Source organism: Solanum stenotomum, chromosome 9, assembly GCF_019186545.1.
Source record: "Solanum stenotomum isolate F172 chromosome 9, ASM1918654v1, whole genome shotgun sequence".
In the NCBI taxonomy this organism is placed as follows: Eukaryota; Viridiplantae; Streptophyta; class Magnoliopsida; order Solanales; family Solanaceae; genus Solanum; species Solanum stenotomum.
In genome coordinates, this window is record NC_064290.1 from 50,330,068 (window position 1) to 50,402,156 (window position 72,089).

Below are 72,089 nucleotides of genomic sequence, written 5' to 3' on the forward strand. Positions count from 1 at the left end.
TTTTACGCTATTAGTATATACAATTTAAATTCATTAAAAATATATATGTGTACAATTTATATGTATAACAGTATACCTATAAGATATTCCATGAGGTCTAACTAATAGGGGGAAAAGTGTTTAAATCTTGTTGGTGCTTTATTCTTAAAGCATCTCTCTTTGTTCTGACTCCTTTTTATTTTTTTTGGTTTTAGTTTCTTGATACTCTTATTACTAGTTTTTTTTTTTTTTATAGGACAGCTAATTAACAACAAGAGGGGTTCAAGTGTACTTTTTTTTACTGGAGTTTGATTAAATTTGAATTACGCTAGAAAGTTTCACATTCAGGTAAAACATTCACTAATAAAGACAAATTTGTATTCAAGGGAACTGAAACCCGATACCTCTTGGTTTAAGGATGAAAGAGTATATATTACTCCACTACGACTCTTGTTGGTGAATTAACTTAATTACTTGCAAATGTATGCTTGTGTGATGTAACAAATTTGTTTTGTGTTTTGAAATTTTCTTAGCTTGAAATTTTTCATATAGTATTATTATGCTATTTATAACTTGAGAGGATGGGTGATTAGATGCATTTTAGAGAAAGAAATTATATTTTTGAAAATTTGGTAATGAAAAGTTTGACAAACGGCAATATTTGGGGTTAATGAGTTAGGATTGAGTTTTGATTAGGAGGGTGCAAAAATCGATTTAATCGATAAATTGAATAGAAAAAAATATTATTGATTTATTGGTATTAGGTTATCTGGTGGTTTTAAGCGATTTTGTAAATTTTTTTATTGGCGATTATTGGTTTAGTTTCCAATTTTATGATTTTGGTTAATGGTTAAACTGATAACACAATAAAATTATATTAAAATTACTATTTTATTAGTACTATCGGTCGTAGTCAAGACACACTAGCTTCTCTGCATCTCTATTGGGACATCTTCTCTCTTCTCGACAAAAAACTAGTATTACCTTCTCATTTCTCAATTTTAGATTTGATTGTGGCAAAGACAAACAATTAGTGTTGTTTCCGCAATTTATTGCATGAGTCTTTAGAAAGAATTCAAACAATCTTGTCTTCAATAAAAGTTATCAATGTAGAAATTTATGTTGCACTTTCATCCTTACTAGTATCATTTTTATTTTATGAACATCGTGTATATGTGATCAAATAAGCATTTTCTTATCGGTTAAACTGAAAATTGAACTATTAAGGATAAAAAATTGGTTAATTGAAAATTGATAATGATTTGGTTATCAGTTTAGCATATTCACAAATCAAAAATTAACAGTACATAAAATCGAACCAAATCAACGTATGCACACCCCTAGTTTTGATAATTCAATTAGATTCGGAGGGTAATCTATAATTTGATTGGATAGTTTGCTAAAAATAGTCAAAATCGATCTCAGAGGTTAAAACCAATCTAAAATCATAGTTCAGAAAAGTGTTAGTTGAAAAAAATTTATTTAAAAATGTTTTTATTTTAAAAATATTGATAAAGTAAAAAATGCACCATTCAGATTTTGAAGTCCTACCTTCTTTGTGGCAGATACATTTCTATCACTAGATTATTGATAATTATTAATTAAAAACAATGTTACTTTTTATTTATACTCATTAAATTTATATTTTTGTGAAGAAAATACAATCTCTAGAGATCGATAGATCAATTTTGCATTTTATTTTTTATCAAAAAGAAATGACAGGTTCAGTTATATCATTCCATTTTTTAATTTATTTTATTGGTTATATGGTGGTGGAGGGAGACTTAATTATAATTTTTCAAACTAAATCACTACTTTCTATTATTATTATTTTCAATAAAGCACATTTATGAAGACTTTTATTAGTAATAATAGATAGTACAAAAGGTTGGAGACTTATAATTATAATTTCCAAATTAAATCAGTACTTTCTATTTGGTGCAGCTTTTGTGAATCTTTTATTACAACTATTTGCTAGCAGAATGAAATAGGAAATGTATTTTGGGACCCAACAAAAAGAAATTAAAGAAAATAAAAATGTTGACATAATTTATTTTAAAATACCAAATAAAGTGAACAATTGAAATTATTAGCATCACTATATGGAATTTTTCATTTTACAGTGAATATTGGGCCTATGAGCCCAAATATATCCAATAAGTATTAAGATGAATGTGCGATCATGAAAAACAAATAAGATTAAAATTAAATGCATTCAATAAAATACGAAAGCAACACACGTAGAAGATAAAATAAGAAAGTATCACCCCAGACGATTTATGAATTTCCGTATACACTATTGGCTTTGTATGATTTTAGAACCTCGAAATTCACTAATTAATTTTTTGTTTAAAATAAATAAAAATTTGACAAATAAATTTACTAAAAATAGTAAATGTTTGCGTCATTTTTTTCTCTCCAAAAATTAAATAGAGGCAACTAAGTCGATTAGAAAATGATAAAAATAAATAAAATCTACTCAAATAAATAATGAATCTGGTTGGCTATATTTCCATTTGATAGAAGAAAAAAAAGAACTAAGGAATGTGAGTAGTCCGATATTATGGGTGTGTATGGTACGAAAAAAAATATTTTTTTTATAAAATTTATTTAAGAGAGTCATATAGTAGCTTGAAACAGAGTAGAAAATTGATATAAATAATTGTCCATAATAATAATAGCTAACATATATATATATATATATATATAATTTTTATAGATTTAATAAATATAATTTATTTTTTTATTAATGGCTATATGTGTAATTTGTTCGAAAAAAACGCCTATATATGCCGTACCATTTGTGTCAAGTATATGTCTTGGCGTATTTCATACATAGGTTTTTTTTTTTGTTTTAAAAAAAAAAACAGATTTGTGTACAAAGTATTTCGTATTATTATGTAGGATTCAAAGAAGTCGTATCAGTCTCACACCAGTATGTATAATATAGATATTCTATTTTGATATAAGTATCATGAAGCAATCATTAGTGACTGATTGCACGATTCTATTGCATGTATAAGTATTTATAATAAATAGAGAGAAACCGATAATGTGAACATATTTACACAGATAAAATTTAGGGAAAATAGAAGTATTTTATTTTGTGATAAGTACTCATTCATTTTTTACTATATGATTAAGATTCAAAGCGATTTATCATCAACGTGAAATTTTCTAATGCAAATTTAAATCTAATCAGATCCTTAATAATGTAATTACTGAATACCGAATGAAAAAAAAACAAAAATACGAATATGTACAAGATGTGTTGTTCCTTTGGTGAGTGCCAAGCTGGTAATATAATTGAGGTTGGACATAGCAGTTAGGGTGAGTCGTTTTCCATGTCTCAGCCATAATAAATGGCCCTTCAACTATAGATAGATACACTACATTTCTACATCTTATTTTTGTTTTTTAATTCAATGTTTGGTATTCATATTAGAGTTTGATTATTTTAAATTCGTATCACATAGGACTATTCATTCAGGGGAAGTGTTCCCTATTTAGAATTTTTTTGTACTCAGGGCTCAAATATGAAATTTCTAATTAAGAAGGGAATATTCTCATTCAGTGCACCGCATCCGTTCACATCTTACCTTTCACCACCATAGACATCTCTTTTTCACCATTAATATGCTTATTTGGCTCTATTTGATCCACTTCATTCTTTTATTTTGGAAAAAAGAAAGAAATTTGAATATATCTAATTAAAAGATATTTACAGTACGAAATAAGAAAAATCATAAGAAGATGCACGGTTGGTGATTTATTATTATCTGTCTGAACTTTGATATACATAATTATTTATTATTTGTGCTAATGGAAGATATAGAACACATACATATTTTTTGAATTAATCAAGGTACGCATAAATAAACTGATTCAAACAATTGTTATGACACCCAAATTTGACATTTAAGTCGTGACATGACCGATGATCGAACTACTATCCATAAGACGAACCCTTTATATTTAAACCGCCACATGCATTCTTTGTGTCTATCAACATGGATTGTGGTGCAATAGCGAGACCGTTCTATTCTTAACTAGAGGTCTCGAGTTCGATTCCTGACTCCAAACATCGCGTGGAAAATAAAAAAATAGCAATTATTCGTGTCTTTCACCCCTATGAGAGCTCTAACATTAGTGGGTGGTAGTTTTAAATCTCAATTAAAAGTTTGATGGATAAATATGGACCCTTTTTATTAAAGAAAAGTTGTTTATTGAAAATTACTCTCTACTTCCAATATAGAAATAAAATTTGTATAAAATTTGTATACACTGTAATAAAGTCAACATAATTTTTTTCTCATATAAACGATGATTTGCCAACCATAACTATGCTGAAAGGACAAAAAAATCTAATGAAGAGACAATTGAACAATTTCAGATAATTTAAGAACAAATTTGAACTTTTCCTCCATATTAATCATTCAAAATTCAAATAATATAAGTTTCTTAAATATATATGTATTTTTTTGTGTGTGGGTGAACTTTAGTTCTCCCCCAATTTTAATTAAATAAATAAATTACAACTGAAATTCAAAACCATGTGATTTAAGTTTAGCTTTTTTATACGATTTTTTTTTTTGCATGCACATATCACTGAAATTCAGTGATTTTTATTAAAACGTTCGACAAAAATATTTAAACTTCAGTCACACGTGCATGAACTTTTGACATTTTTAATGAGTCGGGCTGTACTAGCATTTTGGAGGCCCGGCCCAATTCTACTTACAACAATATATTTCTTCCTATTTCAAATCTTAATTATTTTGACAAATTGACATTGGTTGAATTGAAATTATATTTAATGTTTTAGAAAAAAGTACTCATTAGTTGTTTCTTTAATTCATTCTTAGTACTTTAACTAAATTGTATGTTAAAATATTTAAGAGAAATAAAAAATATTTGACCAAATAAAATACTTCTATGATTAAAACTATTCAATATATTTCTTAAATAAATTGAATAATTTGTAGTCAAGAAAATATATTTTTTAATTGATTGGACAACAAATTAAACTCCTAAACCAGATTAGCTACTATAGTTTTAGATTCATTCAATTCCTTAGATTTATGATAATGACAGTTCCTGCTTCCTACGCCTGGATTTCAAATTGGGATAAAAGGTCAACGTATATCGTTATTAGGTTTTTCATCTGATGTTTGATATTTATTTTAAAGTCTCGATTAATTTAAAAAGGCACAACACAAACCTCATTAAAAGGGGAATCGATCCATACTAAGATTTTTTCATCTTTTAGATTTCAAACTCAAAAGTTTTAATTAAGGATAGGATTATAGGAATGTAATGTGCAAAAATCAAACCGACCAATAAATCGAACCAAAAAACTTTTATTGATTTATTGGATTAATGGGGTTTTAATGGTTTCATGAAGGAAAAGCAAATTGATGCGGTTTTACTTTTTAAATTTTGGGTTATTGGATAAATTGATAACCCAATAAGACGGTAGTAATTTACTACTTTACCCCTACTTAAATCTTAAATATTAATATTAGTATCTTGCTAGTTACTGCCTTTGCCCTTTAATTTACAATTCACAATGACTTCGAGTTCACAAGAAACAACCTCTTTCATTTTGTGTTGCACATGTATAATTCTTTGAGCAACTTTCACATATAGCAAACACAAAATTCATATTTGTATGTTATAGCAAAATTTGCATAATTGTGCTCCATAGCAAACATAAATATGTATATTTCGCTATACATATACAAAAGAAAGCAATTGTATAATCTGCTTTGGTAAACATATACAAAAAGATCAATTGTATAAAGTGAGAGAGGCGAGTGAGCGAACGAGATATGGGAGAGTGGCGAGCGAGATCTGGGAGAGGGGAACGAAAATATATGTATATATACAATTTTCATGCATTTTATACATTTGCGTTTTTGTAAAAGTGAGAGAGGCGAGTGAGAGAGCGAGATCTGGGAGAGTGGCGAGCTAGATCTGGGAGAGGGGAGAGAGGGGAACGAAAATATATGTATATATACAATTTTCTCTCGCTTTATACAAACACAAACACATTTTATACAATTTGCATTTTTTGTATAAAGTGAGAGAGGCGAGTGGGAGAGCGAGATCTGGGAGAGGGGAGAGAGGGGAACGAAAATATATGTATATATACAATTTTCTCGCGCTTTATACAAACACAAACACACTTTATACACTTGCGTTTGTATAAAAAACGAGAGAGGCGAGGGAGAGAACGAGAGTGGCAAGCAAGATTCACCAGGAGAGAGGTGAAATAGCAACAGTTTGCTATGAGGTACAATTAAATCAAACTATATTTATAGCATTTAATTTGAACTAATAGTTTGCTATTATATATAATTTTCCCTAATTCTTTTTATGTTAGTTAAATTACTATTGTTTATATTTTATGAGCATTCTGTAAAGTTATATTATTGTCCTGTCAAGTTAAATTATTAGAGAAGTCATATATTTGTTTTACGAGCATTTTCTTATTGGTTAAATTGAAAACTGAACCAACAAATCAAAAAAAAAATATCTTATTGATTTAGCGCATATTTAAAAACTGAAAACTAATCAATTGAACCGATAATATATATAAAATAAAAAATCGAACCAGATGATGTACACCTCTAATTAAGAAAGGGATCTTATCCATCCATCAAAACCGTTAATGATATAAATAATTATAGTGTGATATTGCAATCAAATGAATGGACAATAACTTTAGACCTATAAAAGTGATGTTTCTATTTTATGTATGGCAAATACATAGAAAAAAGACAACACCAATTAAGTTGTTTTCTCATTCATAAATATTAAATGCTATCTAATTTATGGACCATATAGTACTCGTAAGGTAGTCCACATGAACTCTACAAATTTGATTATAATATAGCTAGAGTCTCAAGGCTCTTGGGGAGTCAAAATAGGCATGTTCATTAATGGGAACATGAACACTTAAAGAGGATATAAATCCTAAACATTTTGGTGATGCCTTCTATAGGGATTTTATTCTTTATAGGTTTATGTCCAAATTTAAGATTAAATTATTTGACGCTCAAAATTTGAACTCTGTTACATAAATTAAAACACGGGGTGACATTTTACACCAAATCATCTTATGGATAAATGTGTCACTAGTGGGTAAGATTTGCTTACTTAGGCAAATCTCATGCGGTGAGGCAAACCTCAGCGAGAACATTGAGTCCATAGAGGGGTATATGTGACAGCTCAGCTTAAGATAAGAAGTTCCACATTGGCAAAACACAAGAGAGATGTTGGGAGTATAAGTAAGCAAACCTTACCCACTAGTAATGCGTTTTAAAACCGTATGAACCTATTCCCAAAGCGGATAATATCACTAACGAGCTGGATCGTTACAGAAAGATTGGTCTTCTTGAATCTTCGCTTTCACCCAAACTCTATCTCCAAATGTCCATTCCTCCGTGTGCCACGTGTCTTAATCTAATTTTGGCCAATACAAATTGCAAGTTAAAAATTTCTTCTCAAGCACTAATTAGGGTTATATGATGGGGAACTCAATTATATTGGTCATCGAAGTACCACGATTCAACCACTATAGGTAATCACCAATTTTTATCTATTGATTGATAAATTTGTGGCAATTGTGAATTCGAAGAGCATGTATGTATAAATTACACATAATGTGTATAGTAAGATTTCCTAAGTAATGTTTGGTTCATAAATATAAGGAGTATAAGAGGGACACTCTAACATTAAGAGTCGTGTGTTTTTAATAAACAGTTTCTTATCCATGTCGTGTGTTACTTTTCTAATTAAATATTGAATATATTTCTTTTGAAGTTACGGGATCATTAATTTTGTCTAGTTCCTTTCATTATTCTTCCCCACAAGTAATTTAATTTCAACCACTAACATTTGTCTAGTACCCCCNCCCCCCCCGCTTTCTTTTCACAATAGAAACGTAAAACTTTTGTTGTTGATACTCAATTAATTCTCACGCGTGTTGTGTGATAAAATGATAAATACTTTTAAAAATTTTAATCATAGATTTCTGGTTCAAATCCTTTTAGATACTTACTCGACCAGCCCCCTCAACGTAAAACTTTCCGTCTCAAACAAAAACTGTTATACTATGTATTACCCTTACCCTTATATTACATTAATTTATTGAGAATAAAATGAACATATGATCAATGTTGTCATCTGAAGTGTCAATTACTTTAGTTATCACGAGTGAAAAACAAGCATAAATACATTTATTATTGTTATCAAAATTATTAAATTTATGTATATATATATATATTGGAGCAAAAAGACAATAAGCACTACAAGAAAAGGGTAAATTACATGGAGATTTTCCTGGGGATTAGTACGAAAATTTGCAGAAAAATAAGTTTCCTGCGAATTTTCATACTAATCCCTAGGAAAATTCCCATATAATTCACAGTTTTCTTGTAGTGAAGTACAACCACATTCACTATAGGTACCAACATTCTAGTACTGGCTAAGTTTTAAAAAAGTTACCCTATGAAACGTAGAGAGATGGGGGGGGGGGGGGGGGGNGAAAAAAGTAAAAAAAAAATAAAAAATCATAGTCAAACGATTCTTAAAAATTTCACAACATACCAAAAAAAATTTCATATTCAAACGATTCTTAAAGTTTCACATCATACCAAAAAAAATTCATAGTCAAACGATTTTTAAAGTTTCACAACATACCAAAAAAATATCAGTCAAACAATTTTTAAAGTTTCACAACATAACAAAAAATTGATGATAGTACTAATTCTCATATAGTGTTAGTCGAGCTATATATATATATATATATATATATAATTGGTGACATTATGGAACATTCATAAATTAAAAATTAACATTACCTAACCATACTTCACCAAAGTGGTCAATTTGGAGTAGCCTCTAAGCAAAAGATTGAAGAACTTGGTTGAAACTACTAAAAAATGATGTAAGGTATTTTAATGTATTTGACTGTTCGATCAAAATAATTTTTAATCGTTAGTTAAAAAATATATACTAGTTATGGATAAGGAATTTATATTATATATTATATAAAAAATAATATAGTCATCGATTATTCTTTTAATAGTGGTTATGTAAATATTTAATATAAAGTATTGAAGATGTTGATAGGCTATTTTCACACAATCACCTATTGTATGAAGTACCTCGACTTGTCAATTCCATATGCTGCAATGCATGTGTACGTAAACATTCACAAAATACTGACACTATTTTGTACATGTTTCTATAGAGGGATAATTGCATTTTTGGTCCTTTAATTATTCATGAATTTTGAATTTATAAATTATTCATGGTCTAGATTCAAGATTTATTTAAAAATATATATATGAAAGTATTATTTTTAACATGTCGGTGTGTACTAACCCCGAAAAAAGTTCTTCCCTATTCGTGTATATAAAATATTATTTGGATTTCAAAAAACTTCTAGCTGGTCATCTTATGTTTTCAAGGTGCGATACAAACATATTTGTAATGTAACACTTATATCTTATGAATAGAGTATAAAATTAAGTGTCACATTACAAATATGTTCTTTTTTCGATGTCTATGCATTTTTTATTAGAGATTTCAATTTTTGATAGTTAATAAAATGTTTATTTAATTTAAAATTTTGAATCTGACTCTAAACCCTGATTTAGGACAAGAATGTTTGTATAATATGTGGCTGTTGGTTGGATTTATTATGGCTCATGAAAAGCAGAGATAAATTAAATTGACATGAAATGAAATGTTACTTTCTGAAATTATTTAAGGAATGATTGCTAGTCACACCATTCTCTATTATTGTAAGTCTTTTTTCATCAGTCAATCTCCTACCTACCCCCACCCCCTCAATAGGGGGTTGGTGTTTATGTGGATAAAAGAAAGTTTTTTTTGTTCTTATGAGGTGTATATAAGAGTATAGTTTCTATCCCTAGTGTGTTTTTATATCCCTTCGTTTCAGTTTGTTTGTCTAACTTGTTTTCTAATTCGTTTCAAAATATTTTTCTTAGTAACTTTTTAATTATGATTTTTCACATTCCATGTTTAAGATTACAAAATTAAAGGATATTTTGATATATTTGACATGTATATTTTCAATTTAAGACCATAAGATTCAAAAGCCTTCTTTACATTCTTAAATTTTGTGTCAAATCAAAATGAGACTGACAAATTAAAACGGAGGAAGTATATGCTTTTCACAAGTTTTAATTCATGGTACTTTCTTTATACTATATAGTTGTCATGTGAATCTTCCTTCTTTTATACATTGTTTTTTTGTTTGGTTTCCATTCGATGCTCGATATTCACATTAGAGCCCGACTGAATTTGAATATGCATCGAAAAATTTCACATTAAAATAAAGTGCTTCCTAACAAAGGCGACTCCATACCCAAGAGGTCTCGAGTTCGAGACCTCTGGGTCTTTTATACACTATTGCAGTGTAGTTAAAGACAATATTTGTACATGGACTAGCTAATTTGTCCTCAAATATATGCATGGTTTTCTTTTCTTTTTCATTATCCTTTTTATTTGTGTCATTACCATCTCTTATGGTTAGGGTCATGCATCATATGATCATAATTATAATAATAATTATCCTTAGTCCCATATAAATTGAGGTTAATTATATGAATTATCATTTTTATGTGGCTAAGCTCATTTTATATTCTTATCAACAACATATTTTGTAGGAGTATATATATATAGTCCCATAAGTGGATCTTGGGAGGAAAAAGTGTACACTGATTTTACCTCTACTTTATAGATGAAGTTGAAACGTTGTTTTCGATAGATCTTAGCTCGGTTCAAAACAAAAACAGTCTAGAAAAAATTGTAATGAAAGTATTGTACAAGAGACTTACAAAAATAACTAGTAGTAGAATGGTACAACAAAATAATACTATAGTTGAACTACACAAAATAATAGATAGAAACAGAAATCGAAGAAAAAAAAAACTACAAGAGTAGTGCTACGACTACTAGTAAGGGAAACAAGACAATGTACTCCTATCTACTACATAAGTTAGTACAAAGGGTATACATATATATATACATTAAATTGTGAAACACAAATACAAAAAGGAGAGGGAGAAAGAGGCGAGCGAGAGAGGCAGTGCATCCCAGATACAGTAGCAAGGCCGGCCCGGTAAATACATGTATCTAGACTGAAACTAAGACAACATATATAATTATTGAAACTATCATTACATTGAGTAATTAGCTTCTATACTAGCGTCCTAAATGAATGTTAAGGAAGAGTCAAAATTTATGAACTTAACTACCTCAAAATTAACTTTAAACCTGTAGATCTGGAGTTTTAAATTATAAACCACACGGATGAATTTGAACTTAGATTAAATTGTCATCGATTTGAAGATAGATTATGTTATACCTTGTAAATAAAATTCAAAAGCATGGAAAATTTGTTACAAATCCACTATATGAATCTTGATACAAGTGAAAAAATGAGTTATATCAGCTTATTTATTGTAATCGATCGATGCACAAATAGTTAAGAAATACATCAACGAATAGTAATATTCATTTAATACATGATGACATTCCTTTTAAAATATCTCAATGTTAGGTCAAATGAGTTATTATTACTTAATTCTTCTATATTAAGCACCAATAGAATTAAACACCCCCACCCCACCCCGGACCCAAGGACATTAGCATGAAATATGAGAATTGATTGCTTACATATGTTAATGTTAATTAGTTGATAGTTGTTAGGTCTCTCAAATCGGTGTGGGGCCGGGGTCTTTTGGTTTTCTTATATAAACTTGGACAATCATTTGCTTACAAGCTAGCTTTCAAAGTTGATGTAGCGTCAGGTCCTATATCTATCATGGTATCAAAGTGAGGTTCATCATAACTTGTCGTTCTTGATCCACGCAGTGCGCTTCTAGCCCTGGGTGTGACGGAAGGTGTTACGCCTCCCACATCAGTGCATGATGGTTTCTTTGGTCTCCTTATATGGACTTGAACAATCCTTCACTTACGAGCTAGCTTTTGAGGTTGAGCTATTCTCATCAGGTCCTATATCTATCATCATGGTATCACATTCCAATTTGTCGTTCTTGATCACGCACCATGCTTCTAGCCCTCGTTGTGACAGAAGGTGTTACCCCACCCAGGATGATCAGTTCTTTTATCTTCTTATATGGAGTACTTGGGCAATCCTCACCTTACAAACTAGCTTTTGAAATTGAATTAGATTCAGATCTTATATCTATTAATAGTAACTTAACAAGAAAGTACATGTAACTTAATAAAAAGTACATGCTTTAAGCAAGAGGGGCATGAATTATGAATATATGTGTCTCTAGGTCATGTGAAGAACTTGCTTATAAACTTTATAGTAAAATCCAAAAATATGTGTTGCGTCGTCGATTGTACAAACTCAGACAAGCATCATGCAGTTGACACACATAATTTAATGCTTTCATACTTTATTATTAACTATTGAGATTTCTCTATCTTGCACGCATACTAATGCATGAATGAATAATAATGTTGAACATGGAGTTGTTTGAATTCATGTACTATAAAAAAAGACTTGGTTGTTTTTATACTTTTGGGAAAGAATAACATAAAATCATTGAATCGCATTAAAAAATTAGATCTACCATTATTATAGGCGGGTTCAGAATCTAGAGATGATGAGGATAATTATACACGTATATCGAAGCAGTGTAACGAAATATCAACTCATCAGAAAAATATTATTAAACGCACATATATAAAATCGATGTACAAATAGATAAATATGAATTAAATGGCATTGGCTGAAAAAGTTTGTAGTATGGTTCATGAACACTACTTTGCACTAGGGGTGTACAAAATCAAACCGAAACTGAATCAAATCGCAAATCGAGAAAAAAAATCTGACTAATGGTTTGGTTTGACTTGATTTGGTATTGGGAAAAAAACCCGACTATACTTGGGTTGATTTGGTTTTAACTAAAAAAAGTCAACCCGAGACCAAACCAACCCGACATTAAATATATAATTTTTAATATTTATTTTATATATAAATAAAAGTATTTACTTTGATGTAATTTCTAAATATTACTTATATGTTTTCATAATTTTTATCATTTAACATATTTTTTCAAGTTTTTTAAGACTTAGAATTTCAGTACAAGAAAACAGTTAATTACATGGGGATCTTACCTAGGGATAAATTTCACAGGAAATAGATGCGGATTTTCTTGCGAATATTTTAAATTCCTCAATATTAGGATATATTATTAGCGAATTGTATTTTCCCAACAAATTCTACAGGTTAATTTGGCGCCATATTGCGCAAAATTTGTACTTGCGACATCACGTGAGGAAATATATCGACGGGTACACTATCTCTAGGTAAATCCGCAGATACTAGGGACTTATTCTTGGAGATTTGCCTACGAAATTTATTACTTGGAGAAATATTTGGGGATTATTTGCTGTGGATTTAGCTAGGAACTTTTTCCTGGGGATTTACCTACGAAATTAATTACTTAGGGAAATATTGGGGGATGATGTTGCTATGAATTGAGATGAAAATTGTTTCTTGGGGATTTATGTAGGATTTTTATAACTTGAAAAATTTTCTAGAAATTTTACTAGCTATAGATTTAGTGATCCTTCCATACTTACCTTTAAATTTATATTATTTCAAATCTTTTCTTAATTCAATTAAAAATATTAATGATATAATTTATTATTACATTTAACAAATTATATAAAAGGACACTAATAAAATAAGTAAAAGTGATTTGAATAGGAAAATGGTAGAATCGAAGATTAAATAAACATAAAATAAAACAAAGTATTTAATTAATTTATGGACATGTGGAATCAACAAAAGATTCTCTAGGAAACTAGTTTGTTGACATGAATGGTTTCAAAATGTATTTGAGATAAAAAATTATCTAAAAACTCCTTTTATTTGGAGATTTACTAATAAGTAAAATTTTCTTAAAAACACGTTTAAGAAAATTAAAATTATAATAATGACATGACAGAATGAATTTTGTTATTAAATATTTACTTTCTATTTAAAGTATAAATGCCACACATACATAATAGGATATACTATTAATAATTATTGATTATAACTTCCTTGCACATTAAACTTATAAACATATTTATATTTTCAATTATTTATTTATAAGACTTTTGTATGAATAATTTAAATTTTGCATGCGTTTAATATGCTTAGTTATGGATATTATCTCATAGAAAGTGTAGGCACAAAAATTTCATGATATGTTGTGTGGTAGTGATTTATTTTAAATATATAAATAATTTTCATGTTTCATTTTTTAAGAGTTCAATCACATAAACTTTAGCCAATATTTTAAGATATATTCCGTCACCATATTAATATGGGATGGCTTTATAGTTCTTTTTGTATAATTTATGAATATTAAAAATTATATTTTTAATATTTAATTAATTTAATTAAATTTAGCTTTAAAAATTAATCAAATCGAAGAAGATTACCAAAAACTAATGTAATGTCTTTGGTACTTCTTGTACCACATCGATGGAAGATCATAAGAATTTAGCATATTTAATGTTAAGACTATGAACATTGGGAGAATTGAGCAATTATGTATGGGGTGGGCACTACTAGGTATTGGGTTGGGATTAAGTTAACCATTTAATATGACTGGGGACAATGGTATTAAATATAGGTAATCAAGAAGAGGTATAATGTGTATGGGTTGACAATGATATTAAGTGTATAGTTAACCAATAAGAGGTGTATGAGTTTAAATAAACTAATTAATTAGGAGGTAATAATTAATATTTACGTAAAAGAAATTTCTTAAAAATTTATTAGAATATTTTCATGTGACTTTATTTGTGAAAAAAATGGTAAGAAAAATCCTATTTTGTTAATATTTACCAAAAACAAATTGGGATATTTTACATATTTTTTGCAAGAAAAATTGCAAGTAATTTACCTGCGAAATATAAATTCCTAGGTAAATTACTTGGGGATTTTGAAATTCACAGGAAATAATTACCTAGAAAGGTTTTTCCATCGGATTCTCTTTGGTAGGAAAATCCGCTGGAAACAATGTTTCCTGCGAATTTTTATATACAATCCATAGAAAAATCCCCAAGTAATCCACACTTTTCTTGTAGTGTTTTGAATGATCCAATAAAGATTATAGTCCATAGATAGTAGTAACTCTAATAAAACTCAATTCAAAATTAAATCAATACTTATGCTAACAAAATAAATTAATTCAACACTAAGAATGACAACAATGTTGAATATTTGTTTTTAGTTTTACATTGGTTTAGATATTTAAAATACATAATCTAATTTTAATTTTTCTTTAATGTTTAATCATGTAATTAATACTTATTAGATTTATTTTAGCATTAATTAGTACTTTTAAATTATGATCATTTACATTATGACTTATCAATTTGTAATATTTATTTTATATGATTTCATTATTATTTTTTATTAAATATTTTTGTGTCATCACTCATCTCATATTTTATGTTATTTTCTTTAGAAACACCTTAGATAGTTGTGTTTTGATTGGACTTGTAAAAAAATATTTAAAGCACAAGTTAATTATATATTTGTATGAATACTTTACCAGAAAAATCCTCACACTCAAATTGAGGTATTAAGTAGCAAATTCGACTAATCCCTCAAATTGGACTTTGAGTTTGTCATCAGACTCAAGTTGAGGCATTAAGTAGACAATTCGACTAATGCCTCAGATTGGCTTTTAAGTTTTAGGATGTCTAACAGAATATATAATCGTTTTTCATAATATATATTATGCATGTTGTTTTCCAAAGTTAATGGGACTTGGTAACCCCTCCATGTAGGTCCAACTCTGATCAATATCATAATAAAGTGATACTCCTTTAATAACTCAAAATTTCAAGTGAGGAGGTCCACATTTTACCTTCATTTAAGGAGGGTGTTAAAGACATATTCTCGTTATTTCATTTTATATGTCTTAATTTAAATGGTCTGAAATAAAATCGATACACGTATAATTTATCAAATGTCTTTAATTTGAATCGGACAATCTTGAACATATATATTATGTGGAATGTTTAAACTAAATAATTTCTAAATATAAAAAGAGAATTTCTTTTAAAATAAACTAAAAAATCACAAAAATTGAAAATATAGAGTAATAATGTTGCTTCCTTTTAATAACTTAAGTGCTTAAATGAGACGATGTACATACTTTTATAGCTTACCAAAAATGATTTCCATATACTAAGCTAGCGTTTGATCATAGATTTCCAAAAAAATTGGCAATTATTATATGGGTGAAATTTCACCATATGTTTGGCCATAGTATTTGGGAAACATATTCCACTTTTTTGAGGAATACGATTTATATCCATAATTTTAAAACTATCAAAACTAACCATATGTTTGTATCATATAGTAAGAGAGAAACGTCGACGTGTCACGACCCAGACCGTCGTGATTAGCACCCATACAAATCCTCCGATGGGAGAACCATTACAACACAACTAACAACTTAACTAAAAACTAAGGCATTTAAAGATACGGAAGCAGGTTTAAATGACAATAAAAATGGAGTACCCATAAACTCCAAAGGTTTAAACAATTAACTAACCAAACTAATACGGAAAAACAACCCTTAAAACCTGAAAGTCATTGTGCCAAAACTCTACTAACGACAAGTCTAAGAACAAGGGGTACAACCCTGAAACTAAACAAATACCTTAAACAAGAAGTCTGAGTCTGAAAATATCAAGAGAGATCCATGGCAGCCTGAAAGAACTGGCTCACCCTTGAATCCGACCACGCTCAATAGTCACTTTGCTGAAGTCTATCAATAGCCGCCTAAAGATGCCCTGTACTCAACAAAGAATAAGCAAGTGTAGTATCAGTACACAACCACAGTATACTGGTAAGATCAAGCGGCTATCCCAATAAGTGAAACACATGCAAGTAACCACAACATTATAAAACAGGCATACACCGAACATATATAATATTAATCATCTTTTCAAGATCAATGTAGCATCACACATTCTCAATAATACACATTGGTTATCAATTCAGAGCAACATACAGTCTTCCAATATCAATCATCATTGGATATGAACGTACTCATCACAAGTAGATACACAACACAATTCAATAGTCCTCTCATGGAACCCAATTCAATGGTTCTCTCATGGAACCTACACCCAAATCGTTAGCATACCGAAACGTGGTACCCGATCCAATGTTTATGCCAGAACGTGGCAACCGATCTCATGTTTATGCCGGAACGTGGCAACCGATCCATTCAACAAACCACGATCACAATCACAATGTATATTCTCACAATCATACAATAAGAGGTGATTCATGGCATACAATTATTCAATTATCTTCATTTACGATTAGGGTGATCAGTAATGCAACATTCTCATACATACATGCATTATAATGAGCAATTACAAACACATATCACACCAACATGAAATCACAACCATCACCTACCTCGAATCCAAGCTTGAATCCCCTAAGGCACTTGAATCTTCCCTTTCCAGATTCTTTCATTGTTCTAGGTCTACAAACAAAAGTTTATACGCAAGGATCAACAATCAAAGGTCTAATTATCCGAATTATAACGAACTCAATAACCCTAGACCAAACCTTAGGGGTTTTTCCACCATAATTCCCAGATCAAAATCCTCCCCCATCGATAATTACCCAAGAAACTAAGTTCTACAAATCAAAACACGAATTTGGGGAGTGAAAACCAGCCTCAAGAATGGTGAAAAACGCTCAAGAACTCATCTGGGGTCGTCTCCTAGCTCTCAAAGTCGAAAAGTATAGAATAAAATGATTTTGGGGTTTATTTTTTACTTTAAGTCATGTATGACCCGTCATGGCGGCACTCACCCCGCCACAGCTGCCCCGCCCTGGCGGCAGAAATCCCGCCTCAGCGGCTTGCACGGAAACAATGAGCAAAATTAATAATTCCAAGACCCTATTTCACAACACACCCTCAACCAACGACACTCAGAAACTGCCCGTTCACGCTAAGATCAATTTCGGGAGTTTTACTCACCTGAATTCAATTCTGTAAAGTTATACGGGTTCCTTAATGTCTTAGCTATCCATTCATGTAATCAAATTTATTAATCGATATCTCATTTGTTACCAGACGATTTCGTCCAAATCTAGACTAGGCTAGGAAATCTCAAGTTACTATGAAAAAGTTTTTTGACCCCAATTCTTTTCCCATGGTTTTTCCATAACGACGGAAATCAGGTTGTTACACGACGTAACAAGATTCATGACTTCCGCAACAAGTCAATTGGTTCTTCGTTGCAGCAATAACAATTAATGTCCATGACACTGGAGCAATGTGGTAATTCGGAGTGAGTGCAACAAGATGAATTCCATGACTTTGTTACCTGAGCCAATTGCTCATCATTTTCATCAACAACCATATGAGATCTCACAACCATATCATCACTTTCATATTCACTGAATATGTCATCACTATTTTGGTGTTCACTTAAAAAAAATTATGTAATATAGCGCAAACAACTTCTATAGAGGGTGTTTTTGTAAAAGATCAAAGTTTGGTGTAGAATTTGAATTTTTAAAAGCTCTAAAATAATGAGATTTGGCCTAAATACTAGCTTTTTCTAGTATTTGGGAATTTGAGTTATTTGTCAAAAATATTCGCCTTATAATGACAAATTGTATGGACAAACATTATTTGTCAAATATTTTTGCCAAATTTTACTTGGAAATCTATGGCCAAACAGGTCCTAAAAGTTCAAGTCTTCTGGATATAGTTAAAAATCTCAATATTTTTAGCTAGCTGGCTAAGGGTGGGGGTTAGGCATGACGCCTACCTCGTCTAGTATAGTACATATTTACTGTATAGCAAATGTATATTTAGTATGTACAATGATTATATTGGTTAAATTTTGTAAAAATAAAAAATAAGGTTACATACTTATCTTTTATTATGATATTTGTGGGTTTTTTGTGTAGTGTGAAAATTTCATATAGTTATTGGTTGATACTCTAGCGTTACAAAGCTAATAATATACTTGGTTTGATTTCATAAATAATGTATGTAGAGAATAAGCTATCATACGTAGACCTTATCCATATCTTTATGGGGTAGAGAAGTTGTTTTTGATAAACTCTTGGCTCAAAAGAAACGACGATACTCTAGTGTTGCTTATTTTAATTAATTGTTCAGACTGAGGTCTTTGGGGAAAAAAAAAAAAGGTCCTTGAACTTTGTAAATATATGTTTACTTCTTTGTACTAGTGGATTATATTTTTTATGTGGATACAAAACATCAATTCTTAGGAGTGCTAAATAACATGTATTTACATGTGCTAGTGTAAGGATATTTTCAGACAATAATTCTTGATTAACTCCAAAAGGAATTTGAAAATGACATTAAAGTTTTTAATGAATGGGGTTTCAAATACCAATTTGATGATTGAGTTAGATAATTATTGAAGTACTAGGCCCAACATTGCTACACTAATTATTTTTATTGGTTATGTCCAAAGAATTAGAGTTACAAAGATTTTGTTTTCCTATGATTTGTTGACTAAATAATTGAAAATAGACATTGGGGAGCTTCTAGGTTATTATTAATAACATCTTCTCAAACAGTGTTTTGTCTGAAAAAAAAAAAACTTAAAGGTTTATTTAAGAATTTTCTTGATTTTATACTAATATTGCAACAATCATTTTACCTGCAATCCAATAGATAAAGAAGCCCAAAAGTTAAGGCCCATTTAAATTTAAATGATTTAGGCCCAAAAACAAGACAATTTGGCATTGCATGACAACCTAGTGGTAAATGTGTCAAATGGACGGGGTTGAGTGAATAAATGAAGTGAAAGTTTTATAAATAGCTAAGAGATGAAATATAATAAGCCTCCTTAGCTACAGTTTGTCTAATTACGTAATATAACTATAGTTTCAGTAGCTATGCCTTATTTTGTTTGTATATCTCATTGGAATTCAAAAACAACCTCTTAGCTCTTGCTATTTTTAAAGATTTTGCGGTTCCTTTCCGGTCAAAGCTCGTATAGCAACAAGTATCATTTTATAGATTGGCTCGATTTTTTTTAAAGGGTTTTTTTGAACGTTCATTAAGAAAATATTTGTTTCTCTAGTCTACAAGTTTTAGAATAATCATTTCACTCATTTCATATGCTATATTTTGAATAGAAGCAATATGAAAAATATGCACAAAAATAGAAATTCAAATTTACCTTCTTCTATTGAAAACAATTTAAAAGTACGTCATATTATATTTTTGGATTAAAAAGAGATACAAATTTACCTGTTTATATTTATTTTTGTTTTAAAATTATCCTTCATTATATTTCATTTAGATTTAACCTTTTATTTTTATAGTTTTTAAAAAGTATGATAAACTTATTTGTAATTATCATTATTATTTGCATCATTAGATACATGTGATAATATAATGCAGTGAAAATCCTAAAACATCAATGTATATCTCATTGTATATCCGTTTATTTCCTTTCTATCATGTATATTTGTGTATATCCATGAAAATATATGTATGATATATACTATATACAATATGATATACACATATCATATTGATATTTTCTAGGTCTGAAATTTGATTCCAAGCCGATCCAACTCACCTACAATTTTCTCATTTTTTGTATATAACCTCTTATAATCAATTAAATCACATTTTACTTATACTTAACTCATTCAATCTACAAAATAATTAATAATGATTCATAAACTGGATAATAAAAAAGTAAAAATTCTTATCCGATTTCCTAGAACAATCATGTAAATTACTTGATTGATGACATGTTCTCAATTGGAAAGGATCATATCATTTCGTATTTGTGATTACTAGCTTACAAATGCTAAGTATACTTGATATTTAATGATCAAATTTCTTTTAAAAAATAACTTTTATTTCATAAGTTTTAAGTGCCTTAAGCTACGAATTTATTTTCACCATTTTTGAAGTGGAATCTTTATGAATCCTTGAAGTAACATTTGAAAAATATTATTGGTAATATTAAACCTAATTGAGATGTTTAAGTGAAAACTTCGTATCAGTTTTAAATATTTATATATGTGCATGTTAATTGTTAAGCCTCGAAAAAAAGTTGTACAGTAACAAACATAAAAAGTTATTGTCTTTATGTCACCAACCCGAAATGTTTCGAAATTCGTAATCACCTCACATTCTTTTCATCACTCAAAAATAATTAAATTTGATCAAAACAAGTTATATCCACATTAACACGTTACAAAACAAATAAATTAAAATCTAAACTCAAATTTCTTATCAGTTATCTTTACATTGTGCGACTTTTTCCTTTTTCTTCCCACAAAAATACATCTTAATTTTATGACTCCCTCCATCTGAATTTACACAATACTATATTAAAAGTGAATATGAAGTAAATATAAAAAGTATATATATATGATGCGTATAATTAATGTATATACATTTTATTTATAGGCGAATTTGAGAAAAACTTCAAAATAAAAACTCGAGATTAAAGGACTCCATTTATGTATCCCCACTACATGTATATCAATATATATCTTATTATTTGTCCTTTTATTTTATTTATATCATACATATATTTTTGTATATCCATAACAATATATGTGTGATACATATGCTATATAATATGACATTACATACACATATCATATTGGCATTTTCTAGGTTTAAATTTTGACTCCATGATGATCCAAATCACCTATAATTTTCTCATTTTTATTTTATAAAGCCTCGTATAATCAATTAAATTATATTTTATTCACACTTTTCATTAATATAATTTATTTATTTTTGTCGTTGCTAATTTTATTATCAACTAACATGTTATTATTTTTTATGCCTAGATCACAATTGTAAAAGATCCAAACCCAACATATAGTTTATATTTGCGAGTCCCAATTCATAATTGTAAAATTTTGAATCGCAATGGGTGGTTTATATTTGTGTGACACCAATATATTTCACATTTATGTAGTCAATTCTCAATTGTGAACAACTATATCCTTTCACATTTTCGACTATTAGCGTGCAAATGTTAAATATACTTGATAATAATCAAATTCCTTGAAAAATAATTTTTATTTCATAAGTTTTAAGAGTCTTAATCTATAAATTTATTATCACCCTTTTCAAAGTGGAATTCATATGAATTACATATTTTAAAGATATTATTGGACTTTATTATATGATACCACTTTAAGATAAAAAATAAAGATTTCAAAAGGAATAAGCATACAAACGAGAAACGACCTTTTAAGTCGAAACATTGAAAGTGGAGGTAGCCATAAAATTTCAATTGAAATAGTAGTCAAACTGTATTTTTTTAAAAAAAAATTCCTTTTAATGGGAAATGCACTAGTTGATATACATATATTATACATCATATATACATTTATTATACATTTTTTAATTGAAAAAATTTAACTTATACAAAATTCTTTTTATTTTCATGATTAAACACCCATATAAACTTAATTAAGATGTATAAGTGAAATTTTATATCAATTTCAAGTATCTAAATATTCATATGTGAACTGTTAAGCTTCGAAAAAAGATTGAACATAACAAACATAAAAACCTTTTGTCCTTATGTCACCAACCTGAACTGTTCCAAAAACTTGTAACCTCCCCATTGTTTTTTTTCCGTCATTCAAAAGTAGTCAAATTCGATCAAAACAAGTTATATACACTTCAACACGTCTTACACAAAAAACCAAAATCCAAACTCAAATTTCTCATCGGTTACCTCTATATCCGTGCAAATTTATCATTTTTCTCAAAAAATACATCTCAATTTTATTACTCCCTTTGTTTAAAATTACACGCTACAGGTTTGACTGAACATTAAATTTTTAGAAAAAAGTCTATTTTTTTAATTTATGTTCTCTTTAAAGATAAAATAAATATTAATATCATACTTCCTCCATCTCTTTTTACTTGTCAAATTTTGACCTAACACATGTATTACGAAAATAATGATTGGTGCAGTGAATTTACCATTTTAAACTATTATCTAAATATATTTACTCACTATATTTTTCAAAGACAGTAACTCAACTTTAATAAATTGATGATAAAATAGGAAGATTTTTTTTTTTGTCCTTTCTTGATTTATCAAAAAATGACAAATAAAAAAGAAAATAAAATTAATTTGACAAGTAAACAGGGACGGAAAAACATTATTTATTACATCATTTTGTTTCTTCCTATTTTATCATCATTTAGACTTGACTCGCGTATTAAGAAAATAATGATTAATTACTTGATGTAGTAATTTACCATTTTAAACTATTATCCAAATATATTTACTCACTATATTTTTCAAAGAGACTAACACAATGTTAATAAATTTATGATAAAATAGGAAGAAGAAAACTCAGTCCTTTTTTTATTAGTCAAAAAAAGATAAATAAAAAGGAAAATAAAATTAAAAAATATTTGACAAATAAATTGAGATGGATAAACATTATTTATTACATCATTTTGTTTTTTTCCTTGAGAAGAAGTGTTTACAAGTTAAATGAGTTAGTTTGTTTTTGTGTAGAGCGTTTTTTCATTTTCAGAAAAATTGAGTTTGGTGGGAGAAGGAAGGAAGAAGAAGAGAGAAAAATGTCGAGCTCTGTGGAGATAAATGAAGTTGTGTCCATTGAGCTTCCAGCTCCAGATGGTTGGTTGAAAAGGGTATGTTTTTTTCTTCTCTTCTTTCTCTTCTGTTTTTTCATTTTTATTGTTCTTGTTTCAGTTTTTTTTTTTTTTTTGGTTAATTTTCTGTTGTTTTTTGTGTTTGGCATTGAAATTTGATGTTTTTATGAAAAGGGTTTTGTGGGTTTGTTCTAATTTGTTGTTTGTTCTTCAGGTTGAATTTTTTTTAATTCTAGTTTTATGTTATTTTAGGTGTTTAGCATCAAATTCCCCTTTGTTCTGAAAAAGGGTTTTGATTAATTTTGTGTGTTTATGTAGGCTGTTGTGTTTTTGAGTGTTCATGTGATAGTTTTGTTGATGAGAAGGATTGTTTTTGTATATGTTAGCTGGGTTGTCTGGTCTTGTTAAATGTAGATTTTTGTGCTGCAATTGTTGTCAATTTAGGAAATGGGGTTATCTTGGTTTTGAGACTTTCCAACTTCTGGAAGATTGAGGTAGGCTGGAGTATGAGGAGTTTTGCTTGTTCCTAACTTCATGATTCAGTTGAATTCACAGAAGTTTTGGGGGTTGTGTGTTATTTAGGGATGGCAAATGGGGGCAAAGCTGCATAAACCCGCAAAGAATTCGACCCGCCCCACCTAGAAAAATTTGTTGTTTTTCAACACGCCTCGCCTAACAAAATTTGTTGTTTTTCAAACCGCCTCGCTTAGCTAAATTTGTTGTTTTTCAACATGTCTTGCGTAGCAAAATTTGTTGTTTTTCAACACGCCTCGCCTGGCAAAATTTGTTGTTTTTCAACTCGCACCTAGCAAAATTTGTTGTTTTTCAACCCACCTCGCATGAATTGTTTTCTCCTACTTTCTTCATAACAATTGTTTTTACAGTCTACACTTAAGTTTCAAAACACAAATGTTTTGATCTAAAATAGACCCAAATCGTAAAAATCAAACTTTTTTTTTCTCATATGAGAAATGCTATGATGAAGTCAGCCTCTGTATATTTTTCATTTCTTTGCTTTTCCTTTAGTGGATAGTAAAATTGGATAAAGAAAATCATTTCAACAAAATGTTAATGCAAAATGAATCCAGACCCCTTGCATTGTTTTGTGCCACAAAAATCTAAACTTGCACTAGTATATCCAGGCTAAGCTTAACATTTCAACTAGCAGATAATTTGGACAGGCTAATGTAGAACTGGATCATTAAATAAATGCAAAACTCATGTTTCAAGTTTTTTTTTTTATAATAAAGCAGTTGTAATTAGGAATTAAAGACGATCCAAAAAGAGATTGTATAAGCATCCGATTCAAGAGGTTGAGTACAAGATTCATGGTGTAATCGAACTTAAAACTTATGACAAGAAGAAAGCTGAACCCCACCTGCCCCGCAACCCACAAAAAATTCTTTTTTCTTAAACTTAACCCGCCACACAACTCCAAACCCGTTCCGCCCTGCAAAGGGTCAAACCCGCACTACACTGCTCCACTGCCACTCCTGGTTGTTTTGTCTGTTATAAGTAAAAATTTCCTTTTTTAAATTGTAAAGGGAGTGCTCTTTAGCGTTAAACGATATATAAGACTACTAGACAACTCAAGCTTAAAAACTCTAACTCGCCTACAAGTTGATCACCATAACCAATGAAGACAGTAACTAGAATAAACAAAAGGGGACTGAATTGCATAATAAGTTAGATGAAATTGTTTTTTTTCATGTTATCAATTTCAAAATAACAATTTCATCTAACTTATTATGCAATTCAGTCCCCTTTGGTTTATTCTAGTTACTATCTTCATTGGTTATGGTGATCAACTGGTAGGCGAGTTAGAGTTTTTAAGCTTGAGTTGTCTAGTAGTCTTATATATCTTTTTACAAGTTAGGGTAGGGGGGTTCCCTTGGGGGGGGGGGGATAAAGTGGTATTAAGAGAAATAACCTAGCCTTTTAAACCAAAAATTGGAAGGGAAAAAACTTCAGTTCTGACTTATTAATTGGCTTTGAAAACCATGGCTTCAGGGAAGTGAAGTTTCTTAAGAGTGCAATCTAAAGAACTTACTGTCTGACGGTTTCAAGATGTACCAAAAATGATCCTTTTGTAATTTAAGTACTCAATCTGCAACATTTTTTGATGGAGGATAATGTGCTGGTTCTTTCTATTTTTCAGTGCCTGCAATTTAATTAAAGTTGAGACCTTGTTTACAAAAAGGAATTCTCAAGTCCTTTTAGTAACTAACAAGATGAATAAGCTAACTCACATATCAAAATAGACACTAACTGTTATGATTCTAATTAAAGGAAACAGGACCGCCTGATTCACTTTCAGAAGTTCTCTGTCTTTTATATGAAACTGTAAACTTGTACATGGATTGGCTCAAGCTTATTGAAACTTGCTTTTGGTTGAGTTTAAGCTTTGGACTTGAATATTAAACCAAAATGCTCCAAAGCTAATTGTCTTATTGCATCTAAATTATAATAACATATTTGCTTCTCGACAAACGGCGGATAGCTTTTTGGTAAGGACCGTTCACCGCCAACCATCAAGATTGGTGGTTTGAGTCACCACGGGAGCAAAAGTGGGAAAGGATCATGTTGGGCAGCTTGGTTTAGGGGTCTGGGAGGTGAGTTAACCATGAAAAACTATATGCATTTTCATGGTTTACTAAGTTAGTTGATTCATTGCGGGTACCTATCCAATACGGGTGTGGAAGTATCGGGTAGGAGTATGTCAAACTTTTTGCTATAAGTTTTAGCGTATGTTGAAGAAAGTTTTGAGTCCCTTGCTTCGTCTCTATTTTGTGAGTGCTCCAGTTCCAAGCTCAAAAACTCTTGAGGCAATTGGAGCTAAATTAAAGCTAGCTACTTGTTAGATTTTGTGCAGGATTGACAACTTAATGATACATGGACTTGGATGTTCTTCGATCGCATATATGTTTAAATTTTGGCACTTTTTAAGTGTGTCATCAGATATCATAATGAGGTACCAATACAAATGTTGCATCCCTTTTTGACACTTGTGTAAAGAGGCAAGATGAGAAGTCCATGAAACACTGGTTCAGCTTGGCTCAACCAGGACTAGTTTCACCATATAGGGTCGTACGATTTGTGAACAAGTTATACAGGGTTTATACTGTGGGTATTAATGCCTCTTCAGGATTTTCTCAACTGGCAAAGATTGAGGGACTTGTGTCTTAGGTCACAAGTTTGAGCTCTATGCCAAGTGAACTTGAGGCTGCTATTGGCTTTGGGCCAGCACTGTTGCTGCTTGTAGTTTGTTCCCCATTCGATATTGTCAAGACTCCTACAGAAATTGCAGCCAGACACTGAAAGAAAATTCTCGTACTCTGATTCTTTCGGCTGCTTTATGAAAACATTCAAAGGTAGGAGGACTTCTTGAACTCTACAACGGATTTCCTACACATTGGATTCAGTTCTCCCTTGTGTGATGATGACTCTAATTTTCCTTAAACAAATTCAGGAGGTGGAGACGAAAATTGAAATGGTCAACAGCTGCATCCACTCCAGTTTAGTCTCTATATTTTGCGCAGTCACCTTATTGTCGTGGTGTTGTTTTCTTAGTTTATGTAAATTCATGCCTTCGAAGTGGAAAGGTACACTTCAAGATTTTTTTTCCGGAAAAACCCTACTTCATTGTGAATATTCTTTTAAGGTTGTACTTTATGTACTATTCATGTTGCAGTAGATATTTGGAGTTGCATCAATTTGGTATGTCTTTCTCTTTCTTGAGCTCAAACTAGTTACTACTGTGGCATTTGTTTTGTCAGTACCTCTCATACTCCCCTACCCCATACCCCACACACACATGCAAAAAGAAAGAAAAGAGAAGAAGGAACTGAGAAGTCTGATGAAAGCAACTTTATTTAAGGCTTGTGGACAATGATTAACACACAAATCCTGGGAAAAGCTGGATTGACAACCTTGAAAACCAAGGATTGAATCTTAAATGTTGGTGAAGGTACCAAGTACATATGCAGTTAGGAGGTTGCAAGTACATGATAGGTTCTCACCTAGATCCTTTCTTTTGGGACAACCGTGGTGTAGGGGCTAGCTTGACGCACCTCGACTAATTCCACGGGATATCTGGCACCTCCCACCAATAACTGGTATAGGGCAACTCTACTTACTAAGGCTAGGACAGATTTGGAAAAAATCACCTAGTTTGTTGTCTCTATTGGGTGGGTTTCAACCTGAGAACTCATGGTTCTCCATCCACTTCATTGACCACTAGGCCACATCATTGGGTGCATTCTCCCTAGACTCTTTTGATAGCACACGCATAAGATCAGTGTTATTATAGGTGGAAATGCAAAAAAAAAAAAAAAGAGTTTATTTGAGGTTTTAAGCGAAAACACAAATAAAGCACGAATTTAACGAAGAAAGATGAATGAAGAAAAAATACATATGCTAAGCGATTGGATTTTTCAGTTACGAACTTGATTTCCTGTTTATGGACGTGAAGCTCAAACTTCGAAGCTAGGTATCAATGCACCAACAGGTGATATAAGTAAGTCGTCTACTGCAAGAAAGGGAATATCATGACATGTTGCTGCATTAATACCTAGCTTCTAAGTTTGAGCTTGAAGTCCATAAACCTCATTCGAGTGAAGTGGGATACATCCATGCTTCTCAACTTTCATGATTGGAGCATCGTGATGTGGGAGAGCTCTCTACCCTTCTCGTTGAGAAACTGAGCAACTTTATCAGCTTCATGGTCATAGAATTTTCTCTTGAAGATGACCTCCCATCTATCACCTATCTTGCAATTATGAGTAGTAGTCCCATTTTCTGTAATAATGCAGTGTATCAAGAAAATATCCTTTTAAAGAATATCTTGTATCCATGCATTTCGCCACATTTTATTTTCTTCCTATTACCAACCTCCCGTTTTACTAGAATTGGAAATCCACCCATAGCATCTTGATAATCTTCCATAAAGGTACATATTGAGATGAATTAGTCTTGACTTTTCATGTCATATTTAGCTTTGATAACCAACAACAACATACCCCGTGTAACCGCACAAGTGGAGTATGGGGAGGTAAGATGTACGCAGACCTTATCCCTACCTTTGTGGGGTAGAGAGGATGTCTCCGATAGACCTCGGCTCAAAAAGAAAGTTATTCAGAGAAGGGTTGCAAGAATAAAAAAATAACCACAAAATATGTAGATAAAAAGTAAAATGAAGCAACATATAGTAAAAGAACATAGAAGAATAAGAAACTACATGATTACTAATTACTACTAATATAATAAGGAGAAGAGGATATTGAGCAATCCCCCTGCCTCTCCCAGTCCTTTTCGAGTTGGCATAGCTGTTGCTATGGTATAGCCCTTCTCTTGCCTAACCTAGCGAGCGACCACACTCAGCTAGTACTAATCTTCTACTTTAATCCTCAACCTTCATGCCTTCCTATTTAGGATTTTGTCGGTAGCAGATTGAAGTTGTGTCATGTCTTGTCTAATTACCTCTCCCGGGTTCCTTTTCGGTCTACCTCTCCTTACTCTTGCTACAACAAACCTCTCACACCTTCCAACTGGCGCATCCGCGTACCTCCTATTCACATGCTTGAACTATCTTAGGCTCGCTTTTCTTTTCTATAAATCACGTTCCCATTAAATTTTGTTGTAACTTAAAACAATAAACGATTATCGTGTCCTATAAATCATGTTTTCTTTCAGATAGATTTATATGCTACTAAAGAAACTTCTTTAGCTACACAACTTTTGGAGACCACAGTTGTTCCTTTTTTAGCTCACAAAAAATTTATGGGTCATCAACATACAAAATGTTGGATATTGGCACATTGTTTCCTATGTCCCTAATTTGATTACGATGGAATACTTGACACAAGTGATGCAACATTTAATTCATTTAATCTACCTATCAACAAAACTGAAAGTATTGTTCGACAAAATTTAGTAAAACCATACATTCACTACCGAAAAGGAAAGACCACACAACACAGTCAATACCTCTTTTGGTCTAATTTTCACATAACACATGTGTTATCAGCCGTTTACGCATGAAAAATTTAAAGAAATCAGAACTTCACCTTATTTATTAATTATATTTGTAGTAAGGACAACTTATCTATTGATTATGTTTTCCTATTTCCTTGTAGCTGTAATTAGTAATAAGGAGGTTATTCCTCCATTCTCATTTTAGTAGTAGTAGAAAGTTATTTCCTTGTTATTAGGTGGTTGGTTAATCCACTAATGTGTATTTAAAGTTATTTGAATTCAATAAAAATATAAGCAAAAAATTATTCTAGTTTTTGAGTACTTTAACTCAAGAGATTGCAGGTTCGAATCAATACCATAGGTCGTATTAAAGAAAACATTTGATTTCATCTTATAGTGTCCCATAACTAGGTCCATATTAGGGGGATCGTAACAACTTGGTATTAGAAACGGGAGTTGTGGGAGATTTAATACAAAAACAAGTATGCCAATTGTTGACTTTATTCTGAGAAGAACGTGACCAATTTAGCAAGACAAGAAGCTATAAATGCTCGCTTGGATGCACTTCAACATAAAATGATAGTCACAACCGAGGTTGAAAAGGTAAAACAGTGGCTACGGGATCAGGGTAAAAACTAGTGGGAATTCCATGATTCCTAAATATACAAAGTTGGATTTTCCACGATTTCGTGGCCATGAGGACTCCTTGGGATAGTTGAACATGTGCGAGCATTTCTTTCGACACAACACCAAAAAAAGAAAAAAAAGGGTCTTGCTTCTTTTCATTTGGAGGGAATTGCACAACACTAGTTTCTTCAACTAGTGAAAGATATGCCTCAATGATATTGGGATGAGTTCAAACGTCAATGCAACGTTCATTTTGGACCGCCAATTAGAAGTCAAAAGTTGGAAGAATTGACCAAGTTACGTCAAATTGGATCTGTGACAGAGTACCAAGAAAGGTTTGAACAATTGGTTTCGTGGGCTAGTACCCTTATACAAGCACAAAATAAATGGAATTATGCATAAGTAGTCTTGCCGATTACATGAGGTCGACTAGTTCTTAGATTGATTGAATTCAACATAGGTAGAGACTAGAGGAGATAGCCTTTTTTTTTATTGCTTGAGTGGAATCAGTTGACAAAAACCTCGAACGTAATTGACTTCTTTCTTTAACTTAAATAAAGGAAGAGATGATTTGGAGAAGAACTCATTCCTCTCCGAGCAGTGAAGTGCCATATCCTAGAGTGAGGGCTTTATCGGTCGTTAAGATAGAGTTAGTGCCGGTAGTTGTTCTTGCGAAATTGAGGGAGAGTTGCATAATCCTCCAGATTTGGCTATGACGGTGAGTATTTCCCGACTTTATGAACGCAAGGAATAACCTCTTTGTTCGCAAACATTAGATGCTTGTAGATCAAAGACAACAGATTTCTCACCTCAACAACAATCAGATTTGTGAAGAACTAACCAGATTTGAAATGGATGAAAGATGACTTAAGGGACTCTATTTCAAATGTGACGAATTATTCACTCTGAGCCATTAGTGCATGAAATTATTTTGGATTGATTCCATTGATAATGAGGAAGAATTTGCTGGAAAAGAAGGAAATACTAGTACTTCCCACATTGTGCTTGAGGACAAGTGCAATTTGAAGGAGGGTAGTAATGTTAGCACCCTTTTAGTCTGATAACGGTTTACGCAGGGAAACTTTAAACAAATCAGAAAGTAAATTACTTAAGCTTATCTATTGATTATGTTTTCCTATTTCTTTGTAGCAGTTATAAGCAGTAAGGAGGTTATTCCTCCTCTTTCTAATTTCAATAATAGTACGAAGTTATTTCCTTGCTATCAAGTGGGTGGATAATCTACCAATATGTTATTTGAAGTAATTTGAATTCAGTGAAAAGATAAGCAGAAAATTATTCCAGTTTTTGAGTACTTTAACTCAAGAGATTGCAAGTTCTCTCTTAACGAACCAACACCATATGTTGTATCATGCAGCGTCTCATAACTTAGATCCATTTTAGGGGACCATAACAACCCACATCGTTCTGACTCCATATTGGTCTATCTTTCTTCTAATGAATGAGGCATCTATGATTTCCCTTCTTTGTATGGAGGCATTTCTCTTAATGAAGCTCTTCACATTCATTGTCAGAATCTGAGACTCTGATATTGTAATAACTGTTCCATCCTCTCATTCAATACTTTAGCTTCTATCTTGCCCATTAATGATGACAGCATCACTTATTTCTATATACTTATTGTTCAACCCATTTATTTTACATTTTATGAGAATCTTATTTGTTTGTGTGGGTAGCATCCTCTTGGTGACTTTCTTTGAATTTGATTTTACAGATGCTAAAATGATGTAGTTGTAGGGTGATGTTATTCATTTACTTGTTTATTGAAATATCTTGCTAATTAGATTTAATGAAATGTCAGTTCTACTTGGGTTGTGGCACAAAATAAGTCTTTCCTCCTAATAATAGTTACGAGTTTCCCTTTCCGCAAAAAAATTTACTCGCTTTAATGCTTATTTCACTGCTCATCTATTCACATGGAAGGCATTATGACCAGCAGTTTTGACAGGGGTGTCTCATTTGTAAAGCTTGTGTTTATAGTAGTACCAAGTTATTGCTTTGGTTTGCACCTAAGTGTGTGACCTAGTGATTAATAAAGTGGGTGCAAACCTTAGAGACAGGTTTTAAATCCCAGTTGAGACATAAAATACTAACAGATTTATTCACGTTCGCCTATACTTTGATAGGTAGAGTTGCCGATGGAATAGCCGAGCTACACAGTAGCTGACTCAGACACTGCCATTTCAAAGAAGAAAACAAAATTATTGGTTTTACACTTTCTTAACTGATTCATTCTCTATGTTGTCATTTTATATGCATAGACAATAATGTGTTATTGATTTCAGGGTGCTTTTGGCTGGGTTGCTGTTTCTTTGTTAAATGTATACCACTTATATATCTATAGTGTGTGCTAGTTGTCTGCAAAATTACTTTGTTTGGGGATTAAGTTGATAAATACGATTTGAAACTCCTCAGAATCCCATTTGATCAGGAAGAGCTACTCATGTGAAACAGTTGCACTCTGACTCATTTAGTTACTGTACTGTAGTGGGATTGTGCATGTTCCAAATTCTGTACTAAAAACAGTCGGAACATGGTGGATATTAGCTGAGCCATAAGTTATATATTATTTGCTTATCAAGAATTCATCATTATCTTCTCCTGATGTTGTGAAGTAGTTTCCTTTCCTTCAGAGCTTTGCCTATTGATTTCCTTTTTTATCTCTCAAGTAGTTCCTTGTCTTGGTTTTTGGTTTTTATTTCTTTTCCATGTTTACTCTCCATTTTAGCAGCCAGCCCAATAAAAGACAAGGAATATAAAAGGAGAATGATGGAGATATTTTCAATAACTAATGTCCATTTTTTCTGTTTTTGTTTCTCAGTTTCTGCCTAAGAAAGGAGGGACGCCAAAGAAAAATGAGATCGTATTTACTGCACCAACAGGGGAGGAGATAACTACAAAGAAACAGTTGCAGCAGTACCTGAAGTCACACCCTGGTGGTCCGGCAATCACTGAGTTTGACTGGGGAAGTGGGGAAGCTCCAAGAAGATCCACAAGGATCACTGGAAAGGCAAAGACAGCTCCACTTGCAGCAGAAAGTGTGACTCCAACAAAGCGAAGCAGAAAATCTTCAGCTTCTAAGAAGGATGTGAAAGACAAAGAAGACCAGGAAGAAACTGAGGCAGCAAAGGATGTTGACATGCCAGAAGCTGAAAAACAGGAAAAGGATGCTGTGGCTGTGGAAGCTAAAAAACATGAAAAGGATGATGTGGCTGTGGAAGCTGAAAAACATGAAAAGGATGTTGCGGCTGTGGAAGCTGAAAAGGTGGTCGAACAGAAACATGACGAGGGAAAAGATGAAAATAAGGATGAAATGCCTTCAACTGATGTCGGTGTTGTGAAGGAGAACCAAGCTAAACCGACAAGTCAAGGCCAAACTGAAGATGGTCCTTCCAAAGATGATGTTGTTGAGAAGGATGTTGAAATGGCTGATCATGCTGCTGAGAAGAAAGATGAAATGCATTCTTCTGCTGTTGATGTTATGAAGGAGAACCAAGCTGAAAAAATGGGTGAAAGCCAAAAAGCAGAAGATGGTCCTTCTAAAGAGGCTGAAGTTGAGAAAGATGATAAAATGACCGAGTGTGTTGCAGAGAAGAAAGATGAAACTTCTGATGTTGATGCTGTGAAAAGTGATGACCCAACCGAAGATGGAAAAGCAGAAGATGCTCCTGCTGATGTGTCTGCGGCTAACAAAGATGTTGGAGATGCTTTCTTGGTGAAAGAGGTCCCAACTGGGAAAGTAGCAGATGAAGCTGAAGTAACTGATAACAGGATCAAGGCCGATGAGATTAACCATTGAATAGTGACATGGATCCATTCTCTGCTATCCTCTTACCCTGCTCTCTTATTCTCTCTGACCTTTTACCCTTGTTACTTTTCTTTAGTGACTGTAGTGTTGTTGTCAATGGTAGATACTCTCGACTGTTCATGAGATATCTGTATGTAATATCGTAGATTTAGATCGTTACTTGCAGCCTGGTCCTCTGGAAGAACTTATAGCTGAAAGAGATATATGTAAACCTTACACCATAGATTTAGACCTTCAGTTGGGACAGAACTTGTAACTTGCCGAGATCCATGTAGCATGTTGTGACTGAACTTAGTAACGTAAGTTGTAATAAGTCCGTGTTAAGTTAATGTCGAGTCTTAACAATTCAAGTCTCCTTGTTTCTTCAAAAATTGCAGGTTTATGCTAGTATGAGCTTGTGGTGGCCTGTGGAGTTGATCTATATTTGATAGCTTCTCAGGTAGTATTTCGTGGTTCCCTTACTTTTTTGCAAAGGTGGGGAGATGTTTGTTTTTATTTTCTGGTTGTGTTTCCTTTTGTTTACCCTGGTTTGTCAGTTAAGAGTTATGCATATGATATCAGTACGAGTTACTCTGTTGCAATGACAGAAACTTCAAGTGTTAGTTCATCATCTTGGAATTGTAGCAAAAATCTGCAGAAAATGCAGACTTGAGCTGAGGGTATTGGAAACAGTCTCTCTACCTTCATAACGTAGGGGCAAGGCTGCGTACACACCTCCCTCCTTAGATCCTACTTGTGAGATTACATGGGATGTGTTGTTGCTGTTGTTGTTATCTGCAGAATATGCAGTAACGATTCTTTCATCTTTACCAACATAAAGTAATGACAACAAGATTTGTTAACAGCGCAGCACAAGTGATGTGCCAATCTGTATTATGTCACGGACAAAAGCTTGGTATTTAAGTGGAGAAAAGTTGAGGGATATATATTATTGATCGGAGTTTCGAACCACACAAATTTTATAAGAAGAAAGTTGGGACCAAATTCTCTTTAATATTTTAGGTACAAGTAGAAAAAAAGTTGAATTTCCTAGGCTTCAAAGTCCCTTTAGCTGTGTTCAACCAAACCTGTTAAGTGTTTAGGTAGTCGACTTCTCAAATGCACCTATTGATGCTACAAAGGTTGTTTTTGAATCTTCGATATCATAATTTGCGTCGCACTTCTAAGGTATACACTATACCTTATCCTATCATATTTTAATAATTTGCATCATAATCTCCTTAGTTCTTTGCAAAATCATTAAATAATTTACCTAAGCGTCATATATTTGATGTCATCTTACACTATGTTTAGCTCCAAGGGAATCTTGATTGACTTCTCTTGGGGAAAGGCATTTTCATCTCCCAGTGTTAGCCTTTTGACATTTTTCTTTAATCATCTCATATTATGTTATTTGAATATTTTTTTGGACAGAAGCTTAAAAAAGGAAAGTTATTTATAAGATGATAGATTATGTTGAACTTAGTTCGAGAAAGAGATTGTTGGATTTGTAGATGTCCCACATTGATTTTAGATTTTAAAAACAAGTTACTTATAAAGTGTTGAATACTCTCAATGGTATGAGACCTTTCAAAAAAAAAAAAAAAAGCACCGACTTGGCCCAAAAGCAAACAATATCGCGATCATGTCAAGATTCAACAATAGCATTTTTCTCCTTTACCATAATAGAGTGTCCAACTGTGTTATTATTTTCCTAACTTTTGTGAAACTGTCTTGGAACATATTCATCCCAATACATCCATTGAAGACTTGGACGATTTTCAACTCTTCTTTAGGTATTTATGGTTGCAGGAAATAGGGACACAAATCACAATGTTTTGTGGCATTGTTTATATCTCATTTAATTATTATAAACAAACATATGCAGAAAACTAATACAATTTTAAAATCAAATTACTATGTTGACCATAATAGGTTCATGTACAGAATGTATTTATACGCCAATGCAAAATTAACATATTCATATCTTAGACTTTCAGATTTCACAAGAAGTCTAATATTTCTATCGACCTTTAAATCGATAAAATACCATTTTCCAATTCTAAGGCAATTCCGTCATTGATGTATTATCACATGTCACAGGAAGCAGTATCAGGGCAATGCTGAAATCATCAGAACTAATAAAATACAGTTCTTGAGAAAAAAATGATATTGTTCAAATCAAATATGCAGTGAAGGACAAAGAAAAGGCAGGATATTGTACAAGCATATGATATTACAAAAATCAAAACCGTTCAAAAGGGAATGGACTCAACAATGATTCTTCAAGTTCACGAAAACCTCGAAAGACAGCTTCAGTCTGATTTTGTGGAAGAGGTAATCTTCGCACTTCTGTCATGTATCTGGTTAAACCGAGAAAACAAAACAATGGATTTAGATATGCACAAATAAACATATGTAATAACGAAACTGGTGCACCGTAAAGCATTTAATAAATTCTAAGATATAGCAAACCAGCAAGATTGGTAGAACCATAACATGAAGAAGATAACAGAAGAGTTGAAAAGCCTATCTAGATACTGCTGAAATGAGTGAAAAGACATATTAGTAACCGCTGATGAGAAACTAACCGATTTGCTGCACTTGTTATTTTATCGCGAACACCTTGATTAACAACTGCAGTCTGTCCTAATGATAAAGTTCCACCGAGAATCAGAGAGGCTCCAGTAACACTTGTACCCATTCCCTGTGCGAAGACAGAAAGTGCCCATTCACGAAGTAAAGCCAGTACGGAACGCAGGAGACGCAATCTAAGATTCGGAGTTGGCAACACTGCCCCACTGGATAACAGCTGGTCATAAGTATTTAATACAGGCTCTACTGCACCCTTGCAAGCAGCTAAAAGAGCCCTAGGAATATCTTCATCTCCAACAGATTCAGCACCAGAAACCACTTGCTCCTTCACAGTATTAAAGATCCAATCGAGTTTAAATTCCAAAATGAAGCATTAAACTAGTTGAAAGCGAACTAACAGAATGAAAATGGGCAGGGGCAGCTCAAAAGGGGAAATAACCCATACCAGTGCAGCCTTCTCAAGGTGAAGACAGAGAGTATCAAATGGTAAAACAGCTCCATCTCCAGGATACATATGGGTACCAACCCTCTTCAGTACAGCACAAGCTTCAGCAATCCCACCCCTCATAAGAGCTTGATCAATGAGCCTAGCCCATGTCTCTCGTAGTATGCTGCTATCAGCATCACCAGAGTAGCTAGCAAAGTACAACATCTCCAGACATATCTGTAAGTCAGAAACATGAAAAAGATACTTGGTTCAGTTGCCTGAAATTGGAGAACTTAAAATGTTGACAAAATTGATCAATCTCTTCATCTTCGAGAGATGAGAGCAATTCAAAAGTACCAATTTCCATTAGCTGGTGATTTTACCTTTCTATTCGATTCTTTTGGGAGGCTAGTCAACTATATTCAAATTATAGAGATATTTTTGCACATTAAGCAATATGCCCTAGCCGATCACTGCCAATGGTGTATGAAAGATGGTGTTAAAATCACACATTGGTGTAGGATAGGGGTGTTTGCCTCCTTATATGGTCAGGCAACCCTCACCTCATGAGGTAACTTTAGTGCTGAGTTAGGCTGAAGATCCACTTCTTTTATGTGGCATCAGAATAGACCCATCCTAATTCCTGGGTTACCCAATGTTGGGTCCCATTATTATATTGTCCACGCTCCAGATGTCCAGTGCTAAGCATACTAGGGGGTGTTAGAGCCCCACATCGATGTGGAATGGGGTTATTTGCCACCTTGTATAGTCGTCAGCAATACTCATCTCATGAGCTAGCCTTTGGGGTTAAGTTAGGCGCAATATCCGTTTCTTTACAGATAGGATGTAAATAAGAATGGCATTGACAAATCCTTGGCATGAAAAAGAGTGAAGGAAAAGGAGGGGATAAGTGGAAATTGCTGAAAAACTTTGGGAAGCATTCACAAGCTGAAATGTCACCTATTTACAAACTGTGATGTTTAGATATAAGCTTTGAGCTGCCCTCTGGCACTGCTGCACAGGAACCCCATGTAGTTGCTCTTCTTTTTAATTTTATTTTTAAATCGAAGAAGCCCATATAGTTGCATAGTGACTCTTATAAACAGGGAATTTGGTATTGAAAAGTTAAATATAACAGCAGTGGCATATTCTATTGCTCTTATTAGTTTATAATCCAGAAGTCACCTCTATGGTCTCACTTGTTATGCAATTTGTGATTAAAATCACTTCTTAAAATACTCCGATGAAGAATAGACCTCTTCACGATCTAGAGTTATCTACCAGAGCGTTCATGAAAAAAAGAAAAAGGAAAAAAAAAGTACAGCTTATTCTTGGCCATTTGGCCATGAAAACCAAAAAATTCAAATTCACTTTATTTGAAAATTTTGAAGTAGGTTGAATAAAGTGTGATAATTTTCTGGAAAAAAGTGAAATTTTCATGGCCAAACGGGTTTAATTTAAGAAAACAAAAAAGATCATGCATAAAGTAGAGTAAAAATAAACAAATAAATAAAGTAGAGCACATGGTGACAAATGTGTGTTGATTGTTTCATACCTCCCATATCTCAAAAGGAACAGCATAGTCATTATACAACTGTGTAATGCTCTTCAATTCCATCGATAACTCCATGGCTTTTTCTCGAAGAATATTACTCATATTGGGTGATGTTTCACCAGAACCAGATTCAGATGTGCTTGTAGATGACTCTAACCTGGAAGACATAGCCTCCAGTTCATCTTTAATTTTAATTTGAAACTGAAGAACAGCAAGCTTTCCTTCGAGCAAATCAAGCAGCCCATTGTCAAGAGCACCCCGGGCAGAACCACTCATACCATCGCTATCATGGGCACTCTTTGCTTGCAAAACAGCATTACTCAAGTATTGCCGCCTGCCATTACCCAAATTAGACAGCAAACACTGGTCTCACAACAAATTTCTATTAAATACAAAAAAGTATTTCCTCCATTCAAATATGTATATCATTCTTTCTACCTACAATACATCCAAAAGTGTTTGGTACCACTTCACTAACAATATGATTTTATACAACTTTTAAGTCTTCCACAACAACTATGCCCCAATCCCAAGCACGTAGGGGTCGGCTATATGAATCCTCACTAACCATGTTGCTCTGTTTAAGCTCCTCTCAATAGCTTTCCTAAGTTTCAAGAATTTAATTACATTTTACTAACATATTTATACTTTCTATCAAACTCTACTGTGATATTTTATTTATCAAACTTTTCAACAACTATATATTTTATTCCACTACTATCAAGAAACGCACAATCAAATAGAGTGATACAAAATGGGACAGAAGAAAACAAAATGAGATCTGTTCTGAGTAACATAAACAGCTAAACAATGACAAATTAAGAATCCCTCTTAGAGGCACAGCAAGTCGGGGTTTCTGAACCAGACCAAAGGGAATAGGCAATTACTTTCCCTCTTTCTATATATCTATGTTTGAAAAAATTAGTAGTGCTCCCACTCTCAATAAATCTAAAAATACTTTGTCACAAAGCAGTAACAGCACCTAAATTTATGAGAAAGCTATTAACCTAATGAGCAGTTGTTTTATCTTTCCTCTAAAATTTCGCATTTGCGAGAACAGGGAACTGCCATGGTAGAAAAATCAAGACATTCTTAGGGCCCTCATCAAATGTTAAAATGAATGTGAATATTACGTTCAGAATTCAGATCTCAGAATTGCAAGTGCTTGAACTTACAACACAGGTTATAAGGGTACAGTAGTACAAAATTTGGAACACCAACTTAAACATCTCAAACTCCTTGCCCAGTCAAATGCAACAAATAATTAATGGATAGGTGGAGCACTTTACCAGTTTCAAAAAAAAAAATTATGGATAGATGGAGTACTAAATAAGATAAGAACTGCTTCACATATAAGAACTAGTGGTTTGTGACAAATATGCTGTAGTCAAACTACCTTAATTATAAATTTAGTGAAAGAAAAAAAATAATCTACATAGTTTGCAATACAAATTCATCAACTCTAGTTTAAAGGTATATCTCCCCCAAATTTCTATCATAAAGGTATAAATGAAACATTCAAGCAAGATTGTGAATGAATAAACAAAAATTCACACCAATTATGCTCAATCCTGAAAAATAGGCGTAAATATTTATTAGGTCAGTTGGGATAAGAACCTTTGTTCTAAAGTAGGAGCATCCCCTGCATCAGTGGAGCGCCTTTCTGCCAGCCTCACCAAAACATGGGCTGCAAGAACGTGCTGTCTCTTCAAAACATAATAACGAGCCAAAAGCTCAAAATATTTTGCTTGGTTGGATGGTGCAGGTAATCTAGCATGAGCCAATGGTGAAGTTGGAGATGCCACTGCAGAGACAACACGAACCTGTGAAGAAAATGAAAGAACTGATGGCTCAGGAAATTGCTCCCCCAAAAACACCAAAACATTATGCAAGAAAAACTGGATGATAATAATATGACGAAGAACTAGATAACTATCAATGCCGAGTATCACATACGAGAAACATAAGCAGTATAAAAATAGAAACCACAATAGACAAACCTCATTTGTAGGTTCACGACCAGAATTTTGCAGAAAAGGTACCAAATCGGGGCCACCATATTCCAGTAGTTCATCTTCCAGGCCCAAATCAATTAAGGTTTGATACAGCTTCAGATGAAAAATTCTGTCTGAAGATTGCACACCAAGTTGGACAATCTGGCGTATAAACTTTTTCCGAGAAGTTTGATCAAGAGTAGATTGAGCAATAGGTCTGATAGGAGATCCAAATTCCCTCTTTGAAGCTTCACCTTTTAAAGAATGCAAGGCGCTGAAAATAATCTCATAGCACTGCTCACGTTGAGCAAGTGCAAGATCTCGAATTCCAGCATCTATTTGCTCATTAAAAGCATCACCAGCAGGGTCAAGAGCTTGTGCCTTTTGCAGAGGTAATAGGACCACAGCTTCATAAAATCTGCAATATTATAGCAGCATGCTAAGCATGAGACACCACGAATCTAGGTAATGAACAAAAAAACTGAATCTAAGATGAAGGAGAAGATGGATCTAAATGAACCAACCTCAGATCTTCAAAACGTTTACATACAGTCCGCAGATCTGCAGACTCTGGAACTTTGCTTAGGTAGTTGAATGCCTCTCTCGCAAGGTTTTCTCTCTCCTCTGCATCTAATGTAGCAGCAGCTCTATCAAGAGATTCAACTGCTAAGTAGAACTTGTAATCAGATTCTTTGTAATAACTTGGGCAACCCTCTCGTAGTCTACCACTTATGTCGTCAACAGTTCCCCTGCCATCTGGACTAGTGTAATGCTGGAGAAGCAGAAAAACCGTACTTGATAAAATATGCATTTGGTGCAAGCAATAAACATACTAATATGGAAATCTTACAAGTGTTTCCTTTGCAAGCAAGAATTAACTACTTAATACCAAGTGGAAATCACCCGCATTCAAAAATAATTTTATCGTGCATGTTAAAGTACCTCCATGAGGGCAGATACAAGTCTCGTAGCAAGTCTATCTCCCTCTTCTGAACAAACTAGTTGATGGAATGTCAACTGAACTAGGGCCTGCTTGATATTAGCTTCAAAATTCTGAATCAACCGTGTCACATGATGTTGTGTAAGAAGTTGCAGCAAAAATAGGGCTTCGCCACATCTAAGGAGCAATTGCCTGATACACTCCATTGCTCTAACCTGTAAACATTCCAATTGGCTTTGCAAGTAAGTTATGCCTTGGGATAAAAGAAAACCAATTCTTTGAAACATTTACCTCCATGGCAGCAAGCTCTGCAGAACTATAAGGAAGTCGTTGCCTTTTGTTTGAAGATCCACCTTCATTGGACTCAACATTGCGAGCATAAGATCCAAATAGATTTCTTACCATACTTCTGTCACCAGCCCCCATATCCGAGCCAGTTCCAATCAAAATTGAGCCTGTCAAGTCACCTAGGCCAGCAACACAACCATAAAGTCCCCTTCTCTGATTCCTCCTAGATCTCAGGAACTTCTCTAAAGAACGCATCTTGTCTTCCAGGATTTGCATCGTCTCACCAGGAAGTCGGCAGACAATTACTACATTGTCAAATGTGTCTGAAGAAGTTATGCTTCCTTTCGTGATGAAAACAGGAAGCTCCCACAAAGGTAGAAGTAACCTTGATGAGCATAAGCAAAGACCTTCATGAGCACCAGAGAAAACAGGCTCAGCTTCCTGCACAACCTGGCCCATGCTAAATCCTCCAGCCGGAGCTCTAGTATTTGAAAATGCACCACTACCTTCTAGCTGTGGTACTCCAACAAGTCTTGGATCCTCATATGCTTCAGCTGCCCTCTCAGCAGCAACATTACTTACTAAGGTCTCAGTATAGATTATCCTCGCAGCAAGCATTAAACACATGGCAGCAGACTCTCCAGATCCAAAACGACTGAAGAAATCCTCTAATAATGACCTAGGTGAATTGGATTCCAATAGTCTCCTGAGTACATCGACTGGTCTGTTAAAAACTACTTCCATCATACCCATAGTGCTGAATATGACGATTCTCCTTCTTGGTAATATATGTTGGGTTGAAAGATCACTTCTAGCCCAAAGTTTACCCGAAGTTCTTTCACAGGATTCCCCTGAGTTATCATAGCCGAACTCCAGCTGTAAATAAAGTGACTGCACCGCGGCTGCTGTATCTGGTAGGGGTAGAATATCTGCCACGAAAAGCATCCTTCCTTCAATGGGCAGGGATGACACCAATTCACGGAGTGGGCGGGAACTCCTAGCACCTGCTCCCAAGCTACTTGAAGAAGATTGAGAACTTGAATCCCGATTTACAATAAGAAGAGAAGAAACAGTTGATGGAGATGAATCAGAAAGGACAAGAGTCCCAGCAGAATAATAGGCTGATTCTATCTTCAGTGACAGATCTTCACTCTGTGATCTACTAGCAAGAGATACAGCTCCAAATGGAAGCCCACTACCTGCCCCTAGAGGAGGAGCTGGCCTAGTCGTTACAACTTTTAAGCAGTTTGGCTTTTGATGGTTAAGACCACCGAAACTTCCAGCAGTACTATTGTTTCCTCCAGAAGAAGACGTGGAAAGATACATCCTTCTGCCATCTGATAGCACAGCAACAAGGTGTAGCCATTTTGATTCTAAGACGGATAACGGTGAGATGGAAACAATGGTTGTTTTGGCTGATCTAGGAGCCCTTGAACCAGCTGGTTGCCTACCACCATAAGAATCCCTCTGATTTATCAAATTTCTTTCTTCTGCTACTTTTTTAAGGGGCCCATCCCCATTTTCTCCAAGAGAAAACATTAGAATTTTCATCTCTTCGGTACGTGCATATAAGATGTGTCTCTCATTATCAATGACCATTTCAACAATGGGGTCTACGGCACCAAACTTGAAAACATTTGGCACCACCCACCTGCAGGAAATAAAACAGCTATTATTCTTACACCTCACTCTACACTCAGGCCCTTCACTTCATAGTTCTAACAAGGCACGCACAGTTGAGAACCTTGATGTTATAAGACTCTGGAAAACCATTGATGACTATGCAAATTGCAAGACCAAAGAAAGGGAAGTAAAATATAGTTTCATGTAGACTACTGAAACAACCCCCACTACTAAAGAGAAAGGGAATACCTTGATATGACACTTCCGAGACCTGCAGTTAGACAGAGCTTGCGGCATCGCTTCTGCCACCCCGAACCAGTTGAGTACTGCAATTCATATATGTGGCCATCACGGCCTGCAAGGAAAATGTGACCTCTGTCTGTGGAACTGATACATGTCATGGTCACTCCATCAGATGGAATTGTATAATCTGGTAATGGCTGAAGTGACACCTCAGCATATGGATCAGTTCCGTCACTGCTTGCAGAACAACATACACCTACAAGGATCAACTAAGTGCAATAGAGCTAGAGGTAAATGAGAGGACCAAAGGAAGAACAAATTTATATTGTTATAGATGAGAGAGGAAACATGGACTAAAAACAGACATCTAAATTTCACTGGTAATAAAGCAAACTAATGCTTACATCACAAATCCATTCGTATTCTGATACTGTTTTTGATAAAGTAATAATTTCATTGATGTGGAGAAAGTCTCTGATACAAAAGGTATACAGAAACGCGGGGAACCTACACAAAAAATATGGTTCTTCAAAAAACAAAAAAAACTTCTATACTAATAGAGATCTTATGGGTGCACAAAAAATTACCTAAAAACTGGAGGCTATGGTTTAGATGTACAGGGTCATTCTACACCAGATACTGATAACTTAAACAATATCTCCACTATTCCATGTAAGAGATCCAATATATCCAGATCTATAGGCAATATGGTGCGGTAAGCCGACAGATATGATTGAAGACAAAAACAACAAACAAAATAACTTTGAATCTCAACCCCTTCATTGACCACTAGGCCACACCCTTGAGTGCCATTTATTTGAGTTTAAATCATCAATTTTCTCTAGATTTAACATCTAAACATGGAATTAGATGGGCAAAATTGGGGATTTGAGACAAAAACCCTAAAAGCACAAATTGAGGATTTAGGCATGCAAATGAACTTGAAGTGAGAATGCATACAATTTGAAATCCTCAGCTAATTATGAATTTATTTTCCAGTTTGACTGAGTTGACTAAGGAGTAAGTTTTTGGATGACTTTGGCTTTAACCGAGAACTCACTTAAGGAATTAAGTCCAATAGCTTTGTCTGACATCATTAATTAATCTTTTGCATAGATTGGATTCGTTTAATAGACTTGAAACGTGGGAAGACTATTTTTGAAGGTCAAATCTTTACTTGGATTGAGGTATGTTAAGACTTTGACCTCAATGAGGGTATTTTCCAAATTGATATTGTTTTATATATACAATGTCTATGAGGGTACCGTATCTTTATTTATTTTTTTGATAAAGTAAGGTATTTCACTCCAAAAGGGCATCAAGAAGATGCATAGTTTCAACTTACAATGAATGAAAAACTGACGAAAGAAACTGGGATAAAGAAAAAGGGAAGTTCCTTTACAGTTAGTCAATCTAAGACAAGGGAACCAATAAACTCCAAAAACTGTTCAGTGCAAGATACATTAGCTGATTTAGACCAGAAAAAGATAAGACTAGGCATCTGGTAAATTGGGAGTTCTATCGGCATTCCTTATCAACTGCCAGCTAGTTCATGGTAGCTTAGAGTCTTTTATTACTGTTTTATAACAAAGTTGTATTTCCTATTTCTAGTAGTTCATGACTTGTGACACCAATTACTGGGGATTGAATTGACTATTACCGCGTTGTAGACTTGGTATTGCCTCATTAATATTTTGTTAGACTTTATCACACTATGTTGTTTTTGTATCATATTTATTTGTATGAAGTGGTTCGCCTGACCGGTTGGGTTAGGTGTCATCACAGCTTAGTTAAATTGAGTCATGACATATGCCTATCACATAACTTGGATAAATAAAGTTGAACATTCATGAAGATATAGTACCTCAACAGGAGTTGCCAAGATCAGAAGATACTGGATGGCCTCCACAAAAATTCCAGGTTTGACTTTGGCTAGGCCAACAACGCATATAGCTTGTTCATCTCCACTATATTCAGGACAGTGACCATCCCTAAACAAAACATGATACCATCAGCAGAATAAGAATCCACAAAACAAAATATAATGAACAAACCATTAAAAACCTAAAGCGTTAGTTTTTATTTTGTAATTTTTTGATAGGCAAAGTAAGGATTTTCTTGGTGAAAACAGCACCATAAAAGGAATGTTGTTAGGAAGTACATCCCAGAAAAGGACATTAATAACTAAATAAAAGAAGATCCAACACATCATGGACCATATGAACAATAAACTTCAAAATGTCTTGAACTTTATTACCACAAAAAAATAAACCATTCTGAAATTCTCAATACGTAGCTCATTCCATGCATAACTGAACTTTCTGAACAAATCTAAAAGATCTCACTTGATACGAACAGAAGCTTGACTGTGGATGACTAAAAAGGGGTACTTGAAAGATAAATTATAGAAATGGCCTAAGATTCGACAACAAATAATTTGGGGCTTGGAGGTTAGCACATAAAAGTATTTGATAATTGATTCCACAAAGGATATACCATATTTCTGGTAAAAGATCTATCAATGCTCAAAGATCAATACTTAATAATTGAACTTGAAGACAAGGTCAAAACTCATAAACAATGGAACTCAAAATTGTTTAGCATGTACACATTCACTAACTAAGATAACACCTCGGGAAATACAAATATTTTTTTTGTTATTTGCAGCATAGTTAGGTAGATGGTTGTGGTTGAGTTACTCACAAGCTTTGTGCACATTTTTTGCACACGTTGGTGTGACACTAAAGAATAATAGTTAACACATGCCTGGACTATTGCTATGGGATATAGAAAATCCTGAGCTGGTGTGATATTAATGAAGTACTAATGACTTTGTCAAATTTTGTTTATACTCACCACTTATCGAACCGCCAAAGAAACAATGTGTTGTCCACTGATGCCCAAGCTCTGCGAATTTCAGGAAATACTCCACATAATGCAGTTCCTTCTCCACTGGATGCATTATATCTCTCAATCAATACAGAAGGCAACTCCCAAGAGTCCACGACTTCCACTAAAGGAGGCCACTACAGCGGTAAAATGAATGAACAGATTTAGTGTCTTACCAAAGCAAGATAGAATAAAAGATGTTTGATGTGGTTAAGAATTGCAATATGAAATCATATCTCAGGATTGCAAATGTTAAATGTCTATAAATATAATTTAAAGCTGTTAAATGGAAATAGTAACATAGGAAACATGATCAACATAATTGATGAGTGTGATTATGACATTAAATAATTGAAGACCCACAAATCTTACACATGCTACAATCACTTCTTTGGTCAGTTGTCTGAGATTAGATTAAAGCCTTGTTAAAGAACATGACTTTTTTTTATGAAGTAAGAGAGATAACATTGACAAAAGCATCAAGAAGATGCACAGATTACAAAAGATGGAAATATCAGCTCAAAAAGAGACAAAACAACTATCAAAGAACTAAGGAGCTGATAAAACCCATGAAGGAGTCTAGACTGATTAAACGGGTGAGCCTGGCCCAACTAAAAATGTTAAAGAACATGACATTTGGAACATGCACTATCGGAACTACCAATTACTAAATTACTCCATTAACACACTTGTTTATAAATATCTCTACTGTTTTCTTATACAACCTTGAGAATATATCCTCCAACCTTGGTTAAACATATATGTTTTTCTTCTATTTTCTTCTTTGATAAGCCTCTGTAAAATAATGTTTTCGAAGGATAATCTACTTTTCTACTTCAAACAGCTTCTTCTACCACTTTTACTCCATATAGTGTGATGGCAGAGAGTTACTCCATGCTACCTGTGAATGTTATTCGTAACAGATTTTAATTTTCTTCAACGGAGCACTTTCAGCTGATTCATGAGGACAAAATGACATCCTTAATAAAATATTACACGCTAAGAGGCAACACTACAATACAAAAACTCATTAAAAATAAATTATCCTTCTATCAGTAATATAAGAAATCCATATTAAATACTCCCTCCGTCCCATTTTATATGATGTAGTTTGATTTGACACAGAGTTTAAGAAAGATAGAAAGACTTTTAGAACTTGCGGTCTAAAATGAGTGGTAGATGTTTGTGTGGCAATAAATCATTTCATTAAGAGTAAAATTGACATTTTAAAATTGAACTGTTACTAAATATAGAAATGTGTCATTCTTTTTGGGACTAATTAAAAAGGAAAGTGAGTCATATAAATTGGAACAAAGGGAGTATATAAAGGACATAAAGGATATGTTTAAAGGAGCAGTCACTAGCATGAAAACAGCAATAGGCGAGTAGTAGGTGATACAAAATATTCCTCCTAATAGTGGGTTTACACCAGAGATCGACATTGAGCCCCTACTTGTTTACCCTAACTATGGACGACCTAACCAACACAATATAAGATGAGGTGTTATGGGGTATGCTAGTTGCTTATGATATTGTGTTGAAACAGTTTAGAGAGTATGGGTTTTAGGATAAATAGAACTGAGACTGAATACATGCCTTGAAGGTTTGGTCAACATGAGAAAGAGAGAAGTTGATGTGAGACTAGACGGGATTGCAGTGCCAAAATGCAAACAATATAGATATGTTGGCTTCTTGTTTCAAGAACATGGAATGATAGATTAAGATGTTACATTGTACTCATAGAATTAAAATCAGATGGGGCAAATGGAGAACTGTTGCTAAGTTGTTATGTGAAAGAAGACCATAGTGAAAGGTAATTTCTATAGGACAGCTGTAAGACCGGCAACGGTATATGGTAGTAAATGTTGGGCTGTAAAATCCAACATATCTGCAAGATGAGTGTTGGCGAGATGTGAATGTTAAGATGGATAGCAGTCATACAAGATTGGATAAGAGTAAAATGACCACATTAGTCAGAACGTGTAATAGCACACATTGAGAATAAAATGCCAGAAAATTGCTTCAGATGGTTTGGACATGTCTTCCATCGACCTACCATTGCACCAATTGTAGGAGTGAAACTATGGTAAGTGAGTGTGTTAAAAAGAGGATAGGAAATACTTAAAATCACAAGGAAGAAAGTTACCTCAGAAAATTTACAAATCCATTGTATCAATGTAGACTTAGCTACTAGTGATTCATCTAACAGATCCAAACTTATTTGGGACTTGGGCATAGTTGTTATGGTTGTTGTTGTTCTATTAGTAATATAAATGACATAAAGATACACATGCCTAATTACTGCAATTTGTCACAATACACTTCACTTCGACTGAAATTACCAGTTTCAAAAATGAACTTCACTTTGACTGAAATTACCAGTTTCAAAAATAAACTTCACTCCAACTGAAATTACCAGTTTCAAAATAAACTTCACTCAGACTCGCATCGAGTAAGTAAATAAACAATCCAAATTTAGTGTTCCACTTTGGGTAGCAATGGGGTTATTTCGGAAAAAAAGACCTGGTCTTTTCACGGGAGAAACACGACGACACGATGCAGTGACAGTCCCTTGGCCAGAAAACTCTTTACAATCAAAGACTGAAGATCTTAGGAAGTCTCAACTTCCAATTCTGAGGAACTCTATCGGGAATAACGAGATGCACACAGTTGGGGATACTCACACGGCTTCAGGAAATCAAGTCAGGTTGACAGACAAACAACAAAACTTTTTCCAATCTTTAGAACTCTATAATTTGACAAACAATATCTTTAGAATTCAAGGATAGCCATTAAAAGTGTTTTTTTTATATCTATGGCATTTGGATGGAAAAAAATGGTTGCAAAATCTTTTTCCAATCTTCAGAGCTTTGTCTCATTTGGTTGTCTTTTGAAAAGACCAGAACTTTTTTGTCCAAGCTTTGAAATAAAATTAACCCTTTTGTCCAAGCTTTGTAATAATTCAATTTCTTCTACAAATTGAAAAACTACAATAACAACATCAACAACCACAAGGCCTGCTAATTAACTAAGTCCGCCAAAAATTCAAAAAAAGCTCTGTCGCAAAAATGCTTCCCCACCTCTCCAACCAAAACCCAATTTATCTTTCCACGCAAAATCTAAAATCTTCAAAACTCCATAAGCAAAAACACATTTAACAAGCAATGAAACCTAAAATCCCAAAATTCGATGAAATTGGTGGTTACCTCACGGGGTTGAGCAGTATAAGGATGACTGGCATATCTAGAAGCTTCCAATGCATCTTCCAGATCGATTTGAGAAGCTACATCACGGCCAATGCGGTCACTAACTACAAGTCCAGCATTAGTAACATCACGCATTACAATCTCATTGTCCCCTGACATATTCGCTCAAAAAAATCGCTAGGGCTTGAACTGAGCTTAGCTGTTGTAGTGTTAATCCAAGCCCTAAATGGAACTATTTGTAAATTCCAAAGCACTGAGCAACTGGAAAATTGAACTGGGAGTAACAATGGAGTAGGGTTTTAGTCTTTGAGGTTTATTTGACTAATAATAAAACAAAAAACTTACCCCCGGCTTGTTTTCAAGATTAAAGTGTTTGAATTTGAATATACGTCTGAAAATATTAAGATATAAATTAAAATACAAAGGTCTAAATCCAAAATACATTTGAATATTAAGATTTAACTTATAATGATTGAGATTGTTTGTTTTCTAATTTTGAAGTGTAGAATTTATTTTTATTTAAAAAATAATAAATACAAAATTTAAATAAAGATTAAATTGATTTAATGTTATATTAATAAAACATTTTAAAATTTTAATATAGCAATTAGTGATGGTTATAAATAATAAATATAATGGTGAGTTGTGACTAACAAGGATTGTGATGGAGTGGTAAGTATTTATTAGAGGTCTCGGGTTCGAGTGCCCTGAATTCGGAATCATCTTTGTTAGGGAGGTGAGAAATAAATAAAAAAAAAAGGTTATTATGTTTATCAAGGGATGGTGTTAATTGTGCATATTATGTTATGGTATAGTGATTGTCATTGTTATTAATAGTGGCGACTGATAATTAGTAGTGGAATGATACTAATATCAATTTGAGACGGTATTAATTGATGATGTTAACCGTGGATGTATCTTATGGTATAGTGATTGACAATAACGATTATCTGTCATTATTAATGGTGGCGGTTGATAATTAGTAGTGGAATGATACTAATAACTAATGATGATTAACGATATATTGCATTGACTAAGTGGTAGCAATTATCGATATTGATTAGCGGATGTAACCAATGATCGATAGTGATGATTACAAATGATGGCAAACGGTGATAATGATTGATTTTGATGGTAGTGTTGATTGTGGTTATGCTAAGGATGGTGGAGATTGGTGGTGGTAATAGTTGTGGTAGAAATAATGGTTGCGAATGATGAATGGAAATAGAAGAGTAGTGGTGCATTGTTATTTTTGTAGAAATTCTTAAATAAACATTTTAATGATATTAAGACTTTGTTATAGATCTTAATCATTCAGAATTATCCAAAACTCATTAAGTGGTTGTAAAATAAAAAAGAAACACTCTTAATGAATTCGAAACAAATAAAGAACTATTGAAACAAATGCAATTGTTGAATATGTTTCAACAACTATTGTATTTATTATAATAATTGTTGTATTTGTTGTTGCAAGTGACGTTGAATCAACTACGAACGTTATTCTATTTTGTCACAAATTTTCTTCTATCGTGGTCACTTTTTTTAAAAAATTTAAATCATAATATCTGTAGGTGGCTTGAACACCATTTATGGAGAAACAAAATAGTAATAAGAATTGCATGTCATGGTGAATGAATCGAGTCCAATAATATTATAATGGATGTTGGAAGGGTAGAGACATAATAGAAACTATAGTAATAGTTGTGCATCAAAATGTAGCATATGATGATTTTGTTATAAAATTATTACGAATTGTGAATTAAATTGTGAGTTGAAACATGTTTTCATCACTTACATACACAGGTGGTGAAAAATAGAGAGTAACTCTTTTTAGAATAAAAAATAAAGTTAATTTGTATAATAATTATTTAAAACTAGATTCATTTTAAAGGTGTACATGATTGCAAAGTTCGTAGAAAATAATAATTTATTTCAATACCAAAATATATTATGAATATGGTGGGGTTTATATGAATATTTTAGATAAACAAAATGTTAGTGAACACATTCTTACACTTGAGGTTTTCAACAATACATCAAAAACTATACTAAATGAATTTTTACAATTGTGTGTTATTCATGAATAATCAAGAATTTGATGTTGCGTCAAAAATTGTTTACTTAAAAAAAATAAAAATTAAAGAAGATAATTAACTCACATTTTCTGTATGAAAAGTTGCACACATGATTCTCCACATTTTATGAGCCATAGCTTACGTGCCATATCAAAAGTCATAGGTAGATACTTCAAAGATAAATTTCTCGAAGGTAAAGCCCTATCTGTAAATGATATTAAAAATTCAATTTGTATTGAATTTAACTGCAAGGTCAATTATTAAAAGTTTTAAAAGGGAAAAAAGAGTGTAAAATCTTTGACAAGAGGGCCATATAAGCATGAGTATGCAATGCTTGATGCATACCATTATATGCTTAGGAAAGTAAATCTTGAAAAGTAAGATGTCGCTGAAGATTGATAAAAATAGTAAGTTCAAATATTTTTTTTGTGTTCTATGAAGCTTAAATTCTTGATTTTGCGCATATGAGAAAAATCATAATTGTCGAAGACATTTTTGAAGAACAAGTATGACGGAGTGTTGTTGTATGCTTTCACACGATGCGGAGAAACATAATTTTATGTTATTTTGTGTAGTAGATTTTGAATGTGATGCCTTCTATGAATTTTTTTCTGTGCAAATAAGAATTTTGTACATGATACCCTTGAATTATCTTTGAATTGTGCATAATTTCTGATCAACACTCAAGTATTAGAAAGATGATTTAAAAAGTCCACTCTTCAATTTATTATAGTTATTGCATGATACACCTAAAATAAGTCAATCTGAATAAATTTCACAAATGAAAGAGTCATTTACCATTTTTATGAAGCAATAAAAAACATATAAGGTAAATGTGTTCAGTGATCACTTCAATTAAACAGAAGATATGACTTCAGGGGCGGTTGATCATCTTGAACGTGTTGAATTTCATAGATAGAGCGGTATATTTTCCCCCAAAAAATAGGTACATCCTATTATTATTATTGTTATTGTCAAAATTATCTCAATGTTGCATATATTTTAACAAATGATGCATTTGTTTCAACAACTATCCTAATAATTATAACAATTACTTAAACAGATGCAACAATTGTGAAAATAAATGCAACAATGACTTATGTTTCAATTGTCGTTGCATCTGTTCATATTATTTAGTTGTTTTGATGGTTTATTCTTACCATTATAATATCATGATGACAAACATTGTTGAGTCGGTTAACATAGAGTTTGTTGATGAAGATTTTTTTTTATCATTGCTCCATTTGATAAAATAGATAAGAGATTTGCAAAAAAAAATCATGAAAGGTGTATTGAGTTGATCAATGCACCAACCATCTTTGTCCCTTTGATAAAGACCAACTACTGCAATATTACAAATAAATTGCTTATAAGCAATATAATTGAGTTACATTGAGTAAGAAATTTTCATCTAATGAATATTTTGTCTAATTTTTCTTATAATAATTTTAGGTCCAACAACTCTATTATCAAACAAGCATTTAAACTCATCGAGCCACCAACCTAATTATGAATTCATGGTTGTAGGATTTGAAAACAAAGTGTGATTTTGTATTTTCATTCGAAAGTGTAAAAACAATTAATACTTTTTGAGGAATTTATGTTGAAGCAATATGTATTTCATATATTGAACTTGAATTTGGGTTTACAAGATTGATATCTCATATGGTCATTCAGCTATTAGTTATTATCTTTAAAAGTTATTTTTTTTCCTCGTAATTTTAACTTTTTTAAACAAAGAAAAAAACTTTCTGAAATAATAACTATTAATTGAGTGATCATATAGAATTCAACTCTAGGTTAATTTCATGATCATATGCTTAATCCATCCAAGGTAAATTTAATAACTTTGTTCTAAGAAATTATCAATGAATTTTTTTTTAGAAAATACATCATTACCCCATTGAACTATAACACTTTTTTTAATAAGACACTGGAACTTTGCAAAGGTCATAGTACCCCCTTTGTAACACCCCGTATCCGAGAACGGACCTTAAAACAGATTTTCAGAAGTTGTAGGTACGACTCACTGTCTCCACCCACGGCCCATGCGGTGGTCCGTGGTTCACACCTGAAACTTCCCCCAGAACTCAGCCCAAAAATTTGGCTAAGGGTAGACCCACGCCAGGACCTACGGACTGTAGGTCAGACCACGGTCCGTGGTCCAGGGCAGTAGGTCAGACCCCCAAATTTCAGCCTCCAATACTGATCGACGGATGACCAGCACGGACCGTCAATTGATTGACGGTCCGTCAGTCACTCCGACATCAGTTAAGTCGGGGGTCTTTTGGTTTTTTCCTTATTCATTTGATCTCTAAACTACGTCGTTTAAACCCTAAATTATGAGGTTTTAGTCAGTTTAAGCCTAGAAACATAACTAGAACTTACCTAAGTCAAATCATTAATCAAACTTAGAAAAAATAAAGCGTAAGAGGAGAAAAGAGGTCAGGAACCCCAGTTCAAGAACGCAACAAGATTCCATCCGTTTCAACCCGAAATAGAAAGATTTCTCTGTGGAATTCGTCACCAGGCATGTGGAATTTCACTAGTGGGTTCCTTTGGCCCATTAGGTCCCTAGAGTTCAGTCAGATTCTTGATTTCCTATTATGAACTAGACCTAGGGTTTCTAGAAGTTCAACAGATTATCATGAATTAGTTATTTAAATGTTCCAAATCAGATTATCATGTTATTACTTGGTTTCTAGCATAAATTTTAAAACCCTAGCTATGTATCTCTTTAGTTCTTGAATTACACATGCTAGGTCAGATATTTCAATTATTTTAGATATACTTGCCTCAGTTTGTGAATATGTCATTATCAGTATATTAATGTACATTCCCAGTTTGCATGTCAATTTTGAGTTATCCAGTATATTACAAAATTCAATCATAATATGTTAATAATTTAATCTATTGGGAGTAGCATAATACCGAATTGGAATAGGGTTAGTCACTCATATAGTCCCTGAACTATGAGCCACGTAGGTTGTAAGTCCCATTTGTGGGCATCATTTTAGTGACCATGTCAGTATGCCTCTATACCTTTGGCCGGGTGTATTGGGTCCTCTCAATGGGGGTATACATCAGACTCCACATTTAGCTCATGTGGTTTTATTATCGGTTATTAGTAGCTCCCATAGTTCAGTCAGACTCCATTGCATTGACCACATTTAAGTATAATTAGTATTCAGTCTCAGCATGTTATAAATTTGGTCATTGCATTCAGTTAGCTCAGTATCCAGTATCTATATCATGTTTAAATTATACTCTTGCTTTATTGCTTGTTCAGTTATATGTTTATTTCAACTTTACTCTATCATGCATGCTCAGTACCTTTCAAGTACTGACACATACTTTGCGCTACATCTTCTCGTGATGTAGGTCCAGGTTCCCAGCATCCAGATCACGTATAGATAGGTTCCCGATCTCTAGTTCAGCAGCATCAGTGGTGAGTCCTCATTCTTCGAGGACAATAGTCATGTTATCTTTCCAGTATTTCAATCTTTTAGTTTCAGTTTTGCTAGACTTAGTTGGGGCATGTCCCAACACTTCTAGTTAGTTAGAGGCTATTTTCAGACAGAGTTAGATTTAGCTTAGTATTTGAGTTTGATATTTCTTTTGTATTAAAACTCTTAGATTTGATATATTCAATATAGTATATGGGTATTTCCCCATCATTTTAGATTTACTTAGAATTAGCTTCTGCATCAATTATTATTATTCTTAGTATGCTTATGTTATGCCAACAGGGTTAGCTTGGGGTCACTTGTGATCCTAGGTCATGTGTCCGCGTCTCGAGGGTAGCTTGGGGCATGACAAACTTGGTTAGAACATTATGTTTAAGTGTCCTAGGATGTCTGAAAAGTCGTCTAAGTAGAATCCTTTATATGGGTGTGTAGTGCGCACCACATCTAATGAGAGGGAGGCTACAAAGTGTTTTTAGGAAAAATCTTCATTTTTTTGTTTCTCTTATCGTGCGTAAGGTATGATCTAATTTTGTTCTAACTCAACGTTCTACGTTTCAGATCATGCCTCCTCATAGAGCTAACGCCAGGAATGCGAATGCCAGGAACACAAATGCAGCTCCACTAGTCCCAGATCAAGAAGTTTCTAATGCAGAGTTTCGAAACGCGATTCAAATGTTGGCTCAGAGTGTTTCCAACCAGAACAATCAACGGGTTCCAGTTCCGACAAATGCTAATGTTGGGTTAGTTGTAGCTAGAGTGCGAGATTTTATTAGGATGAATCTGCCAGAGTTCCTAAGATCGCGGATTGGTGAGGATCCTCAAAACTTCATTAATGAGGTCAAGAAGATCTTTGAAGTGATGCAAGTAACTGGGAATGATCGGGTTGAGTTAGCATCTTACCAACTTAAGGATGTGACTCATATCTGGCATACTCAGTGGAAAGAGAACATAATACAGATGCAACTCCTATCACTTGGGATTGCTTTAGTGAGACCTTTCTGGACATGTTCTTCCCAAGAGAGCTAAGGCAAGCGAAAACTCAGGAATTTATGAACTTAAGGCAAAGTAGCATGACAGTCCAAGAGTATGGGATCAAGTTTACCCAACTTTCCAAGTATGCTCCTTACATGGTTGTTAATTCCAGGACTTAGATGAATAAGTTTCTATATGGAGTGTCAGACTTGGTGAAGACAAAGTGTAGAAATACTATATTGCTGGAAAATATGAGCATCTCTAGGCTCATGACTCATGCTCAGCAAGTTGAGGGTGATAAGCTTAGGGAACATGCTAAAGAGAACAAGAAGGCTAGGACTGGGAACTATGACTATTCTCAGCAGAAATCAGGTGGTGGAAATCGCTCACAGGGTAAGCAGAAATTTTCAGCTTCATCAGCTAGTGTTCCGTCATCTAAGTTCAGACAAGATCAGAAAGGTAGGGCAGCAGGCTCTAAGTCTTAGGGAAGTGTTTCAGGTACCAAAGCCTACCCAACTTGCCCTAAGTGTGGTAAGAACCATCCGGACGAGTGCCTTGCAGGAAAGGAATGATGCTTTGGGTGTGGTCAGTCTGGTCACAGGTTGAGGGATTGTCCCTTTAAACAGGGTCAAAGAGGCAATGGTAGAGCCCAGTCCACAACTTCATCAGCGCCAGCAAATCGCCCGACTCAACAGGGTAACTCATCTGGTACAGGTGGCAGACAACGCCAGAACATGCTCTATGCTCTTCAGGCTCGCCAGGATTAGGAAGATTCTCCTGATGTTGTCACTAGTACATTACGAGTCTTTGATCTCAATATTTATGCTTTGTTAGATCCAGGGGCTACTCTTTCATTTGTTACTCCTTATATAGCAGTTAAGTTTGATGTTAGTCCAGAAAATCTCTCAGAACCTTTCTCAGTCTCTACTGCAGTCGGTGACCCAGTTATAGCTAGACAGGTATACATAAATTGCCATGTCACAGTCTCTCAGAAAGTCACTTCAGCATATCTTGTAGAGTTAGAAATGGTAGACTTCGATGTCATTCTAGGCGTGAATTGGTTACATTCATGTTATGCCTCAGTTGATTGTAGAACTAGGATTGTTCGTTTTCAGTTTCCAGACGAACCAATCTTAGAATGGAAGAGTAGTAACTTAACGCCTATGGGTCGATTCATTTCTTAGCTTAAGGCCAAAAAGATGATTTCTAAGGGTTATCTCTATCATCTAGTTCGGGTTAAGGATTCAAGCTCCGAAACCCCAACTCTTGAGTCAGTTCCAGTGGTTAATGAGTTCCCAGAAGTGTTTCCAGAAGATCTTCCTGGAGTTCCTCCCGAAAGAGAAATTGACTTTGGAATTGATCTTCTTCCAGATATCCAGCCTATTTCTATTCCTCCTAACCGAATGGCTCCAGCTGAGCTTAAGAAATTGAAAGAGCAGTTGAAAGACCTTCTAGATAAGGGCTTTATCAGACCTAGTATATTGCCATGGGGTGCACCAGTATTGTTCGTGAAAAATAAAGATGGTTCACTCAGAATGTGCATTGACTATAGGCAATTGAACAAGGTCACAATCAAGAATACGTATCCCATCCCCAAGATTGATGACTTGTTTGACCAACTTCAAGGTGCTAGTCATTTCTCAAAGATAGACATCAGATCCGGTTATCATCAGCTTAAAGTCAGAGATAGTGACATTCTGAAAACAATGTTCACAACTCGGTATGATCATTATGAATTTGTAGTAATGTCATTTGGACTAACCAATACTCCTGCAACTTTCATGGATTTGATTAATAGAGTGTTTAAGTAGTACTTGGACTTGTTCGTTATCGTCTTTATTGATGATATCCTCATTTACTCTAGGAATGAGGAAGAGCATGCGAGTCATTTGAGAGTTGTTCTGCAAACTCTCAAAGATCACCAGTTATTCGCGAAGTTTAGCAAATGAGAGTTTTGGTTGCAGTCAATAGCTTTCCTTGGTCACATTGTGTCTAGCAAAGGGATCCGAGTGGATTCTCAGAAAAATAGAAGCAGTGAAACAATGGCCTAGACCTACCTCTCCTACAGATATCAGAAGTTTCTTGGGTCTAACGGGTTATTACAGAAGGTTCGTGGAAGGATTTTCATCCATTGCCTCTCCATTAACAATGTTGCCTCAGAAAAAAGTCAAGTTTCAGTGGTCATTATGAGAAAAGCTTCGCAGAACTGAAAACTAGGTTGACTACAACTCCTATTTTGACTCTACTAGAGGGTTCATACGGCTATGTTATTTATTGTGATACATCCAGAGTCGGCTTAGGTTGTGTGTTAATGCAACGAGGTAAAATTATAATTTATGCTTCCAGACAGCTTAAGGTACATTAGAAGAACTATCCGACTCATGACCTCGAGCTTGCAGCAGTGGTGTTTGCACTCAAGATTTGGAGACACTACTTGTATGGTGTTCATGTAGATGTGTTCACAGACCATAAGAGTCTTCAATATATGTTACCCCAGGAAGAGTTGAATCTTCGCCAGAGAAGATGGCTTAAGTTCGACAAGGATTATGACATGAGTGTGCATTACCATCATGGTAAGGCAATGTAGTAGCAAATGCCCTTAGCAGACTATCTATGGGTAGTGTAGCATATGTTGAGGAAGAAAGAAAAGAGCTAGCAAAGGATGTTCACATACTTGCTCGTTTAGGAGTTCGTCTTATGAGCATATCAGATGGTGGTGTGATAGTTCAAAATGGATCAAAATCTTCATTGGTAGTAGAGATTAAGGAAAAGTAAGACAGTGATCCGATATTGCTTGAGCTAAAGGGTGCAGTCCATCAACAAAGAGTTGAGGTATTCTCCCAATGGGAGATGGTGTGCTTCGCTACTAGGGTCGATTATGTGTTCCTAATATGGGCGAGTTGAGACAACAGATTCTTGCAGAAGCCCATAACTCCAGGTATTCTATTCATCCAAGTGCCACTAAGATGTATTGTGATCTGCGGGAAGTCTTTTGGTGGAATTACATGAAGAGGGATATAACAGCTTTTGTGGCTAAATGCCCCAATTGCCAGTAAGTCAATATAGAACACCAGAAACCAAGAGGTATGACTCAAGAGATCGATATTCCTACTTGGAAGTGGGAAGTGATCAACATGGATTTCATTACAGGTTTACCTCGTACTCGCAGATAACATGACTCAATTTGGGTGATAGTTGACAAAGTCACTAAGTCTTCTCGCTTTTTGGCGATCAAGACTATAGATTTAGCAGAGGACTATGCCAAACTTTACATTAATGAGGTAGTCAGGTTGCATGGGGTTCCTTTGTCTATCATATCAGATAGAGGTCCTCAGTTTACCTCTTATTTCTGGAAGTCATTTCAGAAAGGTCTTGGTACTCATGTTAATCTTAGCACCGCATTTCATCCACAAACAGATGGTCAAGCAGAACGCACCATTCAGACCTTAGAGGACATGTTGAGAGCTTGTGTGATCGATTTCAAGGGTAGTTGGGATGATCACATTCCTCTTATTGAGTTCACCTACAATAATAACTATTATTCCAGCATTCAGATGGCCCCTTATGAGGCATTGTATGGGCATAGATGCAGATCTCCGGTTGGTTGGTTTGAAGTAGGTGAATGAACCTTGATTGGACCAGATTCAGTCTATTATGCTATGAAGAAAGTGCAACTCATTAGAGATAGACTTAAGACAGCCTAGAGTCACCAAAAGTATTATACAGATGTGAGGAGAAGAGAACTAGAGTTCCAAGTTGACGATTGGGTCTTCCTGAAAGTGTCACCTATAAAGGGGTGATGAGATTTGGCAAGAAAGAGAAGCTCAGTCCCAGATATGTAGGCCCTTACCAGATCTTGAAAAGGATTGGTAAAGTGACTTATGAGTTAGAGTTGCTAGCAGAATTAGCAGCAGTGCATCCAGTCTTTCACATTTCACTATTGAAGAAGTGTGTGGGTGAACCAGCATCCGTAGTGCCATTAAAGAGTGTGGCCGTGAAAGATAGTCTTTCGTATGAGGATGTACCAGTTGAGATTCTTGATCGTCGGGTTAGAAAATTGAGAAACAAAGAAGTCACTTTAGTCAAGGTTTTGTGGATGAGTCAGTCCATAGAGAGAGCTACTTGAGAAGCAGAAGTTGCCATGAAGTCCAAGTATCCTCACATCTTTCCTTTCAAGTCCAATCCAGCTTGAGGTATTAGTTCCTCTTCATTTTTTCAGTTATTCTTGCGCAGATTCAGTCTTAATATCATGTTCCCTCAATTTGTACTTGCACTTTCAGTGTATTTGCATGTTCTTGGAACTTAGTTCAATCAGAAATCAATTTCAGTATTTTAGTGGTAGGGATTGCAACCCTCTCCCTCCTTTTCAACTAGTTAGTCTTCATTCGAGGACGAATGTTTCCAAGGGGGAGATAGTGTAACACCTCGTATCCGAAAACAGACCTCAAAATAGATTTCCAAAAGTTGCAGGTGCTACTCACGGTCGCCACCCACGGACCGTAGGGTGACCCACAGTCCGTGTTGGTGGTCCGTGCTTCACACCTGAAACCTCCCCCAGAACTCAGCCCAAAAATTTGGCCAAGGGTAGACCCACACCAGAACCTACGGACTGTAGGTCAAACCATGGTTTGTGGTCCAAAGTCGTAGGTCAGACCCCCAAATTTCAACCTCCAGTACTGATCAACGGATGACCAGCACGGACCGTCAGTCGATCGATAGTCCGTCAGTCCCGTCCATCACTCACTCCGATAACAGTTAAGTCGGGGGTCTTTTGGTCTTTTCCTTATTTGTTTGACCCCTAAACTACGTCGTTTAGACCCTAAATTATGAGGTTTTAGTCAGTTTAAGCCTAGAAACATAACTAGAACTTACCTAAGTCAAATAATTGATCAAACTTAGAAAAATTAAAGAGTAAGAGGAGAAAAGAGGTCAAGAACCCTATTTTAGGAACACAACAAGATTCCATTAGTTCAAGCCCGAAATAGAAAGATTTCTCCGTGGAATTCGTCACCAGGTATGTGGGATTTCACTAGTGGGTTCCTTTCGCCCATTAGGTCCCTAGAGTTCAGTTAGATTCTTGATTCCCTATTATTAACTAGACCTAGGGTTTTTAGAACTTCAGCAGATTATCATGAATTAGTTATTTAAATGTTCCAAATCAGATTATCATGAATTAGTTATTTAAATGTTCCAAATCAGATTATCATGTTATTACTTGGTTTCTAGTATAAATTTCATAACCCTAGCTATGTATTTCTTTAGTTCTTGTATTACACATGCTAGGTCAGATATTTCAGTTATTTCAAATATATATGTCTCAGTTTGTGAATGTGTCATTATCAGTTTATTAATGTGCATTCCCAGTTTGCATGTCAGTTTTGATCTATCCAGTATATTACATAATTCAGTCATAATGTGTTAATCATTTAATCTATTGGGAGTAGCATAATGCCGAGTTGGACTAAGGTCAGTCACTCAAGTAGTCCCAGAACTACAAGCCATGTAGGTTGTAAGTCCCCTCTGTGGGCATCATTTTAGTGATCACGCTAGCATGTCTCTATACCTTTGGCCGAGTGTATTGGGTTCTCTCAATGGGGCGTATACATCGGACTCCACATTTAGCTCATGTGGTTTTATTATCGGTTATTAGTAGATCCCACAGTTCAGTTTTTTAGTATAGTCAGTATTCAATCTCAACATGTTATAAATTTTGTCATTACATTTAGTTAGCTCAGTATCCAGTATCTATATCATGTTCAAATTATACTCTTGCTTTATTTCTTGTTCAATTATATGTTTATTTCAGCTTTACTCTATCCTGCATGCTCAGTACCTTTCAAGTACTGACGCATACTCTGCGCTACATCTTCTCGTGATGTAGGTCCAGGTTCCCAACATTCAGATCACGTATAGATCGATTCCCAATCTCCAGTTCAGCAGCATCAATGGTGAGTCCTCATTCTTCGAGGACAATAGTCATGTTATCTTTCCATTATTTCAGTCTTTTAGTGTCAGTTTTGCTAGACTTAGCTGGGGCATGTCCCAACACTTCTAGTCAGTTAGAGGCTATTTTCAGATAGAGTTAGATTCAGTTTAGTATTTGAGTTTGATATTTCTTTTGTATTAAAACTCTCAGATTTGATATATTCAGTTTAGTTTATGGGTATTTCCCCATCATTTCAGATTTACTTATGATTAGCTTCCACATTGGTTATTATTATTCTTAGTATGCTCATGTTATGCCAGCAGGGTTAGCTTGGGGTCACTTGTGATCCAAGGTCCTGTGTCCGCGTCTCGGAGGTAGCTCGAGGCTTGACACCCTTATAATCATTGTTGACACACAATTTTGACCGACCTATAACCCTTTTTGGAAGGCTATTTGATTAAATACGTGTTTTAAAATACATTTCGAGTTTGAAATTTTAATCAATTTTTTCTAAAAAAATTATATTTTATCATGCTTGATTTATATAAATTATTGTAATTATTATTAAATTATTTTTTATCGATAGCTAAACTCAAAATAATTACTTTATTTAAATATTTTAAAATCTTAGATGTGTTTAATTATATGAAAATATTTTAACATGTGCAGTATTTTATTAATGGAATAGCATTTCCTTAAACTTACTTTAAATCATTTAAATGTTAGCCTATTTTATTCTAATTCCTTTCAATTCTAGCCTATTCAATTTTATTTTTTATTTTAATCGTAACCAGCTTTCATTTCAATTATAGCCATTCTATTTCAATTTAAGCCAATTCATTCCAATTTTCAGATTTTTCATCTTTTAATCTCAACCGTCTATCTTTAAATTAAATCCTAGATCAAATCCTAGCCGCTTATCTAATTCTAATCCTACGGTTCAGATCGAATCCTCCCACTTCCTTTTAAAACAAAAGAAACCTAACCCTAAAAATATTCAACTCATTTTCTCTTCTCCTTCCTTCCGCCTCCTCCCTTCCTCTTCTCCGGCGAGCTCGAGCATCACCCAGGCGAGCAAACCAGAGCTCCGGCCAGCAACACCAGGCGAGGCAGTGCAGCAAGCAGCAACCAGCACTGCCTTCTCTTAACCAACAACAGCAGCAACCAGACGACGCCACCAGCAAACCTCCATCGCTGGTAGCAGTTCCGACCAGCAACAGCAGCAGCCGACGAAGACAGCTGGCAGCAGCTCCAGATCTAGCCAGCAACACCTACGCCACCAGCAGCTCCAGCCGGCGACAACAACAGCAGCTCCACGCACTGGCAACAGCAGCAAGATCCGCTGCTCTCTCTCCTTCTTCTAGTCCTACGAGCAGCTATGGACGACAACAAAAACTCCGACCAGTTGAAGTTTCGGTAAAGTACAAGGTTTGGGTCCGTTTGAAAGCGGATCTCGTCAGATACGTCTCCGGTATTCTTTTAAAATTCGTTGTTCCCTTTGTTTACTCTTTTAAGTGATTCATTTATTATGCTTGTTACAATACATGATGTTTAAGTGATATACGACTGCTTATAATTTTAGCTTGATAGCTCGCTGAACCTGCATATGATACGACTCACTAGTGTATCAAAGTTCACCGATTTATTGCAAAATCTGCCCGTTAAAACTCAAATCTGATTTTTCATTGATCTTTGCATATTCCCCCCCCCCCCCCTTAATTGATAAATTGTATATCTAGCTTAATTATAGGGAGATTGTTTTGGCAATTAATCTAATTGATTTTGGAGTGTAATTATGGTAAAGTGTGATTGTGGATTGACCGTATCCTCTCCCTCTTGCTGTTAAATTTTTTTTTTCCTTATAAAGTGTAGACAGCTAATAAGCATTATGCAATAGAATCTCTTGTTATCATGGTAAGTTTAATTAGTATTTATGTGCATAGTTTGTCGGTCGTTTAATTGATTCAATTTGCATCTTAATTGATTTTCTCTGATTATTAAGGAAAGATATTCCATAATTCATTGATAATTAGCTCTTTTCCTTTACTTGTTGTGCATCTTATTTTACTATATAAAGAAGACTCTTCTGCCATTATTTGGACACCCGAAGCAATCATAAAAAAAATAGCACTTTAACAATTCATGCTCCACACTTAAATAAGAAATAAAAAGATACCATCTACTCTTTCAAAGAAAATGAGAATTCTGGTGTTTTGTGTGTGCTTTCTTGTTGTGTTCCTGTTTTCGGGGAAAATATTTATGTTCAATAACTTCATTGCTGATATCTAATTCTGCATAACTGGTAAGTAACCTTTCACTAGTTTAATTTTTAGCATTGTTTGCATTGTTGTATGTTTAAATGAACACAAGGAAGTATCCGGGCTAGTTTTTCGTTCTTCCCTCTCGCTCTCTGTGATGATATATCTACGGTTATTCTTCATTCGTTTCAAATCCTATGTGTGTTGCATATATATAAAGTAATAGATTGCTATGAATATGCGATGTTACGAATATCCTTGACACTATATGTATCTGCTACACTATTCCCTTTAGCAGGTTTTGAACTTGAAGTTCAAGACACATGAAGAGTTCGCCTGGGTCGAAATACATCTGGACAGAGCCTTATCTTACTTTATTTTGATGTTTGTCTTTCTATTAAGGTTGGATTTTGTAAAAATATTGTATAACTCTGACTCTTTATATATGGGATATAATTCGGGGGATCGTCTAAGGGGAGGGGATTTACATGCTACTTGTTTATATCTTATTATTATTAAAATGTGCTAGAACACATGCTTGTAAGATTATAATTGTTTGATTATTCGTGTATAATTTTCTTCATTTAAAATCCGGCTTAAGGTAAAAATAAATATATATATAAATTACAGTCCCTTAATCACCTTTTGGCTAAATACTCTAAAATGAATCACGTGTTTAATGAGTTTATTGTCTATTGTAGTTTATTTATTTGCCCCGTATGATCACTTTTTTAATTATGACAGATAAAATTGTGTATATGTTTACTACTGTATTTTGTTATAAATCACCAGCTCTCCTTTCACTAAAAGTAGGGAAAGTGATTAAATAATTGTCTAGTTACTAATATGTTTTATCTTAGAAATTTACTTTAAACATCTTGCCTATAGGATTTCACTTCAAACATATGACTTGATGTAGTGATTGCATGTTTTATATTATCTAGACATCACGGCTATAGTTTTAAAATCATGTTGATAAAAGTGTGAAATTAATCTGTTAAGTTCCTTGTTAATTCACTCTTTAATATGGATAATTGCTAACTTTTGCATGTCTTAATCAGATGCCAACAATTATAATATCTCTTCAATTAATTAATCCTAGTAGCTGTTTTGCTAATTATTACAATTCAGCGGTAAATAATTTTAGCATGTTCACTAAGAAACCATCCCTATAGGACTAAATCAAAACAATAATAAAATAAATTTTAGCATGTTAAAATTGAAACAAATCTGTTTTGAACACGCTCTACACTGTTGAAAATTATCTACAACGGATCTATTTTTCTGACATTTAAAATGAGATAATAAATTGGTCAGCATGCTAATCAGTTTTAAAATAATCTGTCTGGGTTACCAACTAAATCTTCCACTATTAAACAAATATTATGACATAACTATTTTCTGCATTCGGGGTTAGAAAATCATGCTTATAGATTTAATCAGATTTTTTATTTAGAGTATCATGCAAATATTCTGATTACATAGAAATCATGTCCATAGGCATTCTAATAGTTTATAGCATTTTTAATAATAAACAAAACTAATATGAATATTTTCTGCCTATTGTTAACTGATTTTTGCAAATAATTACCTGCTATCATTTTAAAAATAGAAATGATAAACCATTCCCTGCATGTTTTGAATCCGCCCTGCTGAGATAACTTATAAAATAATCTGTCACTATTTTAATCGTTTCTGCCCACATGTTTCCTATTTAAACTAACATGTCCTAATTAATCTGATCAACAAATAGTTAAAGTCTACACTGTAATAATTTCATGCTACTCTTAATTAAATAACCATGCTGTTATAATATTTGTTTATATGACACACTCAACATGCGACCCTTTTTCACCTTACTTGTATTTTGTCAGCATGTTTAATAAAAACTAGAGGCCAATATGAGACCATATGTGCTAAATGCTCGTCCAAATTGTTTGACTTGGTGTCTAGGTGGGCCTATTATATTTTATTTTGTCTAAATTCACCCTAATAGCAGTCCAATGCCTCTTGGACCTTACGTGGGGACGCTAGACGCCTTTTTAAGACGAAAAGCATGTGGTGGTGGGGTAGGGGTAGTTTAGGCCCTATGGAGATGATGACATCGACTCGGTCTCAATGACAAACCTCGGTTTTGTCTGTCCCTACGAGAAGTCGATCGAAATAAAAAAAAAAGTCGAGTGCTAATCCTAAAGTCCTTCAGAGTCTCCCTGTCCTTTTATCCATTTATGTGTTTATAATTATTCGGGGTAGCTTAAATAAAATAAAATTCTTGTTCGCTTATTTTTTGTGCAACTTCTGTTTCCTCGCTTATCTCTTTATTAATTGCTTATATTTATCTGTTATTATGTTATCACTTAGTCTCGCATGCCTATCTAATTAACTAATATAATTAAAGTGCCCTTAATTTGCTTAATTTTGTTATCACCTAGTTTCGCATGCTTAATTAATTAAATAAATAATTAAAATGGCTTTAATTGTTTAATATCATTTATCACTTAGTAACCATGCTAATAAATAATAAATGAAGTGACCATAATTGCTACTTGTAACCCCTATATATTGCATGAGATACGGCCGGGACCCACATTTGTGGACCTCGAGGGATGCCTAACACCTTCCCCTCGAGGTAATTTGAACCCTTACCCGATCTCTGGTTTGTTGATCTTAGCTAGACTTAGTTAGGTTAGATAGGTGCACTAACGCGCCTTAATTCGTTAGGTGGCGACTCTTCAATCACCCAAAGCCCAAAAGAGTTGTTAGGTCGTGCACCAAAACCTGTTTTGAGAAAAACGAGGCGCGACAGAATGATGACTCTGCTGGGGATATTAGGTTCTAACCACTACGTGTTTCATGCTTTATGTGGGGTTTACTTGGTCATTTCATTGTTTGTTTGGTCATTAGCATGTTAAGTTGTTATTATTTCCCGTTATTTATTTGTGTCCTTATTTATCATCTGTTTTCCATGTTCCACCCCTTTCCCTTCCTCCTTATTTGTTTATTTCCATGTTTCGCCCTTTCCATTTTTCCTTTATTTGTTTACCTGTTTGCATGATCCCATACCCTCTTTCCTTATTTGCTTGATTCTCTATTATTTTATAAGTTTACCTCATTTTATTTATGCGTGTATTTATTTACTTATTTACCGCTTTCATAAAATTGTCTATATGTTACTGCTTTCAATCTAAATGCTAAATGTTACCGTTTTGATAAACTGACATTCCGCTCATACTTCCCCCAATTGGGACCCTCTTCCTTTTTTATTTTGTTACCGTGATGTTGTGCTTTTGCATCTCTCACAACTACTCCAATTCTCTTCAAATACCCAATTATAGAGAGTCGGCATATGTGTGGACGGAACGGATAGTTTTACTACCATGAAACCACGAGCCTTCTCGCATAGAATCTCTTTCAAGTCTGTGTCAAGCCAACTCTTAGAAAGCGTGATTAGGTCATACATATTGCATAAGTCTTAGGTGGTTTGACCCTTGGTGTCAATCCGCATGATTAGTAGCCAGCTTATCGTCTAAAAGGCCCCAACACCCTTTAGACAAATTGCATATTTATGTGTCAATGTGGTCATAATAATTAAATTAAGCCAAATTTGCCAAAATGGAGTTTAAAAATCGTTTGTTGTTTTGTTTGCAAAGTCATGGACACTTTCAACTCCCCAAATCCACAAATGGTCGTAGAGGTAAACTACAAGCTAAGGAACTGGTGGATGGATATCAAGAGAGACCGTGAAAGAGAGATTCGACAGTTGTTGGGCGGTCTTACCTACCTCATGTTTGTCATACCAAACCCTCACTTGATTAGGGCCTTGCTAGAATTTTGGGACCCTGTGAGGATGGTTTTCAAATTCGTGGATTTCGACTTGGCACCAACGATTGAGGAGATAAGTGGTTTCATTGACATGTCATACCACGAGTGTGAAATGATAGTACCATATAAGCCATCATCGAGGGAGTTTCTAAAAAGTCTGGGAATGAAGTCAAATCCAACCTTGCCTTCTCTAGACCTTGGGTGGATTCATTTTGACTTGCTGTATTCACGCTTTGGCCGAGATGATAGTTATTACTCTTTTATTGATGAATTTGAATGTTCCGTCGAGGAATAGGAAACATATCGCCTAAATGCCTTTACCATTGCCCTATTAGGATCCCTGGTTTTTCCTAAGATAAGGGGAAGATTGACACACGCTTGGGTTATGTGGTTCGAGATTTAGCCCAAAGAGAGGGCAAAAATAGGAAAACCCTAGTACCTATGATCTTGGCAGAAATAATGAGGAGTTTGTCAACATGTGTCGATGGTCGAATATTTTTCGAGGGATGCAACATTTTGCTGCAATTATGGGTTATTGAACACTTCTACTTACGGTCTGATGTGGTAGACGTTTTTCTTGGTTATGGCACCAAAATTGATAATCAACCAAGAAGAATGGTAGCTTTCACTGCCCCTGTAGGATTCGTAAACTGGAAGATATTTTTGACAAAGCTTGAGAGCTACCGCATCCAATGGAAGCTCCATTGGTCATGCAATAGTAAGAGGCGATGACCGATACTTCATTGAGCTCATTGGCTTAAAAGGTGTTCAACCATACACTCCTCTTCGAGTACTCCGCCAATTTGGGCGAACTCAGGTAATACCACTCTGGTCTGACATGGAGCAGTTTAAGTATGAATTTGGGTTAGATAAACCCCAAGTCCACATCATACTTCGAAGATGGGAGCGAGTGTTAACCATTCCTATGGGTGCACGACAGACCTTATGCACACGTGAGTATTACATATAGATCCTAAAAGAGGTCAAAGACAGAGATGTGAGTGAGGAAGGATACTATGGGCTCACTGATGAAAGGGAAAACATATGGGCACGCAACGTGTTGAAGATCAAGAATGAAGTCACTCTCTGTACAGGAAGTCAATTGGCGCCAAGCTCTTGGAACAAATATCTTCAAGATTTTCAGAATTTAGGATGACTTTCCCATTTGTTACCCCTTTCCCTTAGTTTACTTCAGTTTTTCGTTTTTCAATTATGATGTATTGTTCGAATTTTATAATATATGAAGATCGTTTTATTTCTCTAACTCTAAACTCCAATTGGCAAATAAGGCTTGAATTAACCATTATGCATCACTTATATGTCGTCTTAGGCCTACCTCTGGCTCAACGAGGCTCTGTGCATTTAGGGCGTTTATCTTAAAACAATGTGTTTGTTATCTCAATTAATGCAACGCTTTAACTTGGGTCTCTTTTGCTTTTACTTTTATTTTACCCTTCCCCAATGGTTGATCTGTAGACCATGGTTTACCATACGCGATCAAAGGAAGCTCTTCCTTCTCTTCCAGATGAGAACCACAAAGGGAAGAGAAAAGCGACTAATGAGAAGGTTATGAGTAAGACTATTGAAAAGAAGCATCCTTCAGATGAGTTGGTCTCAAGCCTGAAAAAGAAAATAATGGAACTAGAAGAAGAAGTGTCTGATATGCGCAGGTGGGCCAAGATGTTACTCTTACGATCCCACTCTGGAGACAAACATAGATAAGTCGCCTGTCACAAGTCAAGCTACTCTCCAAGACAACCCTCCACTCACTCACCCTATTTCTCATCCTCCACCAACTTACCCTACTTCTCAAAATCAACCAAGCTCCATTCAAATGCCTCTAGAGAACACTCACATTTCAAATTACCCATATCCTCCTCAATATCATGTTTATGGTTCCAGACCTCCATATCTTACTCCGAGCCTGCCGAGTCCTCCCTTACACGCTCCTCAATATCAAACACCTCTACACCAAGTCCCTTGGTATTGTGCACCACTTCAAATGCCTCCATATCAAATGCCTCCATCCCAAAGGTCTCTTCTACCATATCAAAAGCCTATTTATCCTGTTCACAATGTCAAAACCCTCACTCAAAAACATATTCGCAAAAATCTATTCAACGTGGAGAAGAGGCCCATCAAAATTTACACTCCTTTGACTGAGCCCATGGATAAATTCTATGAAAAGTTGAGTATTGCTGGTCACATCGCCCCTGTCAGTGAAATAAGGATGAACACACGTGGAAGGTGGATTGAAATTTCTAAGGTTTGCGCTTACCACTCAGGAATGAAATGACATACCATAGAAGAATGTCGTGATCTGAAAGACAAGATCCAGCAATTGATTGATACCAAGATCATATGCTTGGAGGACTTTGCACCAAAGAAATCCCAACAGAAAACATGTTGAAGGTCATTTGAAGCACTTTCCAATGAAGGCTTATGTCATTTAAGCTTAAGTTCTTTACATTCATGTTCCGTCAAGTTCTGACAAGGAAGGTACCCATGTTAGCATATGGACAATAAAGTTTGGTCAGAATCTATCTTTTGGTTGTTGATGTATGCTCCGTTTAATGTCTTGAACTATGCTCTTTGTATTTGGAACTACGAAAGACCTGATTCCCGTTTAAGAGGGGATACGTAGGTGCTCCTTTGGAGTTCGGTCTTATCATAATAAAAATCTCATTTTTCCCCCTTGGACTGTGTAACTGGGGCAAAATTTTTGAGAGGGTCTCAAAAATTCCTTCAAAGAGCATTCTCCTTGCTAAATCTCGATACTGGGGCAGAATTTTTGAAAGGGTTTCAAAAATTCTTTCAAAGACATATTTTCTTGCAAATCAAGACTGGGGCAGAATTTTTGAGATCCTCTCAAAAATTCACAACTCTACATCGAAAATTAGAATAGCAGAGGTTCTACACTTAGGCAGAAAATTTTGAGGGGACCTCAAAATTTTTTTTGACAACACTTCAAAAGACATTTTAGCAGACGTCAAAGGAGCATGCTACGTTGAATCAGGGATACAGATCAACCTCCCCTTAACTAACTATTTTTCTTTGAATGCAGAAAAGACATGTACATATACAAGAAGCAACTGCAACACTACTTGAAGGATCAATGTGCCAATATATCCGACAAATCACTAATCAATGGCGAAGGACAAAACTCATCTATATTGATCTCAATCACCAGTCAAATGGCATACTATCCTTCCAACAGTATGAAGGATCAAGTTAATTCGATCCAGACAATCGCCAGTCAAATGGCATATTGTCCTTCCGACGTGATGAAAGACCGAATTACTCTATACTAAGGCTAAATCGCAAGTCAAATGGCATATTATCCTTCCGACGTGATGAAGGATCCAATTACTCTACTGAGACGAAATCGCCACTCAAATGGCATACTATCCTTTCGACAGGATGAAGGACCAAGTTATTTTGAGCTCGACAATCGCTAGTCAAATGACCCTATCCTTCCGACATGAATGAAGGACCAAGTTATTTTGAGCCCGACAGATCAATAATTATTGGTACATTTTTCCAATCAGACGAAAGAATCAAGCTACTTTATATCAAGCCCGACAAATCAACATTCAACTGCACCCACTCCTTACAAGAGGACGAAGGGTCAAAGCTACAATATTCCAAATTTGTCAACAAATGACACTCAATCCTTTCAATAAGACGAAGGTCTATGCCTCC

The 72,089-nt window shown here is 34.2% G+C and overlaps 2 protein-coding genes across 2 annotated transcripts; one reads left to right on the forward strand and one right to left on the reverse strand.

The window, feature by feature from the left end:
• The first annotated feature begins 23,608 nt into the window (after positions 1-23,608).
• Positions 23,609-34,471, forward strand: LOC125877004 (methyl-CpG-binding domain-containing protein 11-like). Its single transcript, XM_049558307.1, has 2 exons — positions 23,609-23,741; positions 33,142-34,471. The coding sequence occupies exons 1-2, from the start codon at positions 23,670-23,672 to the stop codon at positions 34,117-34,119; spliced, it is 1,050 nt and encodes a 349-aa protein (XP_049414264.1). The 5' UTR covers positions 23,609-23,669; the 3' UTR covers positions 34,120-34,471.
• Positions 34,472-36,246: 1,775 nt separating this feature from the next.
• Positions 36,247-50,140, reverse strand: LOC125875593 (nuclear pore complex protein NUP155). The gene is made up of 13 exons (XM_049556573.1): positions 49,868-50,140; positions 46,629-46,798; positions 45,637-45,763; positions 43,779-44,041; positions 41,910-43,557; positions 41,621-41,833; positions 41,203-41,450; positions 40,685-41,096; positions 40,302-40,507; positions 38,685-39,018; positions 37,148-37,366; positions 36,699-37,027; positions 36,247-36,470 (listed from the first exon to the last, which is right to left on the reverse strand). The coding sequence occupies exons 1-13, from the start codon at positions 50,024-50,026 to the stop codon at positions 36,353-36,355; spliced, it is 4,446 nt and encodes a 1,481-aa protein (XP_049412530.1). The 5' UTR covers positions 50,027-50,140; the 3' UTR covers positions 36,247-36,352.
• Positions 50,141-72,089: the final 21,949 nt, after the last annotated feature.

Excerpts from the sequence above, each read along its gene's own strand:
- LOC125877004 (XM_049558307.1), top strand. The coding sequence starts at position 23,670 with ATGTCGAGCTCTGTGGAGATAAATGAAGTTGTGTCCATTGAGCTTCCA. Across the intron at positions 23,742-33,141 it reads CAGATGGTTGGTTGAAAAGG|TTTCTGCCTAAGAAAGGAGG; the intron begins GTATGTTTTTTT and ends TTTGTTTCTCAG.
- LOC125875593 (XM_049556573.1), bottom strand. The coding sequence starts at position 50,026 with ATGTCAGGGGACAATGAGATTGTAATGCGTGATGTTACTAATGCTGGA. Across the intron at positions 44,042-45,636 it reads TCTTGGCAACTCCTGTTGAG|TTGATCCTTGTAGGTGTATG; the intron begins GTACTATATCTT and ends TATTGCACTTAG. Across the intron at positions 41,451-41,620 it reads TTGTATCTGCCCTCATGGAG|CATTACACTAGTCCAGATGG; the intron begins GTACTTTAACAT and ends CTGCTTCTCCAG.